This window comes from Felis catus, chromosome E2 (assembly GCF_018350175.1).
Source record: "Felis catus isolate Fca126 chromosome E2, F.catus_Fca126_mat1.0, whole genome shotgun sequence".
Lineage (NCBI taxonomy): Eukaryota > Metazoa > Chordata > Mammalia > Carnivora > Felidae > Felis > Felis catus.
Genome location: NC_058382.1, coordinates 6,859,166 through 6,928,818, shown reverse-complemented (window position 1 = coordinate 6,928,818; position 69,653 = coordinate 6,859,166). Strand labels below are relative to the sequence as shown.

The window sequence follows — 69,653 nt, the reverse complement described above, 5'->3', positions numbered from 1 at the left end:
GTAGGGGGTGGGTCAGTGGAAGGAGAATTACTGAGAGGAAATGACTGCGAGGGATGGGGGTGGGGAGCTAGGGGTGGAAAGTGCAGAGTCTGGGTGGGGAAAGTGTCTTCAAGTTTTCCTCCTCCTTCCCCCATCAGGAGGCCTCAGTAGAGGCACCTGAAGAACCCAGATAAAGAGAGGTAGGAATGAAGGCAGCTGGCCCAGGGTGCAAAGCATATGACCAGCCAGAGATGTCTGAGTCCTTGATGGGAGGAACTCCCTTCTGGGATTTTGATGCACTGGTTGTCACCAAGTCTGGAGTGGGGAGGGCAGCTTCCCAGCCCCCCACCCCCACCCGCAGGGGTCTGCCCTCCAGGTAAAGCCTTCATATTTGCCTATGATCAGGCCTGGAAAATCACATACATGTTTTAACCATGGGCTGACCTTCTCAGATGGTTCTGTCCATCACAGACCTGGGGAGGTCACCTGATGTGTAGTGCTGGGGTTGTGATCTTGGGATCTGAAGACATGAATGAGTACTCAAGGGTGGGGGTCTTGGGGTCTGGGGAGGAGAGACTCATCCTCTTACGCAAGCTCCTGGCAAAGTGCTAATTATATTCTGAATTGACTCTGCACTACATGTTAGAAGGGTGTAGGCTTGGGGTATCTGGTACAAGCTGGAGAAGAGAAAAAGACTCAGACCCTGGAGTGTGATCCTGGGTACAACCTCTACAGTGTCCTCTCCTTATATGAGCCTCAGGGCTCTGTACATCTTCCCCACCCTCTGGATAAGGAGATGAGTTCCCATCTCTGGGGTTCTTTCCTGGGGAGCTTTGGCTGTTTGTCATGTTCAGAGACAGTCTCATATATTGGAAGCCATATTTCTCTATCCTTTCTTTTTTTTTCTTTTTTTTTTTTTTAGTAATCTCTACACAGGGGTGGCTGGGTGGCTCAGTCAGTTAAGCATCTGACTCTTAATTTCCGCTCAGGTCATGATCTCACAGTTCATGAGTTCCAACCTCCTCATTGGGCTCCTCACTAAGAGTGCGGATTAAAGAAGTAATCTCTACACCCAACATAGGGCTCAAACCCACAATCTCAAGATCAAGAGTTGTATGCTCCACTAACTGAGCCATCCAGGCGCCCCCATATTTCTGTATCCTAAGCTATTTCCACTTGTCTGAATTTGGGGACATCTGATGCTCAGAGACCAACTGGGGGCCCCTCCCAGAGGAGGTTCTCACTTTTTGGTTTTGATAGTGGCCAGAGAAGGATTATGATGTTTTTCAGATCTGAAGGTGGGTGTGGATGGGTCAAAGTCAGTCCAGAATGGGATAGGAGGCACAGGCCTCCTTCACTGTCACTGATGGAAGGATACAAATCATACTTACACCATCCTCCGGGGACCATGGTAGCAAGCAGAGTGTCTGACCACAGCCCCACTCAGACCTCTTCCTCAGACCTCTCTTGCCCTCACAGTTGTGGCCACCACAGCAGCATTGGCATCTCTGGGATGCAGAGAATAGTCTAGATAGATTCCCTTAACACTTTATTATTATCCTCTCCCAGCTTGGAGGGGGAGGCATCTGAGGGATGGTAGAAGGGGGGGATGCTTTCTGGATTCAGTGGATGGTTTCTGTCCCCAGCTTCTCCCTTCAACAGGGAGACCTCTCTCTCCCTCAGGCCACTGCAGAGGAAGTGGAAGTGGAGCCCTTAACTCTCTGAACCACATTGTGTGTGGGGGAGGGGGCAGGGGGTTTCCTTCCTCCTGTGCCCCAGAACCCTGCTTCTCAACTTCTGAAGACCAGTCCACTTCCTTCAAGAGAGATGTGGAGTTTAAATGTCTGTTTTCCCCAGATAGGTTTCTGGGAGACCCTCTTTTTTTTTTTTAATGTTTAGTTTTGAAAGAGAGAGAGCTTGAACAGGATAGAAAGAGGGAGACAGAGGATCTGAAGCAGGCTCTATGCTGCCAGCAGAGAGCCTGATGTGGGGTTCAAACCCACAGATAATGAGATCATGACCTGAGCTGAAGTCAGATGCTTAACCGACTGAGCCTTCCAGGCGCCCTTCTTGGAGACCCTCTTATGAAGATGGAGGAACAGAACACCAAGACACTCCTGAGAACAAATCCTCTCCATGTCAGACCCACCCTGGAGACCTCAGGAAGTACTGGCTGAACTGTTGAATTTGTCTGCAGTGATAGAGGTTGGGACTGAGCCTGGAGCCCTGACTCCAGCTCCAGACTTGAATCTGTAGCCTGGGTTCAGGGTGAGGTAGAACTTGTGACTGGGTCTTTACCTCTTCTCACATTTCCCTTGAGCTCTGCACATACAGAATCTCTCTCCCCTTTTCCCCCACACTCTTCCAGGTGCCACAATTCCTCTCCTCCATGGAGGCTCACTTAGCCTCCCAGTCTCCCATGGACAGTGCTCCATCTCTGAGGTCACAGAACTCTTCCCAATCTAAGCAAGGTCCCACATGTGCCTAAACACTTTGAATGTCTTCCTTGGCTCCCAAAGACAATGCCTCAGTCATCTCCTGATATTCCATTCCTTCATTTATCTGACAGACACAGAGGCATATTTTTAAACCATCTTTCAGGATTTGGGACACAGCTAGAATCAGGAAAGGGTGGTGAGTCTTGTTCTCAGTCCTCCAGAGCTCCATTTGGGTATTGTCCAGAGACTGAGTGAGAGAGAGAGAGAGAGAGAGAGAGAGAGAGAAGAAGAAGAAGAAGAAGAAGAAGGATGAGGAGGAGGAGGAGGAGGAGGAGGAGGAAAGGGGGAGGAGGAGGAGGAGGAAAGAGGGACACGTGGAGAGGAAGAGGGAGAGAGATACAGCAGGGGGGAGGGAAAGAGAAGGGGGAGGGGAAGGGGGAGGAAGAGATCAGCTTATTGGGGAGAGAATCCCTTCCTGCCTGTAAGAGGTGAGGAAGAGAATAAAGGTTTATCCCAGACAAGGAGGGATCTCTGAAGAGATTGGGGGTGGAGTTGGCCCTGAGAGGCAAGAAACCAAGGGCATGTGAGCAGTCCCACACGAAGGGTATGACTGACCCTAAGGCCCTAATTTTCCGGCGGTGTCAAGGAATCTAGAAAGGGCAAAGCTAGACTGGAGCGGGGGTGGTGGGCACCTATCCCGTTCAAATCCGTCCGCAAGCCTCTCAATTCTCCCAGCACCTGCCCACCGGGGAGGGCGCTCTCCCGCCCAGACAAAGCTGGATGTGGCGCTGTCCGTGGTGCTGAAGCAGGATTCGGTCCCGAGTTCAGGAATATCTGGGCGGTGTGGAAGGGTCTCAGTCCAGGAAAGCTGCTGAGTCAGGACTGGGCCCACCTAGGAGTGAGAAAACCAGGGAGGAGCCGGCCCCTCTCCCTCCTCCTTATTTGCCCCGGAGAATGTCTAGTGGGCTCTGCCAAGCCGCTGAAATCGAAGCTCCTAGCAGCCCATCTCTAGACATCGTGTTCTGTGAGAAAAATAAAGGCCCCTTGGGGCACCTGGGTGGCTCAGTCGGTTAAGCGGCCAACTTTGGCTCAGGGCATGATCTCAGGATTCATGGGTCTGAGCCCCGCGTCTGGCTCTGTGCTGATAGCTCGGAGCCTGCTTCAGATTCTGTGTCTTTCTCTCTCTCTTCCCCTCCCCTGTTCATCTCCCCCCCCCCCCGCCCCCTCACAAATAAATAAACATAAAAAAAGAAAGAAAGAAAGAAAAATAAAACCTTATTTATTAAGGTTCCTGAAAGTCTGCCTCGTAATTTAGAGCAAAATGCATTCCTCATTGATATATTATGTGGAAAGTGGAGATGATTCTTCCAATTCTATTTGAAGCCAACATGACATGTTCCAATGCATTTAAATCTGCAGACACCCCATAAGAGTGCCTGGTATGATGGACTTTCTTTCACTTTTGCTAATTCAAGATTAGAAAAGTAGTTTTATATTTATATTTTCTTTATTTTGCATTGGTGTGATTATAACAACTTTTCCCATCCGTTTCTTTTTTAAATTTTTTTATGTTTATTTATTTTTGAGAGAGACAGAGAGAGACAGAGCATGAGCAGAAGAGGGCAGAGAGAGGGAGACACAGCATCTGAAACAGGCTCCAGGCTCTGAGCTGTCAGCACAGAGCCTGACACAGGGCTCAAACTCACAAACTATGAGATCATGACCTGAGCTGAAGTTGGACACTTAACCGACTGAGCCACCCAGGCGCACTGCCCTCCCCCCCCCCCCCAATAGACTATTTTTTAGAACAGTTTTAATTTTACAGAAAATTGAGCAGATGGTACAGAGAGTTCCCATATATACCCACTTCTCATCACGGTCTCCCCTATTATTAACATCTTGTATTAGCATAATACATTTATTACAATTAAGGACTCAATATTGATACATCATTATCAACTAAAGTCCACAGTTCAAACTAAGGTTCTGTTAGTGTATTGTACAGTCTTATGGGTTTGGGCAAAAGCATAATATCATGTATCCACCATTACCCTATCTTACATACGTGTTATCATATATGCATGACATATACTCATCATATATAACATGCAAATATATTTGTGTATAATAAATACATTTTGTATAGTGTGTATATAGTACCCGGGTTTTAATGAGTTTCGATAAATGTATTCACCCCCCCCATCAAGATGTAGAATATTTTCATCTCTACACACATTTCCATCATACTGCTCCCTCCCTGAGGCAGCCTTTACTGATTTCTATCGCCATAGCTTAGTTTGGGTCACACTAGGACTTCATAAGATGGAATCATATTGTAGACTCTTTTACATCTGGCTTCTTGTGATGCCTGCATGCTATCGTATACATCAGTGGGTCACTTGTTTTATTGCTGAGTAGTATCTCAGGAGCAGGGAACCCAGAATCTGCTTCTTCCTATGTCTGCCCTCAAGTTCTAGAGAACTGTTCCTGGAGCTTCTGCATACCTTGTACGGTCCATCCTGCTCCTCTGGGGCCTCAGCAGGCATGTCCTCTGGGCTTTATCTCTCAGTCTCTCTTGCTGACAATTCCACTTCCCCCAGGCCGGGTGAGCATCTGATGGCTCCCATCAGAGCTGCTGGGAAGAGTCTGGCTGGGGTGTGAAGAGACCTGCAGCCTCGGTGATGTGGTCTGACCTGGGGGTTCTGCAGAGACACCAAAAAGTCCTGGAGAGGCAACACCCACATGGTCTCCACGTAAAATTTCCGGGCACCCTCAGGTAAAGGTCATTGTGCTAGACAGTGAGAGTAGTCAAGGCTCAAACTCAGAAAAATCAAACTCTACTACTAAGAAAAAGAAAGAAAAAAGAAAGAAAATACCAGGAGATTTGGACTAAGCTTAATGAAATTTATGATGACGACGAGTGTTGTGATGTAGTAACTCAGGCTAAGGAGGCAGCTCAATGAGACAACAATCAAGAGGGGCTTCCTGGAGGAAGAGGGACTTAAGCAGAGTAAGATGGACAAGTAGAAGTGTACATCTGATGATTTTGGAGTAGAAAAGCATGCTAGGAAGAAGGAAGAGCAGAGCAAAGACAACTGTGGATCGAAATGGCCTTGGATTTTCAGGTTGTGGAAATTAATCCTGTAAGGCAAGAGGGAAGGAGTGTGTGTGGAAATCTGGAGGGCAGAGGTGAAAAGAGGAAAACTTGGCAGGATATAAATATCAGCATAAATATAAATATGTGAAATATGTGTGTTTATACACACATACATTGTGTATTATATATACATTATATATAATCTCAGAGTTGGGAATGACAGCATTAGAAATTGACTTATAAACTAAACTACAGGGGTACCTGGGGGGCTCAGTCAGTTAAGCATTCAATTCTTGATTTCAGCTCAGGTCACGATCTCACAGTTAGTGGGTTTGAGCCCCACATCAGGCTCTGTGCTGACAGCTCAGAGCCTGGAACCTGCTTCGGATTCTGTGTCTCCCTCTCTCTCTGCCCCTCGCCTGCTCACACTCTGTCTCAATCTCTCAAAAATAAATATACATTAAAAAAAATTCAACAAGTCTTTCTTGGAGGCCTCCTGGCTTGCTCAGTTGGTGGAGCGTGCAACTCTTGATCTTGGGGTTATGAGGTCTAGCACCATGTTGGGTGTAGAGATTACTTAAAAATAAAATCCTTAACTTTTTTTTCCTTGGGCACATCATAGGAACCTAATATTTGTTGAATGAATGAAATAGAATATTTTTCTCCAGTGACAGCTCATTCTTATTATGTAAAAGCACTGTTTCGAACATTTTGAATATGATCATTGTAGAGGCTGCTTTTAGGCAATAGCAATGGAATAGAGAAAGGGCCCACAGAGACCAACAGAGCATCAACTGAAAACAACCAGGCCCATCAGGCTGATGGGGTTTGGCAGTGGTGGTGGGGGTCCGGAGCTGATGGCCAGGAAAGAATTCTTGAGACGTCCTTGGTGCAAAAAGGTGACTTATTAAAGGACAGGACCCTTGGGCAGAAAGAGCCACACTGGGATTGTGAAGAGTGACTGATTATATACTATGGAATTGGGGGAGGGAAGACAAAAGGGAGGCCTCCAGGACTTTCATGGGCTAAAGAGGACTCCTAAGATAAGGGAGGCCTTGCTATTGTTAAGCTAAGGTTGTTTTCCCTCCTGTAGGACATTAACTTTTGGACAGTAGGGGGTTCCTGGAGAAATGTTCTACTCTGTATTTGCCTCAAGTATTTGTCAATGGGCTGTAGGTTATGAGGAAATCTAATTTTACCTCCCATTTCCTTCTTGCTTTTGTTCCCCACATCACTATGGAGAGGAGGGTGATGTTGGGGCTCCAGGGAACTGAGTCTATGGGTTTCTGGAAGATTGCCTTTTTCTTGTAATTTACTAAGACATAGGTAAACTGATGGAGACTCCTGTCCTGCATGACTGTGCTCTCTGTCAGTTAACCATTCATTTCCCCCTTTCCTTTGTTCTTGGGCAGCCGGGAGTCCCTGAGGGATATCACACATATCCCACCTGGCAGGGTGTTTGTGGGGTGAAAGCTTGCCTTCTGCTCCCACATCAAGGTGACCCACCTCAAAATATCCATAGGCCCTAACTAATCAATGGGTTACTTACAACCAGGCACAGTTACCAAATACCAAAAGGGGCTTCCCCCTTAAAATTCTTTTTTAATGTTTATTCTTTTTGAGAGAGAGACACAGAGAGCAAGCAGGGGAGGGGCAGAGAGAGAGAGGGAGACACAGAATCGGAAGCAGGCTCCAGGCTCTGAGCTGCCAGCACAGAGCCTGACGCAGGGCTCCAACTCACAGACTGCTAGATCATGACCTGAGCCTCTCAACCGACTGAGCCACCCAGACGCCCCAAGGGTCTTACACCTTTAAATACAGCCCCCACCCACTACCTCCCTGCAGACAGTGTCTCCCTCACTGTCTTTCCCCAGTCCCCTTCTGGTGTATTCATTAAACTTCTATTTCCTTGTTCTGCCTTGGGTGGATTCTTTCACTACCCATGCCGCCACCGGCTCTCACACAAATCGGGTTAGGTACCCCGCCAAAAGCACAACTTTATGAAACAAGAAACTGAAAACCAGAGGGGTTAACTAACTTGCCCAAATCTGAACAGCTGGCTTCAAACCCGGGGAGTCCAGCTCCAGAACCTTTGTACTGAATTATTATACATACTGCAGTAAATGATGTGGAAATGTTGGGGTTTGGAGCTGATCACCAAGAATTCTTGAGATGTCTTTGGGGCACAAAAGGGTTTTTATATTAAAGCACGGGGACAGGACCCAAGGGCAGAAAGGCTGCATTGGGGTTGTGAGGAGTGACTGATTACATACTTGGGAATTGGGAGAAGTAAAGATTGGGGGGAAGTTTCCAAAAGGATTTTCATATGCTAAAGAAGATGTGAGGGATTCCGGAAGTCTTAGCTACCAGCAAGCTAAGATTGTTTTTCCCCTCTAGCAAAGCAGTAACATTAAAACAGTCGGGAGTTCCTAGAGGAACATCCTACTCACCTGTCTCAAGTATCTGTCAATGGGCTGCAGGTTATAAGGAAATTTAATTTTATCTACTTTTCCTTCTGCCTTTGTTCCCCACAACAGCAAAGCCTACAGAACTTTGTAAATAAATAATTAGAAAATGCGGACTGAGAAACAGAAAGAGAGGAATTCCTTCTGAACACTAGGTCTGGCTTTGTCTCTCTCTTTCTGTCTCTACCATTTTCTTACCACAGCTGCAGCGCAGTGGGGAATGGCTCCTCTCTATCAGTCCTGAAGGGCCAGTCCCTGTGTTTGGTCTCCATGATTGTCAGCAACTCCTGCCAGACTAAGCTGGACCCTTGAGAAGCAAGCCCCCAGCCTACCCAGTCCTCAGAGCCTGGGGTCCCAGCTGCCTCCAGGGGAATCTGGTGATGGATGGAGAGTTTGAGTGCCAGACTCAACACCCTATGGGATCCCGTTTGCCTCTCACCATTAGCATCTCTGTTGCAGGGTGAGTTGTGGTAGGGAAGAGGGAGCAGAACACCTGGATTTTTGAGCATTTATTTATTTTTCGTTTTTTAAAGCTTTAAAATTGTTTATTTCTTAAGATTTTATTTTTAAGTAAACTCTACACCCAGTGTGGGACTCCAACTCACAACCCAGAGATCAAGAGTCGCACGCTCCACCAACTGAGCCAGCCAGGCACCTCCTGAGTGTGGAGTTTTAAATCAGTGTGAAAATACAAAGAAAAGGTATTTTTCGGGATATACAATGCCAGTTTCTCCTAGAAATACATATACAAACAAGTAAGTAATACATCTGCCAAGGTGGGATGGATCCCAAGACTTGGTGAGGTTGCAAACGCCCTCCCTGACTGTACGGAATGGAAGTCTTTGGAAAATGGCGGCCTCCAGCATCATAATCCTCATGGACGCGGCCATGTCCTTCCCTCGACAACCGCTATAAGAAGATGACCCGCCGAATAGACTGTAGTACGCCATGATAACTACTGGCAGGGCGTGGCCTCACGGCTTCTACTGAGCCTGCGCACCATTCAATCGCCGGCGCGCCAAGAAACGCCCACGGGAATCGAACCCAGGCCGGAAGTGGCCCGGCGCGGCCATTTCGCTTAGGTTGTTAACTGGTTCTAACCTGTCCGTCGCCTGCGTGGGACGCTGCGGTGATTTAGGATGTCAGCAGCCGACGTCCTGTGGGGCCAATGAGGGGAACTCGGCTTGCGGTGAGTGTGACGGGCTCGGGGGACGAGTGGCGAGGGTCTGCGAGTGATGGGGTCTTTAGTGACGGGAGCTGTGGGGTAGGCGGCGGCTGCTAATCTGAGTTGGGTGATTGGCTCGGTCATTGTCAGTCTTTGCGTGTTTTCCGTGTGTGTAATTATTGGGGGGGAACTTAAATTCCAAGTGTGTTTTAATACCAACTTTTATACTGTTGGTCCTTGACAGTCGTTCATTTGAGGACGGCGAACTGGCTTCTTGGACGGGCCTCAGGTGGCACTGGGGACGCTGGGGGAGTGACTCCCTGGAGGCAGTGATTGATGCAGGGGCAAGCGGCTTCAGGGATTGGGGGACTTGGAGGGTCCCATTGTAACATCGGGGACCAGTGTACTTGGGGACCTATAGAAATCAGTAGAGTGGGGCGCTGAGGGTAGCTTATGGGACCCTATCGACTGGAGGCCTAGGGAATCTGTTATGGGGGTTTCCAAGGTCTCTCCTTAGGTCCTTGTGGACGTGATAAGGGTCAGAAATTGGCAGTGGAACAGATGGATGAGGATCTCCTATTGGGGTGCATTAATTGGAAGCCGGTGTTGGGGATTATTCCGGGTTCTGTGCAACTCAGTGCCTGGGAGAGAGACCTTTCTGGGCAGCCTGTGGAGCCTGGCTGTGACTGTGTTGTGTCGGGGGAGGCATTAGGCGACCTTCTGGCCATCCTGTGGTTCACTCTTCGGGGATTTCTGGAGGTCCTTGCTGTCATGACTGCATTTGGGTGCGGCGTTGGAAGGCAATTTATTATGTATTGTCAAGACATGGTAGGTGATCGGGGTCCTGATGCATGTCTGCAGGTTTTGGGGTGAAGGTAGGGGTTAAGTGCAGTAAACTTACTTTATTTTGGGAGGGAGAGGGAGAGAGCAAGCAGGGGAGGGGCGGAGAGAGAATCCCAAGCAGGCTCTGCTCGGTCAGCGTGTAGCCGGATGCTGGGCTCCAACGCAAAAACATTGAGATCATGACCTGAACCGAAACCCAAGAGTCAGGCGCTTAACCGCCTGAGCCACGGAGGCGCCCCATAAGTACAGTAAATTTAAGTTTTATCTTTGTTAGAAAAGTCCGGGCTGTCTAGGGTGTTATGGATGGGCACGGAAATGTCCAGAAGCTTAGACACACCAGCGTGGCCGGCTCAAAGCCTCAGCTCTCTGAAGGCAACGGGAGATAGAGATGGATGGTGTTTATGGAAGCTGACCAGGTAGGGGACCACGTGGGATAGAGGCAGCTGTGTGCAATTTAGGAGGCACAAGAGAGGGGCGCCTGGGACGCTCAGTCGGTTAAGCATCTGACTTCGGCTCGGGTCATTATCTCACGGTTGGTGAGTTTGGGCCCCGAGTCGGCCTCTGTGCTGACAGCTCGGAGCCTGGAGCCTGCTTCGCATTCTGTGTCTCCCTCTCTCTCTGACCCTCCCCCCATTCATGCTCTGTCTCCCTCTGTCTCAAAAATAAACGTTAAAAAAAAAAAATAACTGGGATCTTCTGAGCTTTTATTCCATAGCACTGGGGTTTTGGAGTGGGGGGGGGGGTTCAGAGCTGACGGCCAAGAAATCTTCAGGGGCGTCTGCGTGGCTCATTTGGTTGAGCGTCTGACTTCGGCTCAGGTCATGGTCTCGCGGTTTCTGGATTCGAACCCTGCGTCGGGCTCAGTGCTGACAGCTCAGAGCCTGCAGCCTGCTGCGGATTCTGTGTCTCCCTCTTTCTCTCTCTCTGCCCCTCCCCCGCTGGTGCACGCATGCACGTGTTCTCTCTCTCTCTCTCTCAAACATTAAAAAAAAAAATCTTGAGACAGATGTCTTTGATACACAATGGTGATTTTATTAAAGCATGGGAACAGGACTCGTGGGCAGAAAGAGCCTCACTGGGGCTGTGACAGGTGACTGGTTATATACTATGGAGTTGGGGGAGGGAAAGGTAAAAGGGAGGTTTCCAAAACGATTTTCATGTGCTAAAGAAAAGAAGACTCATAAGATACTAGAAGCCTAGCTGTTGTTAAGCTAAAGTTGTTTTTTCTCTAGCAAAGCATTAACATTAAGACTGTAGGGGGTTCTGGGAGGAATGTTTCACTCTGGCCTCCATGCACTGCAGGTTATAAGGAAATTTAATCTTATTTACCGTTTCCTTCTTGCCTTTGTTCCCCACATCTTTATGCAGGGGAGGGTGATGTTAAGGCTCCAGGAGACTGAGTCTGGGTTTCTGGAGGTTAGGCTATTGATAAGATTGTCTTTTTCTTGTAATTTACCAAGACTTCTGTAAACCCACGGGATTCCTGTCCTGCTTGACTGTGACCTTGGTCAGTTAACGAGGTCAGTTAACCATTCGTTTTAAGTGCGTGAGGGATATCACATGTATCCCACCTGGTGGGGGTGGGGGTTGTGGATGTTAGCTTGCCTTATGATCCCACATCAATAGTATCTAGCATAGGGGCACCTGGGTGGCTCAGTCAGTTAAGCGTGGCTCAGGTCATGATCCCAGGATCGTGGGATCGAGCCCCGCATCAGGCTCTGTGCTGACAGCTTGGAGCCTGCTTGGGATTCTGTTTCCCTCTCTTTCTCAAAATAAATAAATAAACATTAAAAAAAAAAATTATGTCTAGCACAGTGGCCTTCTCCGAAGGACTCTCGAAAATACTTGCATGGAGCAAATGTTCGATGAATGACTGTGTGGGTGTTCCCTTTCCAGGACTTCCCGGTGGCTCTGCAGAGCCCCGGATCAGACCACACCAATGACGCTGCTGGTCTCCTTAGAAGCCCAGCCAGACTCTCCCCCGCAGCTCTGACTGAAGCCTCCAGATGCCCACCCAGCTTTGGGCTCCCGGGAAGAAAGGACTTGCCCACAAGAGAGACCGAGAAGTGACGCCCAGAGGAGACATGACTGCTGGCGAGAATTTGCCCCAGAGGTCCCAGGCCCTGGGTTCAGAGGAGCAGGATGGACCATGCGAGGTAAGCAGGAGCCACTCCAGGGACAGTTTCCAGAAATTGAGGACAGATACAGAAAGCAGAAGATTCTGGACTTTGTGTCGCTCAGACCATGTGCATCCGCCTGCTGAGAGCGGGCCGCGGGGGCTGATGTCCCCTCGTTCACGGGCCATCTGTATTGTAGAGGAAACCAAACCGGGCTGATGGAGGGGAGGCTTGGCCCTGGGGCAGAGGAAGAGGAAAAGGTAGCTCCTGATCCAGGTGAGAAGCCCCAGCCACTGGCAGGGAAATGCGAAACTTCATCCACCACTGGGTGTGTCCGCATGTTCTCAGCCGCTTGCCCCCTACCTGACTTCTCTTTACCTGCTGGCAGGGGTTTGCTTGGTTTCCCGTCTCCGCATGGTTTACAGGAACATAGGATACTAGAGCAAAAACTGCCTTCTAGGGACACGTGTGGGTTTTCCTGTTTTCAAGGTGAATAAAAATGCCAGAGAATAGTGTTTCTAAGTTGCCCCAGATATTAATATTTAATATATGGAAATAAGAAAGAAAGATTCTTGGGTATACTGAAGACTTCCTAAATTACAAGTTAGTCTTTGTATTTAAAGACATTGTGTGTGTGTATTTTTTTTTTAATTTTTTTTTTTTAACGTTTATTTATTTTTGAGACAGAGCATGAACGGGGGAGGGTCAGAGAGAGGGAGACACAGAATCCGAAACAGGCTCCAGGCTCTGAGCTGTCAGCACAGAGCCCGACGCGGGGCTCGAACTCACGGACCGCGAGATCATGACCCGAGCCAAAGTCAGCCGCTTAACCGACCAAGCCACCCAGGTGCCCCAAGACATCGTGTGTTTTAAAACAGTAATGGGTGGGGGTGCCTGGGTGGCGCAGTCGGTTAAGCGTCCGACTTCAGCCAGGTCACGATCTCGCGGTCCGGGAGCTCGAGCCCTGCGTCAGGCTCTGGGCTGATGGCTCAGAGCCTGGCGCCTGTTTCCGTATCTGTGTCTCCCTCTCTCTCTGCCCCTCCCCCGTTCATGCTGTGTCTCTCTCTGTCCCAAAAATAAATAAATGTTGAAAAAAAAAATTTTTAAAACAGTAATGGGTGGCCATAATAATAAACCGTGTGTCACTGCCTTGTGATGGGTTTATAATCAGTTACAGAGAGATGTCCTGTTTTTTAAGTGTAGTAAATGCATGGGTTATTACCACTGTGAACCAACATACTGTGAAAAGATTATATATTTCAATTATGTTTAAAATCCACTCCACCTGACAGAAACATTTGATAATAGAAAACATCAAATAACATTAAAACTATTAAAAATAAATGCCGAGTAAAAATCATTTAAAAATTAAAAGATATTGCCGCAGATATTTAAAAGTCATTCTTTTTTTAAAAACTGTTTATTTTTGGGGGGATCTGGGTGGCTCCGTCGGTTAAATATCTGACTTCGACTGAGGTCATGATGTCGGGGTTCGAGGGTTTGAGCCCCTCATCGGGCTCTGTGCTGACAGCTCAGAGCCTGGAGCCTGCTTCTGATTCTTTGGCTCTCTCTCTGCAGTTTGCACTGTCTCTCTCTCAAATACATAAATAAAAACTTAAAATGTTTATTTCTTTTTGAGAGTGAGAGTGTGAGCAGGGAAGGGGCGGAGAGAGGAAGACAGAGAATCCCAAGCAGGCTCTGCACTGTCCACACAGAGCCTGATGTGGGGCTTGAACTCCCAAACCGTGAAGTCATGACCTGAAATCAGGAGTCAGACGCTTAACCTACTGAGCCACCCAGGTGCCCCCTAAAAGGCATGCCAAAAATGAAAAGGTAAAACACCCAAATTTCACCCAGAACTGTCCAAGATCTTTGTTGTGTGACTGTTAGTTTGCTCGGGCTGCCGTCACGAAGTGCTACAGCCTGGGTGGCATAAACAACAGAAATGTATTTTCTCATGATTCCAGGGGCTGGAAATGCAAAGTCAAAACGTCAGCAGGGTTCTTCCTTCTGAGGCCTCTCTCCCTGGCTTGTAGATGGATGGCTTCTGACTGTCCTCGTGTGATCTGCCCTCTGTGGGGGTCTGTGTCTCATTTCCTTTCCTTTTTTTTTTTTTTCTTTTTCTTTTTTCCCTTAATGTTTACTTATTTATTTTGAGAGAGGGAGAGAGGATCCAAAGCAGGCTCCTCACTGAGGAGGAGCTCGATTTCATGAACTGAGATTGAGATCTGAGCTGAAGTCAAGGCAGCTGCTAAACTAGCGGCTTAACCAGCTGAGCCACCCAGGTGCCCCTTAATCTTTTATCAGGACCCCCAGTCAAACAGGATCAGAGCCCACTCTACTCACCTCATTTTAACTTGGTTACCTCTTTTTTTTATTTTTTTGAATGTTTCTTTATTTTTGAGAGAGAGGTAGAGACAGTGTGAGCGGAGGAGGGTGGGGCAGAGAGAGAGAGAGAGAGACACACACACACACACACGTACACAGAATCCGTAGCAGGTTCCAGGCTCTGAACCCACAAACCACGAGATCATGACCTGAGCCAAAGTCAGACAGACAGACAACCAACTGAGACACCCAGGCTTTTTTTTTTTAATTTATTTTTTTATTTTTATTTTTTACTTTTTATTTATTTTTGAGACAGAGACAGAGCATGAACGGGGGAGGGGCAGAGAGAGAGGGAGACACAGAATCGGAAGCAGGCTCCAGGCTCTGAACCATCAGCCCAGAGCCCGACGCGGGGCTCGAACTCACAGACCGCGAGATCATGACCTGAGCTGAAGTCAGATGCCCAACCAACTGAGCCACCCAGGCGCCCCACTTTCAATTTTTTTTAATATTTATTTATTTTTGATAGAGAGAGAGACCATGCACAGGGGAGGGGCAGGGAGAGAGGGAGACACAGAATCGGAAGCAGGCTCCAGGCTCTGAGCCATCAGCCCAGAGCCCGACGCGGGGCTTGAACTCACGGACCGCGAGATCGTGACCTGAGCTGAAGTCGGACGCTTAACCGACTGAGCCACCCAGGTGCCCCTTGAGACACCCAGGCTTTTAAAAGACCATGTCTCCATGGTACTGGGGGTTAGGACTTGGCCATAAGAATTTTCTTGGGTGCGGGGAGCTTGGAGGGGAGACGCAGTTAAGCCCATAAACGGTGACAAACAGTACATCGTAGGTAAATGCCTTTCCTTTTGCCTTGATAGGTGGTGAACTGTTAAGAGCAGGATTGAAAGCGTGTTCAAGTGGCTGTTATGATACATGTTACTTCATATCGGCTCATTTCCTTTTAGATGATGAAAATAATTTTGCCGGCTCGCCCTGGTCTTTGTTTTGCCGTTTCAGTAGATCCTCCCGTTGCTAATTCAGATTTTCACCCAGCTTCTCTGTTGGTGTTAGGCTATTTGCCACCAACATTCGCAGTCTTTTCATCGTCGTCTTCCCTCGGCTTCTGCCAATATTGTGTTGTTATTCTCTACTTTTTAAACCTGTTAATCTGATCAACAATAAATAGATGCCACGGCTGCTTTAATTTGTATTTTTTTTTTTCAACGTTTATTTATTTTTGGGACAGAGAGAGACAGAGCATGAACGGGCAAGGGGCAGAGAGAGAGGGAGACACAGAATCGGAAACAGGCTCCAGGCTCCGAGCCATCAGCCCAGAGCCCGACGCGGGGCTCGAACTCACGGACCGCGAGATCATGACCTGGCTGAAGTCGGACGCTCAACCGACTGCGCCACCCAGGCACCCCTAATTTGTATTTTTTACGTTGTTTTATTGGTCTTTTTTTAAATTGGAGTGTAGTGACACAATGTTACGTTGGTAACAAGCATACAACATATTAAATTGACAAGTGCTATCATCTGTCACCACAAGTCTTCCCTACACTGTATCTTTTATCCTTGAGACTCACTGGTTCCATAGCTGGAAGCCTGTACTCCCCACTCCCCACCTTTGCCCATCTCCCCATCCTCCTCCCCTTCGGCAACCACTGGTTCTCTGTGTTTATGGGTCTGTTTCTGCTTTGCTTGTTCATTCGTTTTGTTTTTTAGATTCCACATACAGGTGAAATCATACGGTATTCGTCTCTGACTTATTTCACTTAGCACAAGACCCTCCCGGTCTATACACGGTATATACACACACGTATATACACACATTTATATGCACGCCACATCTTCTTTATCCGTTCACTTGTTAATAGATACTTAGGTTGCTTCCATATCTTGGCTGGCGTAAATAATGCTGCAATAAACATAGCTTACCTCTTAAAAGGCTGTGTCTCCAAATACAGGCACACTCTGAGGTACTGGGGGTTAGGACTTCGACAAGTCCTAACCTTTTCAAGTCAGTGTTTCCATTTTCTTTGGGTAAATATCCAGTAGCGGAAATACTGGATTGTGTGGTATTTCTATTTTTAATTTTTAGGGGACCCTTCATGCTGTTTTCCACAGTGGCTGCACCCATTTACATTTCTACCCACAGTGCGTGAAGGTCCTTTGGTCTCCACATCCTTACCAACACTTGTTACTGTCTTTTTGGTTTTTTGTTTTGTTTTTGTCTTTTTATATGAAAGTTATTGTCAAATTGGTTTCCATACAGCACCCAGTGCTCATCCCAACAGGTGCCCTCCTCAATGCCCATCGCCCACCCTCCCCTCCCCCCCCCCATCAACCCTCAGTTTATTCTCAGTTTTTAAGAGTCTCTTATGGTTTGGCTCCCTCCCTCTCTAACTTTTTTTTTCTTCCCTTTCCCTCCCCCATGGTCTTCTGTTAAGTTTCTCAGGATCCACATAAGAGTGAAAACATATGGTATCTGTCTTTCTCTATATGACTTATTTCACTTAGCATAACACTCTCCAGTTCCATCCACGTTGCTACAAAGGGCCAGATTTCATTCTTTCTCATTGCCAAGTAATATTCCATTGTATATATAAACCACATCTTCTTTATCCATTCGTCAGTTAATGGACATTTAGGCTCTTTCTATAATTTGGCTATTGTTGCGAGTGCTGCTATAAACATTGGGGTACAAGTGCCCTTATGCATCAGCACTCCTGTATCCCTTGGGTAAATTCCTAGCAGTGCTATTGCTGGGTCATAGGATAGATCTATTTTTAACATTTTCAGGAACCTCCATACTGTTTTCCAGAGCGGCTGCACCAGTTTGCATTCCTACCGACAGTGCAAGAGGGTTCCCGTTTCTCCACATCCTTGCCACCATCTGTAGTCTCCTGATTTGTTCATTTTAGCCACTCTGACCGCCATGAGGTGGTACCTCATTGTGGTTTTGATTTGTATTTCCCTGATGAGCGACGTTGAGCATCTTTTCATGTGCCTGTTGGCCATCTGGATGTCGTCTTTAGAGAAATGTCTATTCATGTCTTCTGCCCATTTCTTCACTGGATTATTTGTTTTTCGGGTGTGGAGTTTGGTGAGTTCTTTATAAGTTTTGGATACTAGCCCTTTGTCTGATATGTCATTTGCAAATGTCTTTTCCCATTCCATCAGTTGCCTTTTAGTTTTGTTGATTGTTTCCTTTGCTGTGCAGAAGCTTTTTATCTTCATGAGGTCCCAGTAGTTCATTTTTACTTTTAATTCGCTTGCCTTTGGGGATGTGTCAAGTAAGAAATTGCTGTGGCTGAGGTCAGAGAGGTTTTTTCCTTTTTTCTCCTCTAGGATTTTGATGGTTTCCTGGCTCACATTCGGGTCCTTTATCCATTTGAGTTTATTTTTGTGAATGGTGTGAGAAAGTGGTCTAGTTTCATCCTCCTGCACGTTGCTGTCCAGTTCTCCCAGCACCATTTGTTAAAGAGACTGTCTTTTTTCCATTGGATGTTCTTTGCTGCTTTGTCAAAGATTAGTTGGCCATACTTTTGTGGGTCTAGTTCTGGGGTTTCTATTCTATTCCATTGGTCTATATGTCTGTTTTTGTGCCAATACCATGCTGTCTTGATGATGACAGCTTTGTAGTAGAGGCTGAAGTCTGGGATTGTGATGCCTCCTGCTTTGGTCTTCTTCTTCAAAATTACTTTGGCTATTTGGGGCCTTTTGTGGTTCCATATGAATTTTAGGATTGCTTGTTCTAGCTTTGAGAAGAATGCTGGTGCAGTTTTGATTGGGATTGTATTGAATGTGTAGATAGCTTTGGCTAGTATTGACATTTTGACAATATTTATTCTTCCAACCCATGAGCACGGAATGTTTTTCCATTTCTTTATATCTTCAGTTTCTTTCATAAGTTTTCTATAGTTTTCAGCATACAGATCTTTTACATCTTAGGTTAATTCCTAGGTATCTTATGATTCTTGGTGCAATTGTAGATGGGATCAGTTTCTTTGTCTTTCTGTTGCTTCATTATTAGTGTGTAAGAATGCAGCTGATTTCTGTACATTGATTTTGTATCCTGCGACTTTGCTGAATTCATGTATCAGTTCTAGCAGACTTATGGTGGAGTCTGTCGGGTTTTCCATGTATAATATCATGTCATCTGCAAAAAGTGAAAGCTTAACTTCACATGTCATCTGCAAAAAGTGAAAGCTTAACTTCATCTTTCCCGATTTTGATGCCTTTGATTTCCTTTTGTTGTCTGATTGCTGATGCCAGAACTTCCAACACTATGTTAAACAGCAGCGGTGAGAGTGGACATCCCTGTCGTGTTCCTGATCTCAGGGAAAAAGCTCTCAGTTTTTCCCCGTTGAGAATGATGTTAGCTGTGGGCTTTTCATAAATGGCTTTTATGATCTTTAAGTATGTTCCTTTTATCCCGACTTTCTTGAGGGTTTTTATTAAGAAAGGATGCTGAATTTTGTCAAATGCTTTTTCTGCATCGATTGATGGGATCATATGGTTATCTTTTTTTTTATTAATGTAATGTATCACATTGATTTGTGAATGTTGAACCAGCCTTGTAGCCCAGGAATGAATCCCACTTGATCATGATGAATAATTCTTTTTATATGCTGTTGAACTCAATTTGCTAGTATCTTGTTGAGAATTTTTGCATCCATATTCATCAGGGATATTGGCCTGTAGTTCTCTTTTTTTGCTGGGTCTCTGGTTTGGGAATCAAAGTAATGCTGGTTTCATGGAATGAGTCTGGAAGTTTTCCTTCCCTTTCTATTTTTTAGAACAGCTTGAGAAGGATAGGTATTATCTCTGCTTTAAATGTCTGGTAGAATTCCCCAGGGAAACCATCTGGTTGGTTATTGGGAGACAACCATCTCTTATTTGTGGGAGATTTTTGTTAACTGATTCAATTTCTTCGCTGGTTATGGGTCTGTTCAAGCTTTCTATTTCTTCCTGTTTGAGTTTTGGAAGTGTGTGGGTGCTTAGGAATTTGTCCATTTCTTCCAGGTTGTCCAGTTTGTTGGCATATAATTTTTCATAGTATTCCCTGATAATTGCTTGTATCTCTGAGGGATTGGTTGTAATAATTCCATTTTCATTCATGATTTTATCTATTTGGGCCATCTCCCTTTTCTTTTTGAGAAGCCTGGCTAGAGGTTTATCAATTTTGTTTATTTTTTCAAAAAGCCAATTTTTGGTTTCATTGATCTGCTCTACACTTTTTTAGATTCTATATTGTTTATTTTTGCTCTGATCTTTATTATGTCTCTTCTGCTGGGTTTGGGGTGTCTTTGCTGTTCTGCTTCTATTTCCCTTAGGTGTGCTGTTAGATTTTGTATTTAGGATTTTTCTTGTTGCTTGAGATAGGCCTGGATTGCAATGTATTTTCCTCTCAGGACTGCCTTCACTGCATCCCAAAGGTTTAGATTGTTGTATTTTCGTTTGTTTCCATATATATTTTTAATTTCTTCTCTAATTGCCTGGTTGACCCACTCATTCTTTAGTAGGGTGTTCTTTAACCTCCATGCTTTTGGAGGTTTTCCAGACATTTTCCTGAAGTTGATTTGAAGTTTCATAGCATTGTGGTCTGAAAGTATGCATGGTACGATCTCAATTCTTTTATACTTATGAAGGGCTGTTTTGTGACCCAGTGTGTGATCTTGGAGAATGTCCCATGTGCACTCGAGAAGAAAGTATATTCTGTTGCTTTGGGATACAGAGTTCTAAATGTATCTGTCAAGTCCATCTGGTCCAATGTATCATTCAGGGCCCTTGTTTCTTTATTGATCCTGTGTCTAGATGATCTATCCATTGTTGTTAGTGGGGTATTAAAGTCCCCTGCAATTACTACATTCTTATCAATAAGATTGCATATGTTTGTGATTTATTGTTTTATATATTTGAAGGCTCCCGTATTCAGTGCATAGACCTTTAATTGTTAGCTCTTCCTGATGGATAGACCCTGTAATTATTATATAATGCCCTTCTTCATCTCTTGTTACAGCCTTTCATTTAAAGTCTAGTTTGTCTGATATAAGTATGGGTACTCCAGCTTTCTTTTGACTTCCAGTAGCATGATAGATAGTTCTCCATCCTCTCACTTTCAATCTGAAGGTGTCCTCAGGTCTAAAATGAGTCTCTTGTAAACAGCAAGTAGATGGGTCTTATTTTTTTTTATCCATTCTGATACCCTGTGTCTTTTGGTTGGAGCATTTAGTCCATTTACAATTTAGTGTTATTACTCAAAGATAGGGGTTTAGAGTCATTGTGATGTCTGTAGGTTTCATCCTCTAGTGATATCTCTGGTAATGTGGTCCTTGCCACATTTCACTCACAGAGTCCCCCTTAGGATCTCTTGTAGGGCTGGTTTAGTGGTGATGAATTCCTTCAGTTTTTGTTTGGGAAAACCTTTATTTTTCCTTGTATTCTGAATGACAGACTTGTTGGGTAAAGGATTCTCGGCTGCTGATTTTTCGTGTTCATCACATTGAAGATTTCCTGCCATTCCTTTCTGGCCTGCCAAGTTTCAGTAGATAGGTCTGCCACTAGTCTTATGGGTCTCCCTTTATATGTTAGAGTACGTTTATCCCTAGCTGCTTTCAGAATTTTCTCTTTATCCTTGTATTTTTCCAGTTTCACTATATGTCGTGCAGAAGATCGATTGAAATCACGTCTGAAGGGAGTTCTCTGCGCCTCTTGGATTTCAATGCCTTTTTCCTTCCCCAGATCAGGGAAGTTCTCAGCTATGATTTGTTCAAGTACACCTTCAGCCCCTTCTCTCTCTTCTTCTGGAATTCCTGTGATATGGATATTGTTCCATTTGATTGCATCACTTAGTTCTCTAATTCTCCCCTCATACTCCTGGATTTTTTAAATCTTTTTCTCAGCTTTCTCTTTTTCCATAATTTTGTCTTCTGATTCACCTATTCTCTCCTCTGCCTCTTCAATCCGTGCTATGGCCGCCTCCATTTTATTTTTCACCTCATTTATAGCATTGTTTAGCTCCTTGTGACTATTTCTTAGTCCCTTGATCTCTGTAGCAATAGATTCTCTGCTGTCCTCTATGTTTTTTTCAAGCCCAGTGATTAATTTTATGACTATTATTCTAAATTCTTGTTCCGTCGTATTGCTTAAATCGTTTTTGATCAATTCGTTAGCTGTCGCTACTTCCTGGAGTTTCTTTTGAGGAGAATTCTTCTGTTTCGTCATTTTGGGTAGTCCCTGTGGTGGCTCCAAACTGCAGGGCACTTCCCCTGTGCTGTGTGGAGTAACTTGTGTTGGTGGGCGGGGCTGCAGTGAGACCCGATGTCTGTCCCCAGCCCACCGCTGAGGCCACAGTCAGACTGGCCTGTACCTTATCTCCCCCTCTCCCAGGGGCAGGACTCACTGTGGAGTGGTGTGGCCCCTGTCTGGGCTACTTGCACACTGCCAGGCTTGTGGTGCTGCTTCGATGGGATCTGGCGTATTAGCCGGGGTGGATCCGCAAGGTGCACAGGGGTGGGAGGGGCAGGCTCAGCTCGCTTTGCCTTCGGTGGTCTGCTTCGGGAGGGAGGCAGACCTGTCGGAGGGATGGATCCCCAGAAGCACAGTGTTGGGTGTTTGCGTGGCACAAGCAAGTTCGGTGAGGGGAACTGGTTCCCTTTGGGATTTCGGCCCTTTGGGAGAGGGAGATGGCGCTTGCCAGCACCTTTGTTCCCCGCCATGCGGGGCTCTGTCCTCCGGGGCTCAACAACTCTCCCTCCCGGTGTCCTCTTGCCCTCCCCGCTCTCCCGAGAGCAGAGCTGTTGACTTTTAACATCAGATGTTAAGTCCCGCTGGCTGTCAGAACACACTCGGTCCGGCCCCTCCACTTTTGCAAGCCAGACTCAGGGGCTCTGCCTTGCCGGGGGGCTGCCCCTCCACCGCCCCGGCTCCCTCCCGCCAGTCCGGGTAGCGCACTGCCTCTCCGCCCTTCCTACCTTCTTCCGTGGGCCTCTCCTCTACGCTTGGCTCCAGAGTCTCCGTTCTGCTCGTCTTCTGGCGGTTTTGTGGGTTATTTAAGCAGATGTGGGTGGAATCTACGCGATCGGCAGGACCAGGTGAGCCCAGCATCCTCCTACGCCGCCATCTTCCTGTTACTGTCTTCTTGATAGTAGCCATCCTGACAGGTGTCAGGCATATTTTTTGGGTGTGAATTAACTTTTTTCTTGCCCTTTGATTTATAATTTATGTTTGTATTGTATATTTTTGTTTGCCTTAGCCTCTGGTTTTCAAATATATTTTATAATACTCATCACCCATATACGTACGTTTCTGAGACATTTGGCACTTTTTCCTTTGCAGGTGGTTTTGGTTTTATTTGTACATAGAAAAGATTGTTTTGCTAGGCTTGTAAATAATAACAGCTGTCTTTGCAAGCACCGCTGTGTGGCAGATGATGGAAATTGTGTGACACAGTCTAAGCTTCCTCTCGCTGGAAGGTCTGTCCTGTTCCACTTACCTCTCCTCCCAAAGACCAGCTGTTACATAGACTTACACAGTGTTCCAGCTTAAAAAAAGCAAACAGCTGTCAGCATTGTCTCTTCTCCTTAGAGGCAATGAACTTTTATCCTATTAACTAAATATTTTGTTATTTACTTCCTGATCTTTTAATGACACTCTTACAAAGCTGTGTGATACTGAGATTTAGGAGAAACGAGGATATTTGGTCTTCATCCATGGTTCCTGGCTCACAGCCCCCCAGATCCTTGGAATTTTCCTGAGCCCTAAGCAGCAGGGGCATCTTCTGTCATAATATTTGGTCTTGTGTTCAGTTCCTGGCAAAAAAAACCAAACCCTTTAGAGCCATGACCCTGGTGTGTGTCAGCCCCTGTCCACCACTATTGGGTTTATACAAGTAAGGGGAATTTTGGAAATCCCCTAAGGATGGTGGTTGCCAAGGGAACTAGCCCTGTGATTGGAGGGTCGGGGCTTCCAGCCCCACCTCTTCACCTCCAGAGATGGGGGAGGGGCTGCAGGTGGAATCAGTGACTCAAGGCCAGTGATACACTCCAAGTCAATCACAGCTATGTAATAAAGCTTCCAGAAACACCCAAGAGGGTGGGGTTTGGGAGCTGCCAGGTGGGGTGGAGGTGCCCCGAGAGTGGCTCACTGGAGGGGAGCATGGGAGCCCTAGCCTCCTTCCCCCACACCCCCTGTCCAGGGCATGTCTTCACCTGGCTGTTAATTCATATCTTTTACTATCTTTATAGTGAGTGATCCAATGGAGTAAATGGGTTTCCTTAATTCTTTGAGCTGCTCTAGCATGGTTTTTTGTTTTGCTTTTTTTTTAATGTTTGCTTATTTTTGAGAGAGAGAGAAACAGCATGAAAAGGGGAGGGGTAGAGAGAGAGGGAGACACAGAATCCGAAGCAGCTTCCAGGCTCCAGGCTCCAAGCTGTCAGCACAGAGCCCGACGTGGGGCTCGAACTCACAAACCATGAGCTCATGACCTGAGCCAAAGTCGGACGCTTAACCCACTGAGCCACCCAGGCGCCCCTTCTCTAGCATGTTAATTGAGCCCAAGAAGGGGGTCATGGGAACCTCTAATTCCAGCCCCCCACCCGCTTGCTGATCAGAAGCATGGGTGATAGCCGGGGCTTCCAGGAGAGTGCCCTCACCTGTGGGATCTGCCGCCACCTCCAGGTAGATGGCGTCAGAATTAAGTTGAGCTGTAGGCCACCCCGCTGTAGGGATCCCGCCTGGTGGTGTGAGGGGATCCCCCTTCCTCCACCCATACGGTGGAACTTGGTCCAGAAAAAAAAAAAAGCACTACCTCAGAGTCTGCTTAGGTTGCCATTGAGCATCTCTATTTTATTTTTTTGATTAAAAAAAAGTTTAATGTTTATTTTTGAGAGAGAGTGGGGGTGGGGCGCGCGCGCGCACACACACACACACACACACACACACACACACACACACTATCCAAAGCAGGCCCTAGGCTCCAGGCTGGGTGCCATCAGCACAGAGCCCAATGTGGGGCTCGAACCCATGAACCTGAGATCATGACCTGAGCTGAAGTCAGAGGCTTAACTGCCTGAGCCACCCAGGCGCCTGGCATCTTTTGTGTTCTTCCACCCGCAGCACTCACGGGCGTGCCTTCATGCCTACTCTTCCTAGAGGTCAGCTTCTGCTCAGAGTAGTATGCCCTGTTTTGTTTTGTTTGAAAGTTTGTTTATTTTTTTTTTAATTTTTTTTTCAACGTTTATTTATTTATTTTTGGGACAGAGAGAGACAGAGCATGAACGGGGGAGGGGCAGAGAGAGAGGGAGACACAGAATCGGAAACAGGCTCCAGGCTCTGAGCCATCAGCCCAGAGCCTGACGCGGGGCTCGAACTCACGGACCGCGAGATCATGACCTGGCTGAAGTCAGACGCTCAACTGACTGCACCACCCAGGCGCCCCGAAAGTTTGTTTATTTTTGAGAGAGACTCCCAGGCAGGCTCTGCACTGGCAGCTCGGAGCCTGACGCGGGGCTCGAACTCATGAACTGTGACGCTCAATTGACTGAGCCACCCAGGCGCCCTCACAGTCCCTGTTGTAAAGGGAAATCGCTTCTCCTGCGTGGCTCCTTTACCCACACAGAACACGGAGCCTCTGACTTTCCTGGTCACCAAGTGGGTGGAGATTTTTCCCCACAGCCACTCATTTCCCTGTGACACCAGCTGGGTGTCCTGCAGTTTGTCAGCAGAAACTCCTGGGATGCCACGATTTGGTCACAGGCAAGGGGAAGCTTTGCTGCCACGATTTGCAGACTGGGGAGACCACAGCCTTCGGCTGTGAACGGAAAGCCCACTCCAGAGGGGAAGGTTTAGGCTTAAATAGGCAAAACCCGCAAGTTTGTCCCCTTGTCGAGGGTGGTCAGACCCCAGACTTCAACCTCAGGAGCAGACGACAAGCAGGAGGACCCAGCCCTCCGTTTCCGGCAGTGGCTCCAGGGTGTGGCTGCTGAGGAGGAGCACGATACCGTGTGTCTTCCCGTGAATTTTGCTGAATTTTGTGCGGGCCCATTGCCACAGGCCGTGCTTTTATTCTTCAGGGTCATCTGGCCTGGTGAAAATTTGTTTTCTCTCCCTTGCCATGAGGGAACCCATCTTGTCCGTTAGCTGTTGCTGTCTGATTATTGGGGTCTTTTGTTCTCAACATTAAATTTTTTTTTCTTGGGGCGCCTGGGTGGCTCAGTCGGTTGAGTGACTTCGGCTCAGGTCATGATCTCGCAGTTCATGAGTTCAAGCCCCAGGTCGGGCTCTGTACTGACAGCTCAGAGCCTGGAGCTTGCTTCAGATTCTGTGTCTCCCTCTCTCTCTGCCCCTTTCCCACTCATGCTCTGTCTCTGTCTCTCAAAAATGAATAAATGTTTAAAAAAATTTTTTTTCTTTAAGTGTATTTATTTTGAGAGAGCAAGCATGAGTAAGAGGGGGGGCGGAGAGAGAGAGGCAGAGAGAGAATCCTAAGCAGGCTCTGTGCTGTGAGCACAGAGCCTGGCGTGGGGCTCAAACTCATGAATTGTGAGATCGTGACCTGAGTAGAAATCAAGAGTCAGACGGTTAATCAACTGAGCCACCCAGGTGCCCCTTTTGTTATCAAATTGAACTCCATTCTGGCACTGTCTAACCATAGATAGGGTCAGATCCCACAGGGTAAGGGCTCACCCTACAAGGCAGCCCCTCTCCCCCAACTTCAGATGCCAACCAAAACTCCAGTGGCCTTCGGAGGTTCCTAGGATCCCCGCCTTGGGTTTAGTTAATTTTCAGGAGTAGCCCCCAGAATTCAGGAAACCATTACTACGATACCCGTTTGCTGCAAAGGATATTAACTAATAAGAATCAACAGCCAGATGAAGAGATCCATCAGGTGAGATTCCAAAGGAGCTGCTGTCCCCAGTCAGAGGCCCCGAAGGGTGCCCTGGGGACTGGATCTGGTTCCACAGTCGGGAAGCTGGCCAGACCCCGCCCTTGTGGGTGTTTATGGAGGCTTCATGACACAGGCAGGGTGCTCGAAATCATCGGTGATTGGCCACTGTCCACCTCCAGCCCTTCTCCCCTCCCTGGAGGTTGGGGGTCAGTTCTAACCCTCCGGTCACTGCTCTGGTTCCCCTGGCAACCAGCCCCCCATTCCTAAAACTCACCTCATCAACATAGTAAGAGACACCTTTATCACTCTTCCTCACTTAAGAAATTTCAAGGGTTTGGGGCACATGGGTGGCTCAGTCACTTGAGTATCAAATTTTTGCTCAGGTCATGATCTCACAGCTCATGGGTTCGAGCCCCGCATCGGGCTTTGTGCTGACAGCTCAGACCCTGGAGCCTCCTTCGGATTCTGTGTCTCCCTGTCTCCTTGCCCCGCCCCTGCTTGCACTCTCTCTTTCTATCAAAAATAAAATCAACATTAAAAAAAGTTAAAAAGTTTTCAAGGTTCTTTTGTTTGTTTTTTGTTTGTTTGTTTTTTTAATTTTTTTTTTCATCATTTTTATTTATTTTTGGGACAGAGAGAGACAGAGCATGAACGGGGGAGGGGCAGAGAGAGAGGGAGACAGAGAATCGGAAACAGGCTCTAGGCTCCGAGCCATCAGCCCAGAGCCTGACGCGGGGCTCGAACTCACGGACCGCGAGATCATGACCTGGCTGAAGTCGGACGCTTAACCGACTGCGCCACCCAGGCGCCCCGTGTTTTTTTTAATTTACATCCAAATTAGTTAGCATATAATGCAACAATGATTTCAGGAGTAGATTCCTTACTGCCCCTTACCCATTTAGCCTCCCACAACCCCTCCAGTAACCCTCAGTTTGTTCTCCATATTTATGAGTCTCTTCTGTTTTGTCCCCCTCCCTGTTTTTATATTTTTGCTTCCCTTCCCTTCATCTGTTCTGTCTTAAATTCCCCATATGAGTGAAGTCATATGTTTTTCTCTAATTTTGCTTAGCATAATACCCTCCAGTTCCATCCATGTAGTTGCAAATGGCAAGATTTCATTCTTTTTGATTGCCGAGTAATGCTCCATTGTATATATAGACCACATCTTCTTTATCCGTTCATCCATCGATGGACATTTGGGCTCTTTCCATACTTTGGCTATTGTTGATAGTGCTGCTATAAACATGGGGTGCATGTGTCCCTTCGAAACAGCACACCTGTATCCCATGGATAAATGCCTCGTAGTGCAATTGCTGGGTCGTAGGGTAGTTCTATTTTTAATTTTTTGAGGAACCTCCATACTGTTTTCCTGAGTGGCTGCACTAGTTTGCATTCTCACCAGCAGTGCAAAAGAGGTCCTCTTTCTCCCCATCCTTGCCAATATCTGTTGTTGCCTGAGTTGTTAATGTTAGCCATTCTGACAGGTGTGAGGTGGTATCTTTTTTTTTTTTTTACAATTTTTTTTAAATATATGAAATTTATTGTCAAATTGGTTTTCATACAACACCCAGTGCTCATCCCAAAAGATGCCCTCCTCAATACCCATCACCCACTCTCCCCTCCCTCCCACCCCCATCAGCCCTCAGTTTGTCCTCATTTTTTAAGAGTCTCTTATGCTTTGGCTCTCTCCCACTCTAACCTCTCTTTTGTTTTTTTTCTTCCCCTCCCCCATGGGTTCCTGTTAAGTTTCTCAGGATCCACATAAGAGTGAAAACATATGGTATCTGTCTTTCTCTGTATGGCTTATTTCACTTAGCATCACACTCTCCAGTTCCATCCACGTTGCTACAAAGGGCCATATTTCATTCTTTCTCATTGCCACATAGTACTCCATTGTGTATATAAACCACAATTTCTTTATCCATTCATCAGTTGATGGACATTTAGGCTCTTTCCATAATTAGGCTATTGTTGAGAGTGCTGCTATAAACATTGGGGTACAAGTGCCCCTATGCATCAGCACTCCTGTATCCCTTGGGTAAATTCCTAGCAGTGCTACAGCTGGGTCATAGCGTAGGTCTAATTTTTTGAGGAACCTCAACACTGTTTTCCAGAGTGGCTGCACCAGTTTGCATTCCCAACAACAGTGCAAGAGGGTTCCTGTTTCTCCACATCCTCTCCAGCATCTATAGTCTCCTGATTTGTTCATTTTGGCCACTCTGACTGGCGTGAGGTGATATCCGAGTGTGGTTTTGATTTGTATTTCCCTGATGAGAAGCGACGTTGAGCACCTTTTCATGTGCCTGTTGGCCATCTGGATGTCTTCTTTAGAGAGGTGTCTATTCATGTTTTCTGCCCATTTCTTCACTGGGTTATTTGTTTTTCGGGTGTGGAGTTTGGTGAGCTCTTTATAGATTTTGGATACTAGCCCTTTGTCTGATATGTCATTTGCAAATATCTTTTCCCATTCTGTTGGTTGCCTTTTAGTTTTGTTAATTGTTTCCTTTGCTGTGCAGAAGCTTTTTATCTTCATGAGGTCCCAATAGTTCATTTTTGCTTTTAATTCCCTGGCCTTTCGGGATGTGTCAAGTAAGAAATTGCTGTGGCTGAGGTCAGAGAGGTCTCTTCCTGTTTTCTCCTCTAGGGTTTTGATGGTTTCCTGTCTCACATTCAAGTCCTTTATCCATTTTGAGTTTATTTTGTGAATGGTGTGAGAAAGTGGTCTAGTTTCAACCTTCTGCACGTTGCTGTCCAGTTCTCCCAGCACCATTTGTTAAAGAGACTGTCTTTTTTCCATTGGATATTCTTTGCTGCTTTGTCAAAGATTAGTTGGCCATACGTTTGTGGGTCTAGTTCTGGGGTTTCTATTCTATTCCATTGGTCTATGTGTCTGTTTTTGTGCCAATACCATGCTGTCTTGATGATGACAGCTTTGTAGTAGAGGCTGAAGTCTGGGATTGTGATGCCTCCTGCTTTGGTCTTCTTCTTCAAAATTACTTTGGCTATTTGGGGCCTTTTGTGGTTCCATATGAATTTTAGGATTGCTTGTTCTAGCTTCGAGAAGAATGCTGGTGCAATTTTGATTGGGATTGCATTGAATGTGTAGATAGCTTTGGGTAGTACTGACATTTTGACAATATTTATTCTTCCAACCCATGAGCACGGAATGTTTTTCCATTTCTTTATATCTTCAGTTTCCTTCATAAGCTTTCTATAGTTTTCAGCATACAGATCTTGTACACCTTTGGTTAGATTTATTCCTAAGTATTTTATGCTTCTTGGTGCAATTGTGAATGGGATCAGTTTCTTTATTTGTCTTTCTGTTGCTTCATTATTAGTGTGTAAGAATGCAGCTGATTTCTGTACATTGATTTTGTATCCTGCAACTTTGCTGAATTCATGTATCAGTTTTAGCAGACTTATGGTGGAGTCTATTGGATTTTCCATGTATACTATCATGTCATCTGCAAAAAGTGAAAGCTTAACTTCATCTTTCCCGATTTTGATGCCTTTGATTTCCTTTTGTTGTCTGATTGCTGATGCTAGAACTTCCAACACTATGTTAAACAACAGCGGTGAGAGTGGACATCCCTGTCGTGTTCCTGATCTCAGGGAGAAAGCTCTCAGTTTTTCCCCATTGAGGATGATGTTAGCTGTGGGCTTTTCATAAATGGCTTTTATGATGTTTAAGTATGTTCCTTCTATCCCGACTTTCTCGAGGGTTTTTATTAAGAAAGGATGCTACATTTTGTCAAATGCTTTTTCTGCATTGATTGACAGGATCATATGGTTCTTTTCTTTTATTAATGTGATGTATCATGTTGATTGCTTTGTGAATATTGAACCAGCCCTGCAGCCCAGGAATGAATTCCGCTTGACCATGGTGAATAATTCTTTTTATATGCTGTTGAATTCGATTTGCTAGTATCGTATTGAGAATTTTTGCATCCATATTCATCAGGGATATTGGCCTGTAGTTCTCTTTTTTTACTGGGTCTGTCTGGTTTAGGAATCAAAGTAATACTGGCTTCATAGAATGAGTCTGGAAGTTTTCCTTCCCTTTCTATTTTTTGGAACAGCTTGAGAAGGATAGGTATTAACTCTGCTTTAAACGTCTGGTAGAAATCCCCTGGGAAGCCATCTGGTCCTGGACTCTTATTTGTTGGGAGATTTTTGTTAACTGATTCAATTTCTTCGCTGGTTATGGGTCTGTTCAAGCTTTCTATTTCTTCCTGTTTGAGTTTTGGAAGTGTGTGGGTGCTTAGGAATTTGTCCATTTTTTCCAGGTTGTCCAGTTTGTTGGCATATAATTTTTCATAGTATTCCCTGATAATTGCTTGTATCTCTGAGGGATTGGTTGTAATAATTCCATTTTCATTCATGATTTTATCTATTTGGGCCATCTCCCTTTTCTTTTTGAGAAGCTTGGCTAGAGGTTTATCAATTTTGTTTATTTTTTCAAAAAGCCAACTCTTGGTTTCATTGATCTGCTCTACAGTTTTTTTTAGATTCTTTATTGTTTATTTCTGCTCTGATCTTTATTATTTCTCTTCTTCTGCTGGGTTCAGGCTGTCTTTGCTGTTCTCCTTCTAGTTCCTTTAGGTGTGCTGTTAGATTTTGTATTTGGGATTTTTCTTGTTTCTTGAGATAGGCCTGGATTGCAATGTATTTTCCTCTCAGGACTGCCTTCGCTGCGTCCCAAAGCGTTTGGATGGTTGTATTTTCATTTTCGTTTGTTTCCATATATTTTTTAATTTCTTCTCTAATTGCCTGGTTGACCCATTCATTCTTTAGTAGGGTGTTCTTTAACCTCCATATTTTTGGAGGTTTTCCAGACTTTTTCCTGTGGTTGATTTCAAGCTTCATAGCATTGTGGTCTGAAAGTATGCATGGTACGATCTCAATTCTTGTATACTTATGAAGGGCTGTTTTGTGATCCAGTATGTGATCTATCTTGGAGAATGTTCCGTGTGCACTTGAGAAGAAAGTATATTCTGTTGCTTTGGGATGCAGAGTTCTAAATATATCTGTCAAGTCTATCTGATCCAATGTATCATTCAGGGCCCTTGTTTCTTTATTGACTGTGTGTCTGGATGATCTATCCATTTCTGTAAGTGGGGTGTTAAATTCCCCTGCAATTACCACATTCTTATCAATAAGGTTGCTTATGTTTGTGAGTAATTGTTACATATTTGGGGCTCCCGTATTCGGTGCATAGACATTTATAATTGTTAGCTCTTCCTGATGGATAGACCCTGTAATTATTATATAATGCCCTTCTTTATATAATATACATAATTATATATATATATAAATATATATATTTTATATATATTTATATATATTATATTATTATATATTATAATATATATAATTATATAATGCCTTTCACTTAAAGTCTAGTTTGTCTGATATAAGTATGGGTACTCCGGCTTTCTTTTGACTTCCAGTAGCATGATAGATAGTTCTCCATCCCCTCCCTTTCAATCTGAAGGTGTCCTCAGGTCTAAAATGAGTCTCTTGTAAACAGCAAGTAGATGGGTCTTATTTTTTTTATCCATTCTGATACCCTGTGTCTTTTGGCTGGAGCATTTAGTCCATTTACAATTCAGTGTTATTATTGAAAGATAGGGCTTTAGAGTCATTGTGATGTCTGTAGGTTTCATGCTTGTAGCGGTGTCTCTCGTACTTTGTCTCACAGGATCCCCCTTAGGATCTCTTGTAAGGCTGGTTTAGTGGTGATGAATTCCTTCAGTTTTTGTTTGTTTGGGAAGACCTTTATCTCTCCTATTCTAAATGACAGGTTTGCTGGATAAAGGATTCTTGGGTGCATATTTTTTCTGTTCATCACATTGAAGATTTCCTGCCATTCCTTTCTGGCCTGCCAAGTTTCAGTAGAGAGATCTGTCACGAGTCTTATCGGTCTCCCTGTATATGTTAGAGCACATTTATCCCTAGCTGCTTTCAGAATTTTCTTTATCCTTGTATTTTTCCAGTTTCACTATGATATGTCGTGCAGAAGATCAATTCAAGTTACGTCTGAAGGGAATTCTCTGTGCCTCTTGGATTTCAATGCCTTTTTCCTTCCCCACATCAGGGAAGTTCTCAGCTACTATTTCTTCAAGTACACCTTCAGCACTTTCCCTCTCTCTTCCTCCTCTGGAATACGAATTATGCATAGATTATTTCTCTTTAGTGCATCACTTAGTTCTCTAATTTTCTACTCATACTCCTGGATTTTTTTCTCTCTCTTTTTCTCAGCTTCCTCTTTTTCCATAATTTTATCTTCTAGTTCACCTATTCTCTGCCTCTTCAATCCGAGCTGTGGTTGTCTCCATTTTATTTTGCAGCTGTTTATAGCATTTTTAAAAGCTCCTCCTGGCTGTTCCTTATTCCCTTGATCTCTGTAGCAATAGATTCTCTGCTGTCCTCTATACTGTTTTCAAGCCCAGCGATTAATTTTATGACTATTATTCTAAATTCACTTTCTGTTATATTGTTTAAATCCTTTTTGATCAGTTCGTTAGCTGTCGTTATTTCCTGGAGATTCTTTTGAGGGAAATTCATCCGTTTCATCATTTAGGATAGTTCCTGTATTGGTGGGGGACTGCGGGGCACTTCCCCTGTGCTGTCTTGAATAACTTGCGTTGGTGGGTGGGGCCGCAGTCTGACCTGATGTCTGCCCCCAGCCCACCGCTGGGGCCAGAGTCAGACTGGTGTGTGCCTTCTCTTCCCCTCTCCTAGGGGCGGGATTCACTGTGGGGTGGTGTGGCCCGTCTGGGCTACTTGCACACTGCCAGGCTTGTGGTGCTGGGGATCTGGCTTATTAGCTGGGGTGGATCGGCAAGGTGCATGGGGGCAGGAGGGGCAGGCTCAGCTGGCTTTTCCTTTGGTGATCCGCTTCAGGAGGGGCCCTGCAGCACCGGGAGGGAATCAGACCCGCCACCGGAGGGATGGATCCGCAGAAGCACAGCGTTGGATGTTTGAGTGGTGCAAGCAAGTTCCCTGGCAGGAACTGGTTCCCTTTGGGATTTTGGCTGGGGGATGGGTGAGGGAGATGGCACTGGCGAGCTCCTTTGTTCCCTGCCAAACTGAGCTCTGTCGTCTGGGGCTCAACAACTCTCCCTCCCATTGTCCTTCTCCAAGCAGAGCTGTTAGCTTATAACCTTCCAGATGTTAAGTCCCGCTTGCTGTCCGAACACACTCCATCCAGCCCCTCCGTTTTTGCAAGCCAGACTCAGGGTCTCTGCTTGGCTGGTGGGCTGCCCCTCTGCCCTGGCTCCCTCCCCCGAGTCCGTGTAGTGCACACCGCCTCTCTGCCCTTCCTACCCTCTTCCGTGGGTTTCTTGTCTACACTTGGCTCTGGAGAATCCGTTCTGCTAGTGTTCTGGTGGTTTTCTGGGTTATTTAGGCAGGTGTGGGTGGAATCTAAGTGTTCAGCAGGACGCAGTGATCCCAGCATCCTCCTATGCCACCATCTTCTTCCTCAAGCCTTTATCGTGAGGTGGTACCTCATTGTGGTTTTTGATCTGTATTTCCCTGATGATGAGTGATGTGGAGCATTTTTTCATGTGTTGGTTGGCCATCTGGATGTCGTCTTTGGAGAAGTGTCTATTCATGTCTTTTGCCCATTACTTCACTGGATTATGTTTTCGGTGTTGTTTGATAAGTTCTTTATAGATTTTGGATACTAACCCTTTATCTGATATGTTGTTTGCAAATCTCTTCTCCCATTCTGTTGGTTGATTGTTTCCTTTGCTGTGCAGAAGCTTTTTGTTTTGATGAGGTCCCAGTAGTTCATTTTTGCTTTCATTTCCCTTGCCTCCGGAGACATGTTGAGTAAGAGGTTGCTGTGGCCAAGATCAAAGAGGTTTTTGCCTGCTCTCTCCTTGAGGATTTTGATGGCTTCCTGTTTTACATTTAAGTCTTTCCTCCATTTTGAGTTTGTTTTTGTGTATGGTGTAAGAAAGTGGTCCAGGTTCGTTCTTCTGCATGTCACTGTCCAGTTTTCCCAGCACCATTTGCTGAGGAGACTGTATTCCATTGGATATTCTTTCCGGCTTTGTCAAAGATGAGTTGGCCATAGGTTTGTGGGTCCATTTCTGGGTTCTCTATTCTGTTGTATTGATCTGAGTGTCTGTTTTTGTGCCAAAAATTTTTTCAAGTGTTTTAAGAGCTCTATGCCAGACAGCTGGAACTAGCCACAATATCACGAGTATGTAGTAAGATTGCAGGGTATTTCTAAAAAGTTTTAATCCCCCAAAATACAACATGAAGTGGGTGGTTAGTGGAGAGCCATGTACATCATGGGGAAAAAATCATTAAGGTCTGCAGGTGACCTCTTTCCAATAAGGAGTAATTTCGCATTGACCTGGGGTTCGATGTTACAGGTATCAGTGTCGTTTGAGGATGTGACCATGGACTTCAGCAGGGAGGAGTGGGAGCAGCTGGGCCCCACCCAGAGATGCCTGTACTGGGACGTGATGCTGGAGATCTGCAGCCACCTCCTCTCCCTGGGTGAGCACCCCTCCCCCCCCCCCCCCCGCCCCCACCGGAATCTCGGACAGACCTCGTCGAGATTTCCCTCCTTGTTGTGGGACGCAGCAGGGCAAATGAAGTATGTAATCTGTTTGCCTTTGATTTGTTCCCGTCTGGTCGTTCTTTAGGGCCCTTTCGAATAGTACTTCGTTCCTAAGTAAAAGATGTTGACTTTTCCGAGGAGCCAATGCAAAGCTTCACTGAATGGCCTGTAAAGCCCAAGACCACATCCAAATCCGATATTCTTTCTCACGAACAGGGTACCCCATTCCCAGGCCAGAGATGATTTTCAGGATGGAAAAGGAAGAGGAGCCATGGATAAGGGAGGCTCAGCTCCCACATCAGTGGCATCCAGGTGAGTGACTGTTTGTTACCTGGCAGACGCGTGGACATCTCTGGGGGGGGGGGGGGCGGCATTATTCAACCTGCCACCCTACCCATCCCCAGGTGGGTGGACCGCATGCCCTGTGCTCTCCCGGTTTCTACAACTAATGCTGTGATGGCCATGGGGGCAGGCGTAAGAATTTCTCAGAGGTGACTACACAGGAGCGGGCTTCCCTTATCCCTGGACACAAGCGTACTTAGTGTGACTAAGTAAACCATAGACTCTTCTGATGGGCTACAGAATCCATGCTCTGGCGTGAGAAGGCTCAAGGACCCACCCTTGTACGCCTCGCTTGCCAGCGTGGCCTTGATCAGGTTTCTCCTGGCCCATGTGATAGGCCATTGGGCTGTTTCTTGTTTTAACGTCATTTAGCTAATACCGAGTTAGAGTATCTCCTCACATCCATCATGATCGGGCTTTCCGTCTGTACGTTGCTTCTACATCTTGTTCGGTCCTTTTGTGTCCATGGAGTTTTCATAAGGCCCTTTTTCTTTTTTATTTGCCCCCTGAATTCACTGGTTTGTCTTTTCTATGGTGGATATTCTTCCTTCTTTTCCCCTAGTTGTGGCTCCTCCCCCTCAGAGCCCCAGGCTTACCCTCTGGTCATCCCTTCATATGGTAATTCCCTTGAAGGGCCCTTTTCTTCACAACACCAAGCCTCAGGGTTTTTTTTCTGGTGATCTCTAGATCAACCCCTCCAGTTCCTGGTGCCTAAACCCTTCTCTTACCTTATTCAGCGGTGTGGTGGACAATTCATGCAGGATGGCTCACTTCCCTTATTTGCTGGAGATCAGAAATTGGAATCCTTACCAAATCAAACATTTTTCTCAGCCTTTTACATTTTTTCAGATTATTTTTTTTGTTTTGTTTTGTTTTAAGTTTATTAGAGCAGGGCACGTGGGTGGCTCAGTCAGTTAAGCATCTGACTTCGGCTCAGGTCATGATCTCATGCTCATGAGTTGGAGCCCCACATCGGGCTCTGTGCTGACAGCTCAGAGACTGGAGCCTGCTTAGGATTCTGTGTCTCCTCTCTCTCTGCCCCTCCCCTGCTTATGCTCTGTCTCTCTTTCTCTCTCTCAAAAATAAATAAAAAACATTAAAGTTTATTAGAGCCAGCGAGTGGGGAAGAGCAGAGAAAGAATCCCACGCAGGTTCCGCACTGTCAGCTCAGAGCCTGGAACCTGCTTCAGATTCTGTGTCTCCCTCTCTCTGCTCCTCCCTCGCTCACACTCTGTCTCTCTCTCTCAAAAATAAATAAAAGCATTAAAAAAAATAATAAAGTCAGACACTCGACGGAGCCAGCCACCCAGGCGCTTCACGTATTTTTACGTTCAAATGTGTCCAGAGAGTTTCATTGCTTGTGCTGTACCCAGTGTTCCTATTTTCTTCCGTGTCTACTACAGAGATGGGTATACATCAGTATAGACAGTATATACTGTCTGTAGGATGATCCTGTCTGCGTGGTCTGATTGATCTCCACTTTCCGTACTTAATCTTCGTTATGTCAGTATCGAGCATGAGGAAACCATTCAGGGTATAAAAATTATTGAATTTCTGAAGATGGGCAAAAAATAATACTTTTTTCTATTTTGGAAGGAAACAAAATACCTGCTGAGGTAAATTCAAAGACACCAAGATTGGGGCACCTGTGTGGCTCAGTCGGTGAAACGTCTGACTTCGACTCCCTCTCCTTTGCCCCTTCCCTGTTTGTTCTCTCTCTCTCTCCTAGGTCTCAAAAACAAAGACACCGAGATCATCATTAGAGTGGGTAACAACATGAGATGTTAAAACCATCAGCCTTTTGGCATTAATGTTGTCTGTTTAATGGAGGCCAACTCAAAAAATACATATCAGGATGAAGGGTGTAGGGAGTGACTGCTTATGAAGGTCCAAGGCGATGGCATCAGCCCACAGGAGTGGCATTGGGGGTAACGTGAAGGACACGGTACTTGTAACTGCTCTGCATGGCAGCTGTGAGCTCTAAAGCTAAATTGGGGTAGAAGAGGTGAGAGTATGCTTGGATTTGGGAATAAATTAGACTTTTTTTGGGAACAGCTTTGTGGGGGGTTTTTTGTTTTGTTTTTAAAAATTTTTTTTTCAACGTTTATTTATTTTTGGGACAGAGAGAGACAGAGCATGAACGGGGGAGGGGCAGAGAGAGAGGGAGACACAGAATCGGAAACAGGCCCCAGGCTCTGAGCCATCAGACCAGAGCCCGACGCGGGGCTCGAACTCCCGGACCGCGAGATCGTGACCTGGCTGAAGTCGGACGCTTAACCGACTGCGCCACCCAGGCGCCCCTGTTTTGTTTTTTTTAATATTTGAGGGAGAAAGAGAGAGATAGAATCCAACTGGTGGAGGGTTAGAGAGAGAGGGAGACACAGGATCTGAAGCAGGCTTCAGGTTCTGAGCTGTCAGCACAGAGCCCATCGTGGGGCTCAAACCCACAAACCATGAGATCATGAGATCATGACTTGAGCCAAAGTCGGACGCTTAACCAACTGAGCCACCCAAGTGTTCCTATTTGTTTTTTAAATGTTTATTTGTTTTTGAGAGAGAGTGACCAGGAGAGGGGCAGAGTGGGGGGACAGAGGACCCGAAGTAGGCTCTGTGCAGAGAGCCTGATGCAGAGCTCTAACTCACAAACTTTGATTCTGTCACTTGAGCCGAAGTTGGGTGCTTAACCGACTGAGTCACCCAGGCGCCCCGGAACAGCATTATTAACGTTAAGCTGTCTTGGAGAATTACGGACAAGCTTTTCAGCATAGTGCTGATATTTTACATTGAGCATCTTCAGTAGTGATGTACATTTCATTGGGTTCTCCAAGAGTTTATGATCTGAATGAACCGTTCAAAATGGTCAAATCACTGTCTGGGAACTCAAAGTAGAATGTTTTCAGAAAACGTGAAAGCCAGTGTTTAGGTAAAATTGCTATATAAGAATGCAGAATGGAAGAAAAAAACAAATAGCCTGATATAAAAAGTCAGGGACTCGAGTAGACGTTTCTCCAGAGGTGACATATGAGTGGCCAACAAGTATATGAAAAGATGCTCAGTATTAGGGTGACGCAAAGCAAAACCACAGTGGTAACCAACTCACCCGCTAGACTGGCTACTGTTAAAAAATCAAAATAGTAAGTGTTGGCAAGGATGTGACCCTCACACTGTTGTTGAGAATGTAAAATGATGCAGCCACTATGGAAGACAGTACGGTGATTCCTCAGAAAACTAAGCCTAGGGGCGCCTGGGTGGCTCAGTGGGTTAAGCGTCTGACTTCAGCTCAGGTCATGATCTCATGGTTCATGGGTTCGAGCCCCACATCAGGCTCTGGGCTGACAGCTCAGCGCCTGGAGCCTGCTTCAGATCCTGTGTCCCCTTCCCTCTCTGCCCCTCCCCTACTCGCAGTCTGTCTCAAAAAAAAATACACATTAAAAAACTAAGCATAGAATGACCATATGATGCAGCCGGCAATTAATTCCACTTCTGTATATATATCCGGGAGAATTGAAAGGATCTTGAAGAGAGATTTGCACACCTATGTTCACAGTAGCTGAGAAGTGGGTGCAACCCAGTTGTCCATTGATGGGTGAACGGATTAAGAAAATGTGTGTATACACCATGCGATGTGATTCAGCCTTAAAAAGAAAGGTAAATCTGACCCATAATATGATATGGATGATTCTTGAGGATATTATAAGTGACAAACAGACAAATACTATCTGATTCCAGTCACAATAGGAGGTTAGGAGGTGTCTAGAGAGAGTCCTGTTCACAGAGACAGAAGGCAGGATGGTGGTTTTCAGAGGGGGGAGGAGGAGCTGCCACTTCAGTGGCATCACGTCTGTCGCAAAAAAGAAGTTGTGGAGGGGCACCTGGGTGGCTCAGTCAGTTAAGCATCCGACTTCAGCTCAGGTCTTGATCTCTCGGTCCATAGTTCATAGTTGGAGCCACGCATCGTGCTCTGTGCTGACAGCTCAGAGCCTGGAGCCTGCTTTGGATTCTGTGACTCCTCTCTCTGCCCCTCCACCTCTCATGCTCTGTCTCTGTCTCTCTCTCAAAAATAAATAAACATAAAAAAAAAAAATTCAAATAAAAGTTGTGGAGAGATGGGTTACACAACAGTGTGAACATGCCTGACACTGTTGCACTTAGAAAGGCTGAAGGGGTAAATTTTACACTATGCATTTTTTTTAACCAGTTTTTTTTTTAACAGTTAACGCTAAAGACAAAAAGCATTCTCATTTTTTAAAAAAGTGAACGATGAGCGAGGTTTGGGGACAGGACAAAGGTCTGAGATACAGTTTCTCCAGGGGACTGATAGAAGAAATAAGATACGATGTTCTCTTCACAGTCAGTATTTAAATCTCAGGGCAGATGAAGGAATAATAAAATGCCGTCACTCTTTTTGTCTTTTTTTTTTTTTTTTTTTAATTTTTTGATGTTTATTTTTGAGAGAGACAGAGAGCACGAGTAGGGAAGGGGCAGAGAGAGAGGGAGACACAGAATCGGAAGCAGGCTCCAGGTTCTGAGCTGTCAGCACCGAGCCCGACGTGGGGCTTGAACTCACAAACCATGAGATCGTGACCTGAGCCGTAGTTGGACACCTAAGTGACTGAGCCACCCAGGCGCTCCTTCCTTTTCTGTTCAGCATCTCTTGCATCTTGTGTTCTATACTAGTCAACTGGATGAGCGATGACTCCTGTTCTTGGTGGATAAAAAACGGTACATTCGGTTAGCGTAAGGCTGAAAGTTCTACAGAGAGAGCAAGGTTCAGTATAGTAATTTCTAGAATACTTTTCTCTCCTGTAAAAAATTCAAAAGGCAGATGAGCAGGAAGCCTCACTTCTTGTATTCTCTGGGTGTCTAAGGTTTTCCCTAGCTGTTGCGCTGTGCTTTAGGACACTGTCCATGTGCGTGACTGGTGGAGTCTTTTGGGTTTTCCACGTAGAGTGTCCTGTCGTCCGTGAAGAGTGCAAGTTTGACTTCTTTGCCAAGTTGGATGCCTAATATTTCGTCTTGTTGTCTGATTGCTGAGGCTCGGACTTCCAACACTATGTTAAACAGCAGCTGTGAGAGTGGACATCCCTGTCGCGTCCCTGATCTCGGGGGAAAGCTCTCAGTTTTTCTGTCGATGTGCGCGACTGAATGTGCACTGCATCCCAAGGCAGGTTCTGTGAGGCAGAAGGGGGGTGCGGGGTATCAAGAAGCTGTGGTCTTTCCCCCTGGGGCCGGAATTGGTGCATCACGTCGTATGCGTATTCCATCAGCCAAAACTGTCTCCCGGTCACATCTCATCACAAAGGACGTTGAGAACCGTTACGTAGCTTGGCAGGCACGTACCTGGTCACGGTTAACTTCTATGAAAGACGGTGACACAGATTTCGGGGGACAGCTTGCTTGTCCACTCTTCCAGTGTTCCTTTCCTGGGTTGTAAGTTCATTTCTAGGTTCAAGCAAACAGATTTCAGCTTCCTGGAGAGTTGCCTTTGGGCAGCGGTACCCTCTTGCTGCTTGGCCATGTCAGGGCTGGTGCCGTCTCCGTTTTCCAGACGACACGCAGGGCGGGTGGACTCCCCAAATCCACCTTGCTTCTGACAAGCGGGGGGAGACGGGGGATGAGTCACGACTTAGATCCGAAAGCTAACGAAGAGCTGGCCGCCGAGCCCCTCCGGCCCGCCCCGGCCGTTGCCCCGTGCTGCCCGTGTCTGTGTTTCCTGGAGTCGTCCATAGGTGTGCGTATCTGTGGGTCTCTGGACCGTCTGCCTGCGGAAGTGGAGCCAGGCTGCCCTTGTTCGAATCTGACTCCCGCCAGAGCTCAGCGAGGTGACTGTGGTCAGTTCCTTATGCTGCACCACCTCCTCCGTGAGACAGGGGTAGTAAGTACCGTTACGCGTGGAGGGGTGTGAGGGTTGAAGGAGTTTCTGTGGCACGATGTCGCACGGTCTGGCACGCGGTCGTGCCGTCCGCAGACAGGCTGACGCGCAGTAAAGTCTGTGGCTGTTTCCTCATCATCACCAGCCTCGCCCCCGTCATTATCCTGCGACTTGCAATTTCTGTGTTCGGTCTCCATCCGCTCCTCTGACGTGTCCTCCTTCCTCTGTTAACTTGTGCCTACCTCTTCATCTTTTTCTCCTTCTAGAAGGGGAGTTTGGACTCAAAACCTCACGACAGAAAATTTTTGAAAAAGCTTCGTTTCGCGACGGTAAGGAACTTGCGGCCCCGGGAGGCGGGTCACGGTGCTCCGTCTTGGGAGATGTGAACCCCACAACGAGGGGTCTGCAGAAGCAAGGGGAACCTTCGCGGCACGGGGCTCTCCTCAGTAGGGAAACACCGGATACAGAGAGAGACAGCGGGTGTAAAGACCCGGGAAAAATCACTCCTGTGAGGCCCCATCTTGTTTCTCCACAAAAAAGACCTCCTAAACGTGGCTCATTTGCGAAAAGTTTGAAGCCCAACCTAGAAGGAAGTCCTCAAAAGCAAATTGACGGCACAGAACACCTCGATGGGACTGTCGGCTCTGGCCGGCTACTCCCCCATAGCCCTTCCGGTCCTGGCTACAAGAACGTTCGTCCAGGAGAGAACCTGTGTGAAGGGAATCCACATACGAAAGTCGGCAGCCGTAAACCGCCACACGCACAACATCGAGTTCATACCTGGGAGAAACCCGATAAATGTGCCGAATGTGGCAGGGGCTTCGGCCAGAAGCCACCCCTCGAGCAGCAGAGATTCCACGGCGTGGAAAACCTCCAGGAGAGCGGGAAATGCACGACGAGCCTTGCCCCGCGGCCAGACCTCGGCGCGTATCTGCCCGCTCACGCAGGACACGTTCCGTACATATGTAAGGAGTGTGGGAAAGTCTTCGCTCAGAGGTCGGAACTGACGACACACCAGAAAAGCCACGCTAGACAGAAGCCCCACAAATGCCAGGAATGCGGAAAAGCCTTTTTCCAGGCGTTATCTCTCTTCAGACACCAGAGAACCCACACTCGAGGGAAGCTGTACGAGTGCGGCGAGTGTGGGAAAGGCTTCTCCCAGAAGTCCACCCTCGCCATCCATCAGAAAATCCACGCCGGCGAGCGGCAGTATGTGTGCGGCGAGTGTGGGAAGGCCTTCACCCAGAAGTCCGCGCTCAGCCTGCACCGGAGGATCCACTCGGGGGAGAAGGCCTACGTGTGCCTCGCGTGCGGCCAGGCCTTCGTGCAGAAGGCCCACCTGACCGTGCATCAGAGAAGCCACACCGGAGAGAAGCCCTACAAGTGCAGCGACTGCGGGAGAGCCTTCATTTGCAAGTCGCAGCTCGACATCCATCGCCGCATCCACACCGGGGAGAAGCCGTACGAGTGCCGTGACTGTGCAAAAGCCTTCACGCAGAAGTCACACCTCAACATGCACCGGAAGATCCACACGGGAGAGAGACAGCACGTGTGCCGTGACTGCGGCAAGGCCTTCACCCAGAAGTCCATCCTCAACATGCACCAGCGCACCCACACCGGAGAGAAGCCCTACAAGTGCCGCGACTGCGGCAGAGCCTTCACCGCCAAGTCACAGTTCAGAGAGCACCAGCGGGTCCACACGGGCGAGAAGCCCTACGTGTGCGCCGAGTGTGGGAAGGCTTTCAACGGCAGGTCCAATTTCCACAAACATCAGATGACTCACACGAGAGGGAAGACCTTTGCCTGCCACACGTGCGGGACTGCCTTTGGCCAGAAATCAGAGCTGATGGCACATCGGAGAACTCACGTCGGACAGAGGCCTCACGAATGCGGGGACTGCGGGAAATCCTTCAGTAAGAAACCACAGCTCCAAGTGCACCGGCGAATTCACACGGGAGAGACGCCCTATGCATGTCCTCAGTGTGGGAAGGCCTTCAACAACAGATCCAATTTTAATAAACACCAAACAACTCATACCAGAGACAGACCTTACGAGAGCACTTCCTGCATGAAAGGCATTACCCAGACCTCCGTTCCCAGTATGCATCAGCAATAACATAAAGTGAAACAAAGTCTAAACTTCTCGAAGGAAAAAAAAATCTCCGTAGAGTCTGATTCAATTGTATGTTACAGAATCCACGATTCAGAAGGACCCCCCCGGAATGCGCTGCATTGTTGCAAAGGTACACCTTGTTTTATATGAAGGAAGTCACTTAGACGAGAACATTTAAGAATGAGGGAAGTGTCCATATTCGTACTAACCTCGTCAAGGATTATAAAACTCTCTTGGGAAGAAACCCGGACTAACCTTGAGAAAAGTGTCTCTGTAGAAAGTAGTACAAGAGGGGCGCCTGGGTGGCTCAGTTGGTCAAGCAGCCGACTTCGGCTCAGGTCACGATCTCGCGGTCCGTGAGTTCGAGCCCCACGTCGGGCTCTGGGCTGACAGCTCAGAGCCCGGAGCCTGTTTCAGAATCTGTGTGTCTCTCTCTCTGCCCCTCCCCCGTTCATGCTCTGTCTCTGTCTCAAAAATAAATAAATGTTAAAAAGTAGTACAAGATAAAATTTTGCCAGATTTCTTGATAAATGCATAAATGTGATTTTGTGATGTATACTGGTCTTCACGGGGCACCTCTTCTCTTACACGACTAGCCCAGCTCTCCCCTCCCCACTTCTTTCCACCCCCACCACTTCTGGCGAGCATCTCCATAAATAACCAGCATCAACCTTTCGGTGTGGACTTTTTCCCATTTTTATACAGCCTCCTGGTCATTTCCCCAGGGTCAGCAAACTGGCCATCGGCCAAAGCGCGTTGGCCACCCGGGTTTTTTAAATAAAAATTGTACTGGAAACGCCACGTTCATCTGTTTGTGTATGGCGGGCGTGAGTAACCCGTGGCGGTGCCCACGTGGCCCGCAAAGCCGAGAATATTTACCCTCCGGCCCTTACAGGAGATTGCCAGCACCTGGTGTCCGCACACACTCATCCCTGCGCTCATAATCCTACGCCTGTGTCGGAGCTCTGTCCTCGGTTCTGTCAGTATCGGATCCTGTCACAGGCGTGTGTGCCTCGTTCTTCTCGAGCTGCGACACGCCCGTTCGGTGGCTGCACCATATGCCGTAGGGTGAACACGCTCTAACGTATTCAACCAGCCCCACAGGTTTTACTCTTCCCCACTTTTTTTTTTTGCTACAAGAAAGAATAGCATAGTGTTGTCGGACACAGGCCCAGGAGCCAGGCACCCGTATCTGACCCTACGTCAGTTGGGCAAGTGTTTAATTCCTGGGTTTCAGAAGGACGATGCCAACCGTCCTTTTGTGAGAAGTAAACGGGTAGGTCCGTGTTAAGCACTTGGAACCAACAGATGCGTGGAAGTGAAAGGCGGGGGATTAAGGCTGGTGGGGAGAAGTGAGTAATATCAGCTCTCCTTAGTAAGAAACCAGGTGGGAGCTCTGGTCCCGGGGATTCTGTTCCAGCCTCCAGCAAACCCTCGGCTTGGCACTGGGGCTCCTAGGGCTGTGAAGTTGATGTCCATGGGGAGGCTGGTGTGGACGGGCTGTAGCTCCTTGGAGAGCAGCCTGGAGCCCTAGGAGTTCATGCCATCTGCAGCTGACTGGGGCCAAAAAGCCAGGATGGGGGGAGGGGCAGCCACACGAGCCCAGGACTTAAGGACCGCCCAAGACAGAACATTCTACCTCCAACCCCAGTTTACCTCTGGCTGCTCTGCTCCTGGCAGGGGTCCCGGCCCTCCGGCAAACGGTGGTGGCCGGAGAACAGACGGGGTGGTAAGAGGAGCGTCTTTGCAGCCTTACAGGGGGGAGGGCAGGGAGGCCAGGTGGCCTGTGCCCCCCACGCCGCGGAGGGACCTGCGGCTCCCTGTGGGCTCCTCAAGCAGCACCCCCATCCCTGGCAGCCATGTCCTCATCCTCATGATCCCAGCCCCGGTGGGAGTTGGGGAAGCCGTTTATCCTCAGGTAGCGAATGGGGCACGGGGCAAACATGCCTCCAAGGAAGCCACAGTAGGGGAGCCTGGAGAGGCAGAGAGAGCTGGGAGCCAGGAGTTTCAGGCAACAGGGCCCTGGCCTTCTATCCCTAAGCTTTATTTCTGCATTCCCCCTTCTCCATTCACCCCGGTGATAACCTCTCCCCTGACCCTTCGGGTGTCCCCTTCCCTGATCTTGCGGTTACCCTTCCTCTGCCTCTTCAGACGGGTCCTCGACCCCTGGGATATCCCCTCCTCTAAATCCTCTGACAGGCCCACCTGATGACCACTTGATGGCCCTTTCTCCCCAGATCCCTAAGAACATCCTTTCCTACCCCCTGGCCAGCCCCTCCTTTCATACATTCCTCTTCTCTGGCTTTTGTCATGACCCCCTCTGTCTACCACTGGACCCCTGTGACACCTGCATCCAAAAGGAAGGTTCTTCCCTGTCTACCAGGATTTTCCCCGCCCCATCGTCCCAGAGTCGGCCCCAGGGATCAGGGCCTGGACCTTACAGATGGGCAGGGCAGCATCCAGGGAAGCGCAGGGTCTGGCCAACCGCCCCCCACAGGCGGCCCCCTCCCTCCATCCACTCATAGCTGGACTTGTCTATACCAAAAGACACAAGGTGGGGGAAGATGTCACAGATGTAGAGGTCGCTGTCATCCTCTGGGAGGAGGTTCACATGGTGGAAGGAGGCAGTCTTATTCCTCTGTGCGGCCTCCCAGAAGCCCACACTGTGCAGCCTGCCCAGCGCTGAAGGCGGTATTGTGTACCTGGGATGGACGGAGATGCTCAATGCTCCCTCACCAGCAGGCAGGAGCATGCCCCCACCTGCCAGGCCCCTCTTCTCCCCTTTCCAAGTACCATTCTCTTGCCTGGACTCTCTTCCCACCAGAGCTGGCAAACCCAGACCCGTCCACAAGGGCACAGTTCAAAGGTTCCCTCCCATGGAAAACTTTCCTTGGATTCCCACCCCCATCCTGGGCAGGGTCACTATCTTTAGCCTCCCAGCTCTGCCTCCTTGGCCATGTTCAGGGTTCTCAAGGATGATCCCCTGCAAGAGATCATCTGAGGGAGGCAGAGATTAGGGTGAGCAGGGACCACCTACATTTAAGTTTGTTTATTTTGAGAGAGAGAGAGAGAGAGAGAGAGAGAGAGAGAGAGAGAGAGAACGCGAGAGAGAACGCACAAGTGGGACAGGGGCAGAGAGAAAATCCCAAGCAGGCCCCACGCTGTCAGCATAGAACCTGACTCGGGGCTCAATCCCACAAACCGTGACATCATGACCTGAGCCGAAATCAAGATTCAGACGCTTAACCAACTGAGCCACCAGGCGCCCCCATCATGACCACCTTAATCATTACCATCACCGTCATGTTCATCATCAGCGCTAATTAGCACTGTCAGCACTATCTTCATCTCCAACACCATCGACACAGTCCCCTCCCTCCATCACTATTACCATCGCCATCCTCACCGCCGACAGCAGCAGCATCTCAATCATCACCACCAACGGAATCACCATGATCATTAGCACTATCGTTACTGAGCACCTACCATGGGCCAGGCCTTGGCCTCGCAGCTTTATAATGTCATTAACTCAACGAATCCCTCCTGCAGCCCAGTGATGGAGGTGTTATGATCATCCTTGTCTCATGAATGAGAAAACCGTGGTGCAGAGAAGTTCCCCAAGTTCATACATGATTATACTAAGTGACAATGTGATGGGCGGATGATGGATGGGTGGACGGACGGACGGATGGACAGACGGATGGACGGACAGATGACTGGTCCCACACTCTGACCACACAAGTAGTAATGGGCAAGGCTGGGATTCAAACAAACATCTAAGGGACTCCAAACCCAGTGCTTTAAGTGACCGCTTGGCTTCACTGCCCAACCTGGCCAGCCCTGGTCTCAGGGAGACTCAGACTTGGCAGGACTGAGCCTTTCAGAGAGTCATTTAAGCTGATCCCGCACTCGGCCAGTCTATAGCTCAGGCTCTGACTTCCCCCAGTTCAAGTTCTTCTTGGCTCATAAATCCAGCCCCACAGGCACTCTCTGGCCCAGACGCTGTCAGCCCAGAGACTGAAGACTTCAGTGTTGACTCCACAGCCATGTTCAGACCATCTTCTCGCCTCCGACCCTCCCCTTTCCGACTACACCTGATTCGCCATGTGTATGGCACTCTGTGGGAAGGGGTGCGGGTGGAAGGGCAGGTGCTGCTGGTGCCGGACTTGCCCGTAGTAGGGCACCGCAACTGTGTGCAGCCACGTCCAGCAACCAAGTGGCCAGTACTGGCCTCCCAGCTCCACCAGCAGGTTCTTTCCCACCACCTCCATCGTCACCTCCACCATCAGGTTCTCTGGGATCGTCCCCTTCAAGGGGCCATCTGAGAGAGGTCAGAGTCCTGTCCCACAACCCCCACAACCTAGCTGGTTCAATCATGTCCCCCCAAAACCACGTCCACCAGAGCTTCGAAATGTGACCTTATTTGGAAACTGGGTCTACACAGATGTAGACATTAAAATGCGGAAGTATCGGATTGGGGTGGACCCTAAATGCAACAACTAGTGTCCTCATAAGAAGGCCATGTGAAGACCTGGAGAGAAGACGGCCATGGAGGCAGAAATTAAAGTGATGAGCATACAAGCCAAGGAAAGCCAACAGCCATCAGAAGCTAGGGGAGGGACATAGGATGGTTTCTCTCTGAGCATCCAGAAGGAACACCCTGCTGACATCTTGACCTTGGACTTCTGGCCTCCAGAACTGTGGGAGAGTAACTTTTTTTTTTAGAGGTTTATTTATGATAGAGCAAGTGTAAATGGGGGAGGGGCACAGAGAGGGGGACAGAGGATCTGAAGGGGGCTCTGCACCGACAGCAGCGAGCTCGATGCGGGACTTGAACTCACGAATTGTGAGATCATGACCCAAGCCGAAGTCAGATGCTTAATCGACTGAGCCACCCAGGCACCCCAACTTTCTATTGTTTTAAGGGTGCCTCCCCTGGGATGGTTCTCAGACCACCCACTCTCCCTACACTTAGACTGCCCTCCTCGGTTCCCTTTCACTGAGGGGGTTCGAGGGGTGACCCACCCAGCCCCCCGCTGTGGCTCCTCCCCCTCTCTCTAGCAGCCGGTATTTTTGCCAAAGATGCCACACCAGTATCTCCTAGCCAAAATGCCCTTCTTAACAGCTGGACCCTTCCTGAAACTCCCGACCCAGATACAAGTTGAGAGCTGATGACTGTTTAAGGACCCTAAGTTCTGGGGCACCTGGGTGGCTCAGCCAGTTGTGCATCCAACTTCGGCTCAGGTCATGATCTTGTGGTTCGCGAGTTTGAACCCCACGCTGGGTTATGCACTGACAGTGCAGAGCCTGCTTCGGATCCTCTGTCCCCCTCTCTCTCTGCCCCTCCCCCACTCTCCCTCTCTCAAAAATAATACAATTTTTTAAAAATAAATTTAAATTTTGTTTTTAATTACAAAAAAAAACCCCAAAGACACTAAGTTCTGGGGTGGGTGGTTCTGATGCAGCAACACATGATCAGCAAAAACTCTCCATCACCTCTGGGGCCACCAGCCCTGTAACTTCTGCTTCCAGGTCCTGCCCTGCTCCCCAGGGAGTCCTGCCAGCCAGAGGCAGGGCTGGGGAGTGTGGGACGCCCCAACAAGCTTACTGATGTAGGGTGGGATGAGGGGGCAGCTGGGCAGGTCCTCCTTACTGGTGTCCACAAGGGGGGATCTGGCTGTGGATCCTCTCTCCTGCTCGCTCTCTCTCTGCACCCCACTTCAAAATAAACTTTAAAAAAAAGGGGGGTGGAGGAGGAAACGGATCAAGAGTAAAGAAACAGAGACTAACTCTGGGCGGTAACACTTAAATGGAGCCCTAGAGGACGAGGAGGAGGTGGAAAGGTCCAGAGGTGGGCAGGGGGAGGGTCAAGGGGCATTGAATGGTTACACACAGGCCGGTGTCCTTGTCAGTCAGTCCACAAGCACGCTTTTAGATGAAGCAAAACATTATCTCATTGGATCTCAAATGTGGGGCAAGACACGAATGTCATCAGGGACAGAAAATCCTTAAAATTTTGGAGCCCTGAAGCGAGAGTCCAATTTCAGCTGCAAACTCTCTGTTGTGGGACAGGCAGAAAGAGCTACCCACTGGCAGAATTTCTCTTCAGCTTTCCAGTTGGAAAGACAGCTTACAAAGGAGCGCTGTTGATAGAAAACCACTCCTGGATTCGGACACCCCTCCTTTAAGCAAAGCGAGAAGAAACAAAACCCCCAAACATGGCGGAAAAGCATCCCATTCACACATAGAAGACAACAGATCGTCAAGTGCCTCTCGGGAACCTCAGCTGGATTTGGTGCTGCCCTTTGGCACCAAAACCAGTGTCTGAAGCATCCTGGTAGACTTGCCCCAGCAGCCATTTATGAATGTATTTGCTGGGCTCAAAACAGCAGGGCTCACCTAATGCCTGTTTCCCAGCTGGGAATGCTGCGGGTGTGGACGGTGCCGTAGTCCTGCCATGCTGGCTGGTGTCCAGCTGCTATGTAAACCGAGCAGGTGCCAACAGAGACTTGGAGGTGACTGTTTCCTCTTTCTAGGCAGGGGGTCAGCGAACTTGTAGGAACGAGGAGTTTTCCATGGTATATGTGCTCTTGGGAGCATGATTATTATTATTATTATTTTTAATGTTTATTTATTTTTGAGAGAGAGACAAAGAGCAAAAGTAGGGGAGGGGCGGAGAGAGAGGGAGATACAGAATCCAAAGCAGGTTCCAGGCTCTGAGCTGTCAGCAACAGAGCCCGACGCAAGGCTCGAACTCACAAACCGTGAGATCATGACCTGCGCCATAGCCAGATGCTTAACCGACTGAGCCACCCAGGCACCCCTATTATTTTTTTTTTAATGTTTATTTTTGAGAGAGAGAGAGCACAAGTGGGGGAAGAGCAGAGAGAGAGAGTGGGGGTGGACACAGGATCCGAAGCAGGCTTTGCGCTGACAGCGAGCTTGATGCAGGGCTTGAACTCACCAACCGTGAGATCACGACCTGAGCCTAAGATGGATGCTCAACCGACTGAGCCACCCAGGCGCCCCAGACATGATTCTTCACACAGGATTCGGCTGCATCTGGTGGTTTCTGTGGAGCCCGCAACTAAGCAAGCGTGGATACGTACCATCTGATGTCAGAACACCCAGACCCCCTCAGACCCACATTTCCACACTTCCTCCTCCTCCTGCGGGACAGGAAAGGCTGCTATCGGAAGTGTGGTTTGTCTCCTGGAGTGCCCAGTAAACATAACCCCTCCCTCCCCACAGGCACTGTAGAGCCTGCGAGTTTTGTAGACTATGAGCCATCATTTTCTCATTCCTCGTTTTATCACAAATCCCTATTGCAAGTACAGAGGTTATGACTTAAGACAGGGTGTTACTGTTATTTGGGCTCTTGGTGGCAAAAATTTAACTGTGAACAATGATTTCCTTTATTTTTATTTTGAGAGAAAGAGAGAGACACAGAGAGGGAGGAAGAGAGAGAATCTCAAGCAGGCTTCATGCTCAGCAGAGTCCGACTCGGGGCTCGATCTCACGACCGTGAGATCATGACCTGAGCAAAAATCAAGAGTCAGACACGTAAACAACTGAGCCACCCAGCCGCCCCAACTATGAGCAATTATTTTTTTAATGTTTATTTTTGAGAGACAGAGACAGGGACAGAGTGTCAGCTGGGGAAGGGCAGAGAGACAGGGAGACACAGAATCCAAAAGAAGCCTCCAGGCTCTGAGCTGTCAGCACAGAGCACGACTCGGGGCTTGAACTCAGGAACCGTTGAGATCATGACCTGAGCCGAAGTCAGATGCTTAACCAAGTGAGCCACCTAGGTGCCCCTGAACAATTACTTTTTTAAAAAAAGAACTTGGCAGCATAATTGTGTGACTATAGGTGTGAAAGCCTAAGAGTGTGTTCCTGTTACTTCTTCAAAAAACAGAAAAGGATCCATTCCACTAGTGTTGAAAGGTGAAACAGCTAGGATAAAATCAATTGCATATGGTTTCCCAAAGTTACGTAAGATTTCAAGAAAAAAAGTCTGACGTCTTAAACAGCAACCTTCACGCATGTTATGTGACTCAAATTAGCACACCCACATTTTCCAAGTGACAGGTTTCCAAGTTTCATTTAATAAGGTGTATGTGCATTTGGAGAAAGCAGGCTCTGTCTGGCTGCCATGTTGTGTCTGTACATCCCTTAAGAGCCTATTATGACCCAGGAGACCCAGAGTCTCCCCCAAGGAGTCTGGACTCTCTGGTTCCGCCCAGGAAGTAGTCCCTTCCTCCTGGAGGGTTCCTAACATACTCCCCGCCCCCAGCTCTGTTTTTGGAGTCAGGCTGAGGGGGTCTGTGGTTTGAGGATGACAATGCCTAGCGTTCTCTCTGCCCCAACCCACGTTCATCAGGTCCCTCTTTCACGAAAAGGGAGAGGGCCTCTGGCTGACCTGTCACACACACTACTGACCCTCCCAGGCCCACACTCTCCAGAAAACACATGGCCAACCAGAGGGAGGATGCTGAAACCAAGCCATCCAGAAGCCCCTCATTCCCAAGAAACTCTAACATTAGAAATGTGGTTCTTCTGTAAGAATGAAACCTATTTTCTTCTTCACGGGGAAGTTCTCTTTTGGGCTGGATCTGATAGGCTCAGACACACATGCCCCAGAACAGACTGTGTGTTCGCTCTAAAGCAACCCCTGAGCTTCTTGATGTACGTTCAAGAAGGTGGGAAACGTATCTGTATATATAGAACCTGTTTTATCTAAAAGAGGTCTTCAGAGTGGGGTGTATACACAACTCCCCACACAGGAGTGTACGTCTACTCTACCCCTCGAAGGTGACTCTTGGTCCATGTCGGGACATCCTGTATTCAGAACAACCAAAGCATTACAGCTTAGAGGAGCTAATTAAAAAAAAAAAAAAAAAAATTAACTGGAATGTTTTCAGGGACAAAGTTTTCAAGTGACACCGAACAAAACATTCAGGTAAAAAACTAATGATCCCCATTAGACATGGTGTGCATTTTTCTCTTAGGTACCTAAAGCTTATGTGAATCATGTCATAAAATAGTCATTCTATTAACAAACAATCCCCATCTCCTGTCACCTCATACAATGTATAATGACTTCTGGCTCTGAGTGACAAGAAAAAAATTTAATGTTGAAAAATGTCAGATATCATTTTAAATTTTTAAAAATATTTGTTTATTCATTTATTTTATTCTATTTTTTTAAATACATTTATTTATTTTTGAGACAGAGACGGAGCATGAATGGGGAAGGGTCAGAGAAAGAGGGAGACACAGAATCTGAAACAGGCTCCAGGCTCTGAGTTGTCAGCACAGAGCCCGACGCGGGGCTCGAACTCACGGACCGCGAGATCGTGACCTGAGCTGAAGTCAGCTGCTTAACTGACTAAGCCACCCAGGTGCCCCTCTATTCATTTATTTTAAAAGAGAGAGAGAAAGAGTGCATGCGTGTGCAGGGAAGGGGCAGAGAGAATTCCAAGCAGGCTCTGTGCTGTCAGCGCAGAGCCAGATGCGGGGCTCGATCCCACAACCCTGGGATCACGACTTGAGCCGAAATCAAGAGTCGGACATTCAACTGCCTGAGCCACCCAGGCACCCCAACAATTTCCCCTAATCTAAACCAACACTAAGCTTCTAGGTTTTATAAACTAATGTAATCCACAAAGGGAGTCCTGACCTTAATCGAACACTAACCCAGTGTGGATCCATTTCATCTTCAAAGCCACCCTTTGATTTCACAGATAAGGGCCCTGAGGTCTAAAGTCACTCAGATGTAAGAAAAGAGCGTGAATCTGAGTCCAGGCCTGTGTGTGATTCCAAAGTTCTTTCCACTGCCTGGTTGAGGGTGTCTTGGGGGCTGAAGGTGACAGAGGTCAGGAAAGGCTTCCCCAAAGAGGTAGCATCCTGGGTAGTTCCAGAAGGGTAAGTAGGCATTCAACACCAATGCCAAGTGAGGGAAAGGCACTCTAGGCAGAGGGAGAAGGAGTCACCAGAGAGCTTGGCACGCGTAAGTAGCAGAGGTGATGGCAGCCAGATCTACGGAGCACTTACTGTGGCCCAAGAGCTGTTACAAGTGTTCATCAAGTGTGCCCTCTTTTCAACCTCAGGACTACTGACATTTTGGGCATGTTAGTTCTTTGCTATTGGGGCTGTCCTGTGTGTTTGAGATTCATAACACTGCTGGATGCCAGTATGCCTCAACCCCAGGTGTGACAACCAAAACTGTCCCTGCCAAATGTCCTCTGGGGGCCAAAATCATCTCAGATTGAGACCCACTGCTCTCATCATGCGAAGGCTGTACCATTATTATTTCTACCTTACAGGTGAGAATATGTAAGCTGTCCACAGTTACACAACCAGGTTGGTAATCCCACGATCAGAACCAAGCTGTTCTGTCTTTAACCACAACACCACGTGGCAAGTTTCCTACCTGGGCTTCATGCTCACTGGGCTACAGATAACAGTAGGGGACAAGAAAGGAGAGGTAAGCCAGCAACAGCTCAGCAAGGGCCTTGAGTACCTTGCCTGTTCTGTACGAGGCCTTGCAAATCCAACCGAAGCCCTCTTTCAAGGAGCTCCCAACCCAAAGAGACACTGAAACAGTCACAGTCACAGCCCAAGGTGACGGGGCCTCTGACAAAGTGAGCCTAGAGGTGGCTTGTTAACGCAGTGCAAGGTAGGATGGGTCCTGTAGTCTACCTGGAAAAAGTACATCCACGTGGCTACCTGGATGACAAACAGGAATCAGTGTGATGGGGAGGAGGGGTGAGGGAGGGAGGGTCTTCAGGAAGAGAGGACAAAACGTGCAAACACCTGGCAGAAAAGTTAATTCGCTGGCGATTGTGGGGGACCTGCCAGAATCTCAGGGATGGGAGAGGCTAAAATGTCATCAAGGGCATGGTTGCAAACACCAGGCTGAGGGATTCGACCTTACCCTGCAGGTGATGAGAGCTAGTCATCTGCCCTCTCCAGAAACCCCCAACACCAACTTACAGTCTTTTCCACTGGAATATTAATTAACATGTTGCAGCAAACAAAACATAAAAATGTTTGCAAAACATCCGTGAGGAACCTCTGCCCAAACTGTGCCAGCTTGCTGGTGAATGTGGCCACTAAGGACTACAGGGACTGGTCCCATTCTCAACACTCCCAACCACTGCCACCCCAGGGAAGTGACATAAGGGACCAGCACACCCCCACCCCAAACACTTATTAAGCACCAAGCACTGACCTTCATGCTTTATATGATGTTTTTAAATATACTTTTTAATGTTTATTTACTTTTGAGAGAGAGAAAAGAAGAGACAGAGCACAAGTGGGGCAGGGGCAGAGAGAGAGAGGGAGACACAGAATCTGAAGCAGGCTCCAGGCTCTGAGCTGTCAGCACAGAGCCTGATGCAGAGCTCGCACTCACGAATCGCAAGATCATGACCTGAGCCGAAATCGGTCGCTTCACCGACTGAGCCACCCAGGCACTCCCAAGCTTTACATGTTAACTCATTTACCTCTTTATCCCAACAACTGCTTTATCACCCCCACAGAGGACACTGAGGCACAGAAAGGTTCAAGGTCGCATGACTAAGCAAGTGGCGCAGGCTGGCTTTCACATCCTCTTGTTGTCAATGACGTCTAGTCTTGAGGGTAATCCTTGTTATTAACTTCTCACTCAAAAGTATACAGGTGGTGTTGAGATCTACTCAAACATTTAATTAGAGAAACTTGCAAAGTAGGAGACTAAAACCAACACAGAAACACCTGAATTTGTATACTAGTTTTGGGGCAGAAAAATGAATGCACATCACAGAAGAACACCACTCAGGCCAGCGTTCCTCGGCTTTGGCACTATCGTTTCAAACTGGATAATTCTTTGCAGTAAGAGGCCAGCCTGTGCACACTGTATTCAGCACCACACTTGGCCTCTACCTACCAAACACCAGTCCCACCCCTGCCCTGGTCCGTGGTTGTGACAACCAAACACGTCTCCAGATAGTGCCAAATGTTCCCTGGGGCACAAAACCACCCCAAACTGAGGACTGGCTTAAAAACTGTCAGTTTTGAAACTTCATCTCCTTTCTTGAAAAGAACTATTAGGCTTGGTCCCCAAAGAGAAGCCGACCTTGATTAGGAGAATTAAATGGGAGGAGAATAATGAAAGTTTACTGTTTGGCGCATAGACACGTGCCATATTAACTCATTTATGTTCACAAACAGCCTGTGGGGCAGCCTCTGTTGTTAGGCGCACTTTACAGAGGAGGAATGTGAGACGGTACGTGCCGAGCACATGCTAATTGCTCAGCGAGCGCAGTTCTTTCCCCCATGTCCTGGCTAGCGGCACTTGTAACCTCTGGGTTCCCGCAGCCCCTGACATCTGGTCCCTCCACATCAAGCTTCATCACCCTCAACTCCCCACCCAGGCATGACACTCCTGTGTCCCCGAGGGCAGGACCCGGCACACAGGAAGCCTCAGGAAATCACTAACGTAGGAGCCCGATAACCAGGGTTCAACCCTCGCGACAGCTTCAGATACTCAAATGTGCCCCAGCACCCGGGAGAGTGCTCGGTTTTTTGCTTTCGGAGGCTTGTGCCCTCGGAAACCCTCCGTGTCTTGGGGCTCACCTGTCCTCCATCTCGAGCTCTGCCTTCAACTCCACAAGGCTGGAGGTGCGCGCACTCGTCCGTGCGCTACACCTGAGCGTAGCTGCCCACTGGGTTCCGCCCCCAGCCCGGTAACCGCGTGGGGAACCGCAAACCGCCCGTTGTCGGCTTCACGGACGCAAGGCGCCCCCAGCCCGCACCGCCGAGGCTCTGGGAACCCGCGCGCACCCACTCCCACGCCTGCGGGCGGAGCGCATAAAAGCCCACTTCGTGCACCGTGCGCCGCAGCCCAAGCCTTGCAATGTGCGGTTGCACGCGCGGCCTCTCCCTTGCGTGCCCTTATCCCTCTCTTCCCCCCACCCCGACAACTCTCCAGTCGCACCATAAATTCTATCATACTTCCATAAGAGCAGAAAACCTGGAAAGCATTCATTCCTTCTCTAGAATAAAGTGCACAGTGTACGGCGGCACACAGAAATCAGACGGCCCACCTGTTTTTGCGCAGGCGCAGACGGGAGACGTGCCGGCCTGGCCGGGAGCACTCTGGGAGACTTGGGCGGAGAGCGTGACGTCACGGCGAGGTTGGCAGCGTGTGCGCCCAGCTGGTCTCGCAGCTGAAGGCGATGCGGGCCAAGCCGCCGCGCCGGCACCTGGGAGTCGTAGGCGGGTAAACCCAAAGCCTTCTGGGAATCGTAGTCCCTCCACAGGCTTCCGCGTTTTCTCGGAGCCTGGACTTCCCAGCGCGGGTTCTACTCACGTGAGTTTCCCCTCCTCAGCGGGCCGATCTCCGCTCTTTGTCGTGCTGCGGTGTAGGAGTTGAGGGTCTCCATCTTACCTTCCCACGCATTCCGGTAGGCATCCCTGGAGAGATGGCACCGCTCTCCGCGATCCTCCAACGCCTGTGTCCGGTGCCCCTGCTGACCCGCTTTGGAGCCTGTCTAGGTTCTGATTCCTAGCTTCCACCCTCAACCTGAGGGCGGTTCGAACGCAGCCTCCTCTGCCCTGGTTACAATCTAGAGTGATCAGGGCTGGCCTGGGGGGTGTCAGGCGGCCATGAGAGCCCAGAGGAGGCGCCAGACCCAGCGCAGGTTTCAGGAAAGACTTCAGAGCAAACAAAGGACCTCCAAATTGCCATGCCCAAACAAAGTTACAGATTCTCTGGACTAAACCTACACCTCTCGCGATATTTCCCTATTCTTCCTTCTTTCCCACGTCCTCCCCATGAAATGGTCCCACTATCCTTGCAAGTGCTGAAGGCAGAACCTTGAAGTCGTCAGTCCTCTGTTTCTCTCATCTATTGCCTCGTTCAACCAAGTCTCGTGTGAGTCCAACCTACTCTATTTCCAGAAGAGATCCAGAATCTGACCACTTCTCTCCAGTGCCTCTACTCAGCCCTTAGCCACATTACGGCTCATCTGGACCATTGTAGGAGCCTCCTCACTGGTCTACCGGTGTCTGCCCTCGCCACTCTCCACTCTCTGTTCCCACGCAGCAGCCTGAGGCATCCTGTCAAAATATAAATCACATCCTATCACTCCACAGCTTTCAACCATCTAACGGTTCTCAGCTCATTCAGAATAAAATCCAACCTTTTCACCCTGCCAACCTCCAAGCCCCCGATCTTCTCTTGTCCTCACCCATAACTCACTTTCCAAACAACTGAATATAGGCCCTTCCCTTCAGGTCCTTTGCCTTTGCTATTAACTATCTGGAACATTCTTCCCACCCTGATCTAATTGCCTGACTCCTTCTCATCCTTCTGGTCCCAGTTCAGAGGATAATTCCCTCATATTACTCCTTATATTTATTTGTCAAGTGTCTTGGTTATTTACTTATCATGGGTTGGCTCCTCCCCTAGAACGTCGTGCCTGCAACCTTTCCTATTTTGTTCACTGCTGTTCCAGTATCGAACGCATTTTGGGTAGATGGGAGGCAATGAATGGATACCTGTTGAATGAAGGAATGAATGATGAAAAGCTTACGCTGAGACTTGAAGGTGCCAATCCTGCACATGTGCTGGGAGAGGGTTCCAGGCAATGGGTATATGCACTCTGGGCGCTATCCAGGCAGGCTTCCCAGAGGCATCGACCCCGCAATCCAGAATCCGCACGTAACCTGCCTCCCCTCTCTCCCTGTCCAGGGGAAGCCAACTCCTCCCCGCCCGCCCGGAACCCGCGATGCCCGCCCCGCAGTGCGCCTCCTGCCACGCGGCGCGCGCGGCCCTCCGCCGCCCGCGCTCCGGCCAAGCGCTGTGCGGCGCCTGCTTCTGCGCCGCCTTCGAGGCCGAGGTGCTGCACACGGTGCTGGCGGGCCGCCTGCTGCCGCCCGGCGCCGTGGTGGCCGTGGGCGCCTCCGGCGGCAAGGACTCCACGGTGCTGGCGCACGTGCTGCGCGAGCTGGCGCCGCGCCTGGGCGTCTCGCTGCGCCTGGTGGCCGTGGACGAGGGCATCGGCGGCTACCGGGACGCGGCGCTGGCGGCCGTGCGGCGCCAGGCGGCGCGCTGGGACCTCCCGCTCACCGTCGTGGCCTACGCCGACCTCTTCGGGGGCTGGACGATGGACGCCGTGGCCCGCAGCACGGCCGGCTCCGGCCGCAGCCGCGCCTGCTGCACCTTCTGCGGGGTCCTGCGGCGCCGCGCGCTGGAGGAAGGGGCGCGCCTCGTGGGAGCCACGCACATCGTGACGGGTGAGCGCGGGCGCCGCAGCCGAGGGGCGCGGGGCGGGCGCTGCAAGGGGGCTGGGCGCGTGCCCAGCAAGGGGTGAAGGAGACGCCGGGGGTGCCCGAAGTGGGGGATCTCCACGAGAAGGGGGTGCGCACGCCCGCTGAGGGTGCGTGGGCAGAGTGTGTGCGCGCCGGGGCTGGGCGCGGCAAGCCTTGAGTCACTGCCTTCGCTTTGGCCGTGGAGGGGTGGAGGGGTGCTCTCCGGGGGCTGGGGCTGTGTTCCCTGCAGTTTTCAAAATGACATTCTCTGTGTCCCTTCACAAAAGGAGGCGAGTGAAGTGACACCACCCATCAGAAGCCATCTGTAGTCTGAAACGCAACTCTTTAGACCCCCCTTCTCTGTCGGCCTCCTCTCTGAGAACTTGAGAACTTACTCTCTCCCAACCGTTGCTTCAACGCGTGATTGTTGACCATCTCCTCTGTACCAGACGCTTTGTAGCCTCGAGCAATACCTAACCTCGGTTACCTCATCTGTAAAACGGGGTTGTTAATAATATCGAGGTCCCAGGGTCGTTGGGAATAAAGTGAGTTCTGTGTGAGGCACTTAGACCAGAGACTGGCAAACAGCAGACCTCACAGAGATGTTTGCGTCCTGATGCTGCCCAAGACAGCCTCTGCCCCTGCCCTCCCATCATGTCCATAATTATAGCCCGGTAAGTGCCGCTAAGGAAAAATCACACAGACTTTGCCAGTTTATAACAGGAGGACCCAATGAAGGGGGAAGCCTGGAGTTAGGAAGTGGTTCCCGAGTGAGCCTGACCTGAAGGCCGCCTGAGTAACCAGTGAAGGGCAGACCCAGTTGTCGGGGTCTGAGCAGAGGAGGTGGCTGGTGCAAAGGCCCTGAGGAGGGGAAGTGTGGCCAACTGGAGAAGCCCCAAGAAGACCAGTGTCTGTCGGACCAGACAGACTCAAGTATCAGACGACAAGATGCAGAATAGGTAGACGTTTAGGTGACGTTTATGGTGACTGTTGAGTGAATACTGAAGCTCTCGCTGGCCTTCCTGCACGCGGTGATCCGCATTCCCCGGCACTGGGACAGCAGCCTTCTTGACAACCTCCACTGACCGTTAGAGGCCGCTTTGACTTCTCCGGTGCCGGTGCCGTGTGACGTACACCTTCAACTGAGACTGAAAAGATATTTGTAGCATAAAGCACTTCTGCCACCCTCCTGAAAAAGCAGCCGGCACAGGGCCTGGCTGGCGATAAGTGGGTGGCAAATGAGGGCACCCCGGGTTGCCTCCTGGAGGCCTGTGTGTCCCCTCTCGTTTCTCACTGTGCCCACCGCCCACCTCCACCAGGCTGTCGCGCGGTGCCCAGGGGTCTCCATGGCCCTGTCCGGCCCTCCCTGCTGTTCTCCACGCACCGCCCCCCCCCCCCCATCTCTCTCCTGGTCCTGGCGTCCTGCAGTGTCTGGGGGTGGGGTGGGGGTCTCCAGCCCGGGTCGCCCACTCTGTGCCGCTCTCCAGGGCCCCTCCCCGTCCGTCTGGGTCCCTGCTGCCCCACGGCGGCGCCCCCATCTCACCGGCTCCCCGTCTCTCTCCCCCAGGCCACAACGCCGACGACATGGCGGAGACCGTGCTCATGAACTTCCTGCGGGGCGACGCGGGGCGGCTGGCCCGGGGCGGAGGCCTGGGCTCGCGGGGCGAGGGGGGCGCGCTGCCGCGCTGCCGCCCCCTGCAGCTGGCCTCGCAGAAGGAGGTGGTGCTGTACGCGCACTTCCGCCGCCTCGACTACTTCTCGGAGGAGTGCGTCTACGCGCCCGAGGCCTTCCGCGGCCACGCGCGCCACCTGCTCAAGCTCCTGGAGGCGGCGCGGCCGTCGGCGGCGCTGGACCTGGTGCACTCGGCCGAGCGCCTGGCCTTGGCCCCGGCCGCGCGGCCCCCGCCCCCCGGCGCCTGCTCCCGCTGCGGGGCGCTGGCCAGCCGCGCGCTCTGCCAGGCCTGCGCCCTCCTGGACGGGCTGCAGCGCGGCCGGCCCCGCCTGGCCATCGGCAAGGGCCGCGGGGGGCGCGACGAGGAGGGCTCGTCGGGGCCGCCACCCCCGCCTCCCGGCGACCCCGGCTCTGCGCCGGGCCCCGCCGCCGGGGGGTGCGGGGCTGCCTGTAAAGAGCGCTGCGAATAAACCCAAGGGACCTCCGCCCGGGCTTCGGTGCGAGGCTGGGAGGGGGACGGACGGGACCGGTCGCCGCCGACCCCGCAAAAGCTGGGGGCCGGGACTCCTGGGTCTGAGGGAGGAGGGGCTGGGGGCCGGGACTTCCGGGTCTGAGGGAGGAGGGGCTGGGGGCCTGAACTGGGTATGAGGGAGGAGGGGTTGGGGGCCGGGAGCCCTGGGTCTGAAGGAGGAGGGGCTGGGGATCAGGACTCCTGGGTCTGAGGGAGGAGGGACTGGGGGCCGGGACTTCCGGTCTGAGGGAGGAGGGGCTGGGGGCCTGGCAAAGGGGCTGGAGGAGCCAGTACTCCTGTGTCTCAGAGCCGGTAGGAATTAGGGGGCTGCTTGCCTCATACTCTGCCAGGTTCTGGGCATGCTCAGGAGAGTCTAACGCTTCTGTAGGACCTACTACGTGTCATGTCTGACTGTTGCACCATAAGCAAAACCGCTTCACTTGAGGGACTCTCATTTACAGTAACCTTGATGTTTACCTTTGAGCAAACAAAGGTGGGGGGGGGGGCGGGTGGACAAAAAACCCTCATTCCCCGCACCTGGTTGGCTCAGTCAGAAGAGCATTCGACTCTTGATCTCGGGGTTGTGAGTTCGACCTCACGTTGGGTGCAGAGATTACTGGAAGAAAAAAGAAAAGAAAACTTAAAAAAGAGCTCTCCAAGGTGCCTGGGTGGCTCAGTTGAGCAACAGACTCTTGATTTCGGCTCAGGTCATGATCCACGAGCAAGAAGCCTGCTTGGGATTCTCTCTCCCCCTGTGCCCTTCTCCTCTGCTTTCGTGCACGCGCGCTCTCTCTCTCAAATAAAAAACAACAACAACAACAAAAACCAACTATCAGCCGTGGAACTTCTAGTATTTGGGAGAGAGGCATAGACAAATCAGTATGCAATCTGACCTCTGATGATGTGAGCTATGTATGAATAACAAAGAGCTTAACGCAAAAGTGTGAAGCGGGTGCTGTTTCAGTTTGGGAGGTCAGGGCCTTTTTGAGAAAGTGACTCGGGAGAAGACCAAAATAAAGCAAGGGAGGTTTCCAGCCACGACAGAGTATATCATGGCAGAACGTTTTCACTGAGGCCAACCGGAAAAGCAGCCAGGATCCCACAGAAAAGAGGCTCATTCTGCTGGAGGGGCCAGAAGCGGAAGCAGGCAGAAAACAGGGTAAAGAGGCTGGGGATCTGAGCAGAACTTTCAACGGTGTCATGGGACCGGACACAGAATTGGAGTGCAGAGCTACGTGGGCAGGGACTGGAAGGGCCAGAATCTGAGGGGAGGGAACAGTGTTGAGTCAGCCCGACACCTGCTCTTGTCCCCTGGGCAGCCTCATGAAACAGGATAAACACAGTCTGAAGTTCAGGGTCTCCTAAAAAGTAGAGGCCCAGTAAGCACCCGTTAGGACCCAAGTAGGGTTACAAATTTGAAGTAAGGGTCACCCGGAAGTAGGCCCATCCACAAAAACACCAGAACCCAGCTTCAAACACACTCAATCCCAGAGCGGATTAAGAAGATTCCCGACTCCGAGAGCGCTTGGGTGACTCAGTCGGTTAAGCGGCCGACTCTTGATTTCAACTCAGGTCATGATCTCACTGTGAGTTCAAGCCCCACATCAGGCTCTGTGCTGACAGCTCAGGGCCTGCTTGGGATTCTCTCTCTGCCTCCTTTTCTCTGCCCCTCCCTCCCTTCTCAAAAATAAGCTTTAAAAAGTGCAACAGCAAATAACCCGCTGGAAAGTGAGGAGAGGGAGGGTTTTCTGGACAGAGTGAGGGCAGAGTCAGCCCTGAGGGGCAAGGCATCCAGTGTTCTGTGAGAAATGCAGTGTGTCTCTGAAGCTGAGTCCCCAGGATGAGTGGATTTTCAGAGGGTGACTAAGGAGAAGCTTGGACGTGCTCTGGCCAGCATCTCTGTCCCCTAGGACAGAATATCACGCCAGTCAATCCCCTGACTTCTGATCTCTGCATCTGAGGCAAGTCAGGGAACTACCTCCAGGGGGCGCTCCGCCCATCCTGCCAGACCTGGGGACCTCCCAGCCCAAGGGTTGGTGCTGTCCATGGTTCTGGAGCAAAGCTGGGTGAGTTCAGGAAACCCCAACTCTGCCAAGGACCCCAATCCATAGGTGCAAGGTCCCGAGCTCTAGGCCAGCAGAGCACCGAGGTCGCAGCAATTTCTGAAAGTCCGGGGCCTTCTTAGGAAGGAGAAGCCAGAAGAAGGGGTGGAGTGGACTGGGCGCATCTCGGTGCTTTTCCCCTCAACCCTCTTGTTGCCTTAACATGCTTTTCACCTTGTGGTGTCTGCTGGTGGAGGGACAGGGAGGGACAAGGTCTTCTCTGGGGTTCCAGGTTATGTCATGCTGCTGGCCCTTGGACCACACTTTAAGAAGCAACCCTGTGCCCGGATCTCCCTCCGAGCAGAGGATTAGGAAAGAGATGGAGATTCACTGGAGGTCCTCATGTGCTGATTCAGGGTTGTACCTTTCTACATATTGCCCCATTGAACCCTCACAACCAATCCTAGAGAAGACTGGCTAACAATTCTCATCCAGTGGGAAACTGAGACTTGATGTGATAAGCAACCTTCGCAGGGTCTCACATCACTGCGAGATCACTGTGCGTTTGGGGGCTGGCGTTGTGATCCACACAAACCTGACACCGTAGATAGTGACTCCTGAACCCACTGTACCCTGGTCCCGGGAAAGCAGATGATGCACACTGGGAAGGTGTTTTATTTATAAGGGATGGAGACCATCAGACAATAGTCCGGGACTGATGGTGACAGCAGACAGAAGGAGAGACCACCATGAGGTGGGGGGAATCTAAAGGTATCAAGATCGTGTCTCCAAGGACCAGTCCCCGTGTCATCTTCTAACAATTTCGGGAGACTCTGCCCTAGTGGACATGCAACATGCTCGCTATTAGTGACAGAGTGGATTTCACTTAGCATTTGCCAGTGGAATGTCCCTAGAAGAGGAAGTTCTCCTGTGAACTTCATATTTTAGAGAAGCTACCAAGCTTGTCAGGCCTCCACTAAGAATTAAGATCTCGGTGTGATCTATAGAGGGGGTAGTTTTTGAGAATGTTAAGTCAGCTATAACGGAGCAGGGAACTGGGGAAGAAGCCGGGCATAATGGGGAAGAATGTGCAGAGATTTAAAACAAAACAAAAACCAGGCACCTGACTGGCTCAGTTGGTGGAGCATGAGGTTCTTGATCTTGGGGTTGTGAGTTCAAGCTTCGTGTTGGGTGTAGAGATTACTTTAAAATCTTTTTTAAAAACCCACACACATCATCTTACACCTGTCAGAATGGCTAAAATCAAAAGCAAGAGGGGTGCCTGGTTGGCTCAGTCATAAGAGCATGTGACTCTAGATCCCAGTGTCTTGAATTTGAGCCCCACGTTGGGTGTAGGGATTTTCTAAAACAAGATAAATGTCAGAAAAAAAAACAGGGGTGCCTGGGTAGCTCAGTTACTTAAGTGTCCAACTCTTGATTTCGGCTCAGGTCATGATCTCATTGTCATGAGATCGAGCCCCATGTCGGGTTCGACACTAGGCATGCAGCCTGCTTGGGATTCTCTCTTTCCCTCTCTCTCTGCCCATCCCCCACTTGCATTGTCATTCTCTCTCTCTCTCAAAAAAAAAAAAACCCAAAAAACAAAAACACAAGAAACAACAAATGTTGGTGAGGCTGTGGAGAAAAAGGAACCCTCATGAGTTGTTGGTGGGAATGCAAACTGGCACAGCCACGGTGAGAAGACAGTATGTAGGTTCCTTAAAAAGGTTAAAAACAGAACTACCATATGATCCAGTAATTCTACTGAGTATTTACCCAAAGAATACAAAAACCACTAATTCCAAAAGATATACACACCTCGATGTTTATTGCAACATTATTTACAATAGGCAAATTGTGGAAGAGAGAAGTGTTCATCATGCGTGGGTAAGAAAGACGTGGTATACATGCACAATGGAATATTGCTCAGCCATAAACAAGAATGAAATCTTGTCATTTACAACAACATGGATGGATCTAGACGGAATAAAGCTAAGCGAAGTAAGTCAGCCAGAGAGAGACAAATACCATATGATTTCACTCATATGTGGAATTTAAGAAACAAAACAAATGAACAAAGAAGAAAAGAGACAAATGGAAAAACAGACTCTTAACTCTAGAGAATGAACAGATGGTTACCAGAGGGGAGGTGGGGGAGATGGGGGAACTAGGTGATAGGGATTAAGAGCACACTTATCCTCATGATGAGCACTGAGTAAGATATAGAACTGTTGAGTCACCACATTGTACCGGCTGAAATTAATATAACATTGTATGTTAACTATACTGGAATTAAACTAAAAACTAAAGTAAAATAAAATATAAAGGAAAGGAAAAGAAAAGAAAAGACAAAATAGAAAAGAAAACCCACAGGCCCAAAATGGCGTCACTTAAGTTAACACATACCTAACTTCAGTTTCAACCTCATATAACCAAGGCACAGAGCCGCAAGTGCACCTGCTCCGAGGATCCCAAACAGACTGGGTTGGCCACTTGCTGCTGACAAAATCTGAAGGCAGAGACATAAGCGGAGGTGGAACAAGAAAGGGGTTTACTCCAGTGAGGCCAACCCCGGGGAAGACGCGGGACTAACGTCTCTGTCTCCAGAGTGCTGAAAATATTCATAGGTTTATATAAGGAAAACGTGGGATGAAGGGCAGTGGGGACATGTGGCTGGGCAGTAAAGGTCAGGTTGATCACGGTCTTGGGATTAGTCATGCTGGGTCTTGCTGGCCCAGGGCAGTCTTTTTATTGCTTGAGGGAGTAGTTTCAGTTCCAACGAGGGATGCTTTGCCTGCAAGGTGAGTGAAGAAATACGCTGGAAAGAAGAACTTAATTAGAAAGTACAGACCAAGGTCAAAGTGGAGATGATTAAAGTCCTTGTTCTCTCCCAGAAATACAGTCTTAACCTCATTTGTTCAGAGAGCTCCTCCTTCTACTTTCCCCCTTATGGGGCCAAACCGCCCTGCAGAATTCTTCTGGGGCTTCGCTGTAAATGTTCACGTCTTTTCAGTGACACCTGCCCCTTCAGGGGGTTAGTGGTCTGGATCCTAAGCATTGTCTTCAGTCTCTCAGTAGATGCAGCAACGTATGAAACGCAAGTACGTGCTTGTCGATCTTATGTTCTTCCAGCTTGCTAAGCTCTCTTGTTCGTTCTCATCGTTTGTATGTAGACATTGAACTATTTTATAGTCAGGAATTTTTTTAATCATTTATTTTTTTAAATTTACATCCAAGTTAGTTAGCATATAGCACACTAATAATATCAGGAGTAGAATGCAGTGGTTCATCCCCTGCATATAACACCCAGTGCTCATCCCAACAAGTGTCTTCCTTAATGCCCCCTTGCCAATTTAGCCCATCTGCCCTCCCACAACCCCTCCAGCCACCCTCAGTTTGTTCTCTGTATTTAAGAGTCTCTTATGTTTTGTCGCCCTTCCCATTTTTGTATTATTTTTGTTTCCCTTCCCTTATGTTCATCTGTTTTATATCTTTTCCTTATGTGAGTGAAGTCATATGGTATTTGTCTTTTTTTGACTAATTTCACTTAGCATAATACCCTCTAGTTCCATCCACATTGTTGCAAATGGCAAGATTTCATTCCTTTTGATTGCCAAGTAATACTCCATTGTGTGTGTGTGTGTGTGTGTATACACACACACGCAATACATATATATATATATATATATATATATATATTCTTTATCCATTTATCCATCAATGGACATTTGGGCTCTTTCTATACTTTGGCTATTGACAATCAGTGCCAATGAGTTGGCCACAAGGACCTCTCCATCCCCTAAAGGAAGACGAGGTCATCTGCACAAGAAGACCCCTTATCTTTACCCCACACACAGGAGGAGAGCAGTCTTGCCTGAAACAATCCTTTCCTGTAGCTGATAACTTTCTTGTTCGCCTCCTTCTAGAAAAACTTTTCTTTTGTACGGCAATCAAAAGCATAGTGTCAGGCAGCTGGGATCAGAAAAGCTTGTTGAAGGCACCTGGGTGGTTCAGTTGGTTAAGCATCCAACTCTTGACTTCAGCTCAGGTCATGATCTCACAGGTCGAGCCCCGCATCTGGCTCTCAGTGTAGAGCCCGCTTTGAATCCTCTGCCCCTCCCTCACTCGCACACTCTCTCAAAAATAAATAAACATTTTTGAAAAAGAATAAAAACTCAACCGAGGAAATCTGGGCATGTAATTGGCTCTAATCAAAGGCTCATGAGTTTGGCAGTGTCCCTTCCAGTAAGGAGATGGGTGCCCTGAGGAGTTGTAAGTAGCAGAAGGTGTTTAAAGGCAGGAGGGTGGCATGAGGAAGTATTCTCAAAACAAAGGAAAGATTTTTTCCCCCCAGATCGGGCCATCTTTTTGGGGGAAGATCTTACCCTGCAGGTGACCTCACCAGTGCTGATCAGGAAATTTCAGACCGACTGTTTAAAGGTCACGTTTCTGGGAGAGGCTGAAACCACAGTGAGTCTTGGGTTTGCTGTTGTGGGGGCAAGTGCCTCCACTCGGGGCCCATTGTTTCTTTTCCAACAGGAGATAGCAGGGGTTGGGGGGGGGTGGTTGGTGGACTTCAAATGCCAGGGGTGGGGGCAGATGTTTGTGATGTATTGTCTAAGCCTAGGGAGCCTTGAATGGGTTTGTGGAGAAGACTCAGGGTCAGCTCTCTGGCTGTTGGATGGATCCCTGTGGGGGCCCATAAATGAGACAGGGAAGGGACTGGAGGTCAGGAGGTGATGGAATGTGCTGGAAGAATGGACAGATACAAGTGGGACGCAGAGAAGACCCCACAGAGACGATAAGATGCTGTATCGTGGAACCAAAATCCAGGCTGAGGGGCTGGTCTTTCCCTGGGGAGGCTTTGAAGGAGAATGACACCAGCCGGTTGCTACTGTGTGCCGGGGCGGTCACCCTCAGCCCCAGGGTAACTTTCCAGCAGGACCTTTCTGTCCAAAGAAGACAGATCAGTAGGCACTGAGCCCCATGGTGCGATAGGACCTCTGTTGGCTGATTTCTGTGTTAATTTCTTTACTGTTCACAACCACCTTTGAGGCAGAAGGCATGATCTCTGATTTACGGAACGGGAAACTGAAGCACGCAGAGATGAAGCGACTTGCTTGACAGGCTACGTTTGAGCCAAATCTGCTCTACCCGGGGACACCCGGACAGTCCTGCTCCTTTATATCGCCACAGGGCTCCACGCGCTTCATCAGTTGGCGCCTGACTTCTCCTCTCCCCGCAGGGGCTGGGATTCCTGGCTCCAGGCAGCCCTCACTTGCTCGTCCTGATCTCCGAGTACTCACTGGTGCTGGTGGCCTCCTGGTCCTGAGGTTCCCTCATCTTTATCCCGTGAAAGCTGAAGGAGGCGTAATGGAGCTCCTGCTGCTCCCTCGAGGGAGGGGCATCCCCGGCAGGGGTCGTTTGATCTGGGGGGCTGTCTGGCCAGGGCTTCTTCCTGGAACCCTGAGTGAAAGAGAAACGAGAGAGATGGAGAAGGAATGAGGCAGACGTGGTCCCCCTCAAGGGAGGTTGGGCTAATGGGACATTTGTTCATTCATCCTCCTATTCACACACATTTCCTACGAACCCAATGATTCACTCATCCATTTATTTTCTTAAGTTTACTTATTTATTTTGAGAGAGAGAGAGAGAGAGCAGGGGAGGGCCAGAGGGAGTGAGAGAGAGAACCCCAAGCTGATAGTGCGGAGCCCGATGCTGGGCTCAAACTCACGAACCGTGAGATCATGACCTGACCTGACCTGACCTGAAGTCAAGAGACACCTACCCGACTGAGCTACCCAGGTGCCCTTCATGCATCCATTTAAAATTCTGTAACGCTATGACTGATTAGGCCATACTGAAGGCTTACTAATTACATTTAATTCACACACACACACACACACACACACAGTATGAATGATACTTATTCCCATTTTACAGACATGGTAGACTGAGGTGGGAGGCCCAAGATTACTCGTCTAGTAACAGACAGAGCCAGGAACCAAACTCAGGTCTGTTGTGTTATTGGAAATAAAAAGAGGAGAAAATATGTGAACAAAAATAGTGGAGATAAAATTGAATTGAAGAGAGGTAAACCATTCCAGCTGAAAGGGCCCACAAGCGCAAGAAAAAAGACCAGGGAAACCTCACACACCAATACAGTATAGTAAATTTTAAGAATATCAAAACCAGGGCGCCTGGGTGACTCAGTTAAGTATCCGACTCTTGGTTTTGGCTCAGGTCACGATCTCATGGTTCGTGAGTTTGATCCCCGCATCAGGCTCAGCACTGCTGGACGGAGAGCCTGCTTGGGATTCTCTCTCTGCCCCTCTCCTGCTCTCCCTCAAAATAAATAAATAAACTTTAAAAAAAAAAGCTTTAAGAAGAAAAAAGAGAATATCAGAACCAAAGGGAAAGTGTAATGTGTTTTCAGTTTGGGTTTTCTTGTATTAAGACTTCTGAGGACTTGTGGGTTTGAGAAAATTTATTTAATGCTCTGATCAACTGAGCTCCACCAACCGAGCCAGCCAGGCACCCCAACCTAGGATCCTTTACAAATTTTTTTAATTTTAGCTTGTTTTATTTTTTATTTTTTAAAATTTAAATCCAGGGCGCCTGGGTGGCGCAGTCGGTTGAGCGTCCGACTTCAGCCAGGTCACGATCTCGCGGTCCGGGAGTTCGAGCCCCGCGTCAGGCTCTGGGCTGATGGCTCAGAGCCTGGAGCCTGCTTCCGATTCTGTGTCTCCCTCTCTCTCTGCCCCTCCCCCGTTCATGCTCTGTCTCTCTCTGTCCCCCCCCAAAAATAAATAAACGTTGAAAAAAAAATTTAAAAAAAAATAAAATTTACATCCAAATTAGTTAGCATATAGTGCGACAATGATTTCAGGAGTAGGTT

At 48.6% G+C, this 69,653-nt stretch overlaps 3 protein-coding genes and 1 non-coding gene across 5 annotated transcripts in view; 3 read left to right on the top strand and 1 right to left on the bottom strand.

Moving 5' to 3' along the window:
- The first annotated feature begins 9,005 nt into the window (after window positions 1–9,005).
- ZNF175 (zinc finger protein 175) lies at window positions 9,006–44,029 on the top strand. Its single transcript, XM_006940922.5, has 5 exons — window positions 9,006–9,168; window positions 11,884–12,143; window positions 34,713–34,839; window positions 35,120–35,215; window positions 41,384–44,029. The coding sequence occupies exons 2-5, from the start codon at window positions 11,994–11,996 to the stop codon at window positions 43,231–43,233; spliced, it is 2,223 nt and encodes a 740-aa protein (XP_006940984.3). The 5' UTR covers window positions 9,006–9,168; window positions 11,884–11,993; the 3' UTR covers window positions 43,234–44,029.
- On the top strand, window positions 22,845–22,970 carry LOC111558144. Its single transcript, XR_002738737.1, has one exon. It is a non-coding gene; the product is annotated as a small nucleolar RNA SNORA28 (small nucleolar RNA).
- A 12,304-nt stretch (window positions 44,030–56,333) lies between the features above and the next one.
- On the top strand, window positions 56,334–60,688 carry LOC111558053 (cytoplasmic tRNA 2-thiolation protein 1). 2 transcript variants are annotated; one of them, XM_023245507.2, is made up of 3 exons: window positions 56,334–56,587; window positions 57,971–58,515; window positions 60,098–60,688. In XM_023245507.2, exons 2-3 carry the CDS (start codon window positions 58,008–58,010, stop codon window positions 60,670–60,672), a joined length of 1,083 nt encoding a protein of 360 aa, XP_023101275.1. In that variant the 5' UTR covers window positions 56,334–56,587; window positions 57,971–58,007; the 3' UTR covers window positions 60,673–60,688. The 2 variants fall into 2 exon arrangements, with proteins under 2 accessions (XP_023101275.1, XP_023101274.1); XM_023245506.2 differs by having other exon boundaries at window positions 56,334–56,681.
- Window positions 60,689–66,943: 6,255 nt separating this feature from the next.
- The window catches only part of SIGLEC5 (sialic acid binding Ig like lectin 5), a 14,964-nt gene continuing 12,254 nt past the window's right edge, over window positions 66,944–69,653 (bottom strand). The window contains exon 10 of the mRNA XM_023245221.2: window positions 66,944–68,221. Within this exon, the coding sequence (XP_023100989.2) occupies window positions 68,030–68,221 (192 nt within the window). The 3' untranslated portion in view covers window positions 66,944–68,029. The remainder of the gene's footprint in view (window positions 68,222–69,653) is intronic.

What these genes read in the sequence shown, in the direction of transcription:
- ZNF175 (XM_006940922.5), top strand. Translation starts at nt 11,994, where the DNA reads ATGCCCACCCAGCTTTGGGCTCCCGGGAAGAAAGGACTTGCCCACAAG. An exon ending in AGCAGGATGGACCATGCGAG is followed by an intron (nt 12,144 to 34,712) that starts GTAAGCAGGAGC and finishes TCGATGTTACAG; the next exon opens with GTATCAGTGTCGTTTGAGGA. An exon ending in CAGCCACCTCCTCTCCCTGG is followed by an intron (nt 34,840 to 35,119) that starts GTGAGCACCCCT and finishes TCTCACGAACAG; the next exon opens with GGTACCCCATTCCCAGGCCA.
- LOC111558053 (XM_023245507.2), top strand. Translation starts at nt 58,008, where the DNA reads ATGCCCGCCCCGCAGTGCGCCTCCTGCCACGCGGCGCGCGCGGCCCTC. An exon ending in AGCCACGCACATCGTGACGG is followed by an intron (nt 58,516 to 60,097) that starts GTGAGCGCGGGC and finishes TCTCTCCCCCAG; the next exon opens with GCCACAACGCCGACGACATG.